Below are 72,089 nucleotides of genomic sequence, written 5' to 3'. Positions count from 1 at the left end.
CAATTGATATTAGCTCAGTGGTTTAAAAAATCCCTAACAGGGATCTGTACCTGTAAAATTGTGCTTCTTAAAATTGTGCTTATTATCACTTTGTATTTGACATTATAAAGCCATAAATATTCATAGAGTCAAATCCCTTTTGAGAACACAAGACTAGTAAGAGCTGCATCAGAGGAGACCTGCAGATGGCACTGCTGCCCATGTCACCAAAAGCAAACTTCCTAATAGTTTAAATAAACAAAATAAAAGATAGTCATTTTAGGAATCATCCAACGGTGAATCCAAAAGTTCAATTCAATCAACATTTGGGTGATTTGTAAATTGTGTAATTCCTTCCAATTTATGGTTTGACATTGAAATTTAATGAACAATGAGTATAATGCTCAATAATGTTCTAGCCTAGCAATAGGTGGAATACAAGTCTTTGTGGAGGGGACACAAGAATATCAATTAAGCTAGGCAAGAGAAAGAAATTTGGATTCTGCTTGAGCATAAGGTGCTGCCTGACAAATCAGGTCACTGAAGAATCATGAGATTGAGACTGCTAAAATCTAAAGATGGATGCAATCTTTAGAATTTCCAAGTAAACTGGAAGCTGATGAAAACCACAAATACAAAAGTCTGAGACATTGTACAAAATGAACAAGAATGGCAGGTCTTTACCATTGTATTTTTAGCTTCACCATGAATTTTTAGGAAAAATTATTGTCAGTCTTTAATCCTAACCGATCATATAAGTTTTAGAAGACAAAGAGAGCTACTTTCTCTTGAGTCATTAAGAGACATAAAGTTCTGGAGAAGGAACTCCAAGATTTTCATAGGGTTGATTCTGGTTGATAAGATTATGGGTGATTTAAAAATTTCATTTCCAAATCATCTACAATATGCAGGCATTACGTTTTAATAAGAGAAATTAAAATTAGCAAATACTAAAGTAAAAAATAACTGAAAACTGATTTTCACCACCTCTCCTTTGTCCCTCTTTCTCTCTTATTAACACAAATCCTCCGCACTGCCTGCTAGGGGTGCTAGGGATCCTCTGTGGTGAATATGAGGTGTTCCGCACAGACCTCCATTCAGTGCTATGTCATGAATTCTCCCAGCTGCCAGGAATATTGGCTGCAGTCCTCTTTAGGAATTGTGTGCTTGGCAGAAGGGAGTTGTCTTACCTAAGGTTACACCTCCTCGTCAGAAACAACCCATATTCAGTGACTGGTTTACATAAAGGTACAAAGGCCCATGGCTTTCTCTCAGTTTGAGATAATTCTGAAGAGCCATCCCACCTTCAGAACCCCTCGTGGGATCAGCTGCACTGCAGTTCAACTTTTTCTTTTGCCCCATCCCAACTCCATCACTTTCTTACAAGTGTTCTTGAGTGTACTTCCCAGTAACCTCCTATGCAAATATTTGTCTCAAAATATGGGGATCATGACCTAAAACAGAACTAAGAGTAGTCCAGGAAGGTGACTAAAATAGAATTTTGGAGCTGGATCAGCCAATGACTGTCTCATAATGAGGGGACTATCACTGGTGGCTGGTAAAGTACTGATAGTCCCTGCCCAAAGTTTTATTGGTGCTGAACTGCCACCAACTCCCGGTCAAGATAGCAGATCTAAGACAGTATCATTCAGTTGTTCTCTGGGAATGAAGATTTTTATAAGAAGTCTACTGTCACTTTTATTTTTCTGTATAAAATATGTTTTTCTTTGGATGCTTTTAAGATTTCTCTATCAATAGTTTTTAGCAATCTGATTATATGTGTCTTGGTGTAGTTTTGTTTCTTTTGCTGGGGGTTATGTGAGCTTCTGTTGGTTTATGGTCTTCATCACATTTAGAAAAAAATGCAGCCATTATTTTTGGCCAGTAATTTTTATGTCCTTCCTTTTTCTTCTCTCATTCCTGGGTTCCTTTTTTTTTTTTTTTTTTTTTAAGGTTTATTTGAGAGAGAGCGCGCATGTGAGTGCATGGAAGTGGGGGGAGGGGCAGAAGAAGAGAATCCTCAAACAGACTCCCTGCTGTGTGGGAACCCATCATGGGGCTGGATCCCTCAACTGATCCATGGATCATGACCTGAGCCAAAACCAAGAGTTGGATGCTTAACCGACTGAGCCACCCAGGTACCCACCTAGGCTCCTTTTATACACATTACTTAATTTCATACTTTCACACAGCTCACTGAGGCTCTGTACTTTTTTCAGTTTTTTTTCCTCTTTATTTTGGGTAGTGTCTCTGGCTTTCTCAAGTTTACAGATCTTTTCTTCTGCTGTGTCTAATTTGCTCTTAATTTCATTACATAGATTTTTTCATTTTGGGTAGTGTATTTTTAATCTTTACAACTTCTTTTTGGATCTGTTTTTATATCATCCATTCTATCACTATATTCCCTATTTCCTTCATATCCTACAATATACTTATAATAATTATGTTAAAGTGTTTGTTAATTCCATTATCTCTGTCATTCCTGCATATGTTTCTATTGACTGACTTTTCCCCCTGGTTATGGGTAATATATTTTCTGTTTCTTTGCATGTCTGGTAATTTTTTTTTTTCTTCTTCTTATTACTTTTCTATTGAAGTATATTGGCAAACAACATACTAGTTTCAGGTGTACAACATGATTCAATATAGTATCTATTATGAAATGATCACACAATATGTCATGTCTAGTAATTTATTATCAGATGCTGGAGATTGTAGCTTTTAAATTGTTGAATGGTTTCACTGTATTTTTAAAAGTATGGAACTTTGTGAACAGTGCAGGTCCATGGCACAGGAGTCTGTAAACTTTGGAGATTTGAAACTCAGTCGCATACCTGAGATAAAAATACTTGGTCACAGGCTGGGTGAAAACAGAGTTCAGACAGACACCAGGGAGACAAAAGTGATTGATTACTTTTCTGTGAGGGCTCACTGAAGAGTGTGGGGGTGTAAACTTTCAGCTCCGGAGCTAGAGAGTGGGGTGCTGCCATTTTCATCCTCCCCCTTTGGGGCTGAAAGCCTTCAGGGAGCAAAACACCACATAGTAGAATCCAGAGCTGCTTACATTGAGCCTGGCCCCCTGGCAAGGGAGGCACATTTCCACAACTGCAAGGGTACCTGAGAATCAGCACAACAGGCCCTCCCCCAGAAGACCAGCAGGAACAACTGGCTAGAACCAAGTTTACTGATCATAGAGAACTGCAAAACTTTAGCTTTTTGGGAAAATAGTGTATAGCATTCATTTGTGTTTTTTTTTTTGTCTTTCAGGTTTTTTTTTAGCCATTTTCTTATTTTTTCAATTCCTTTTTTATACCTTTAAATTTTTATTTATATATATATATATATATAAAAGTATAGGTACATATGTATATACACTTTACTTTTGGATTCCTTTCGTTGTATTTTATTTTTCTATATACATAAGTTTTTCTTTCTTTCCTATTTTGGGATCTAGTTTCTTTTAACAAACAGACCAAGACACACCCAGGGTCTAGTTTGTTACTTTGTTCTGTTTTGTTTCCTGCTTGATTTTTTCTTATTTTGTTTTGTTTTCTTCTGGTTTGCTTTTTTTTTTTTTTCTATTGTTATTGCTGTCTTTTCTCTCTCTTCCTTCTGTTCTTTTCTGGACATAATGATGAGATGGAGAAATTCACCCCAAAAGAAAGAACAGAAGGCAGTACTCACTGCCAGGGATTTAATCAATAGGGATATAAGTAAAATGTCTGAAATAGAATTTAAAACAATGATTATAAAGATACTAGCTAGGCTTGAAAACAGCATAGAAGACACTAGAGAATCCCTTACTGTAGAAATAAAAGAACTAAAATCTATTCAGGCTGAAATTAAAAATGCTGTTACAGTATTTCCTTCTTCATCAGTGCCCACAATTCTTAGTCATGCTGCTTCTAAGAATGAAGAGATAGACCAGACAGAGTGGTGGGCAGCAAAGCAAGACTTACCGAGTGATGGTAAAGTTTATTGAATGATAGAGTACACAGCTCCCAAAGAGGAGAGGACCCGAGAGGGTTGTCACTGAAGTTTCTAAGTCTAGGGGTTTTCAGGGTCTTGTTGGTGGACTGTTTTAATCTAATTAACCTCCACGAGCCTGTCATCCAATCAGGTTTTTGTCATCTATCTATCATGTGGAAAAGGGTGGAGGGCTAATTCCAGGGTGGTATAAAATCTTTTTAAGGTTGGTTTGCCCTTAGGGTGGGGGCCTGTTGTCCCTCTTTGCTTTTCTTCCAACTATGCTTCATCAATGCTATTACCAAGATGTAGTCACAAATGGAGGCTCTAACAGCTAGGACAAATGAGGCAGAAGGAAGAATTAGTGATATAGAAGACAAAATGATGGAAAATAAGGAAGCTGAGAAGAAGAGAGAAAGACAACCAGTAGATCACAAAGGGTGAGTTTGAGAACTCAGTGATTCCATAAAGTGATATAATATACGGATAATAGGGGTCCCAGAAAATGAAGAGAGAGGGACAGAAGGTTTATTTGAACAAATTATTGCTGAGAACTTTCTTAATCTGGGGAAGGAAACAGACATTCAAGTCCATGAGGCACAGGGAACCCCCCCCTTAAAATCAATAAAAATAGGTCAACACCTTGGCATATAATAGTGAAGCTTGCAAATTTCAGAGATAAACAGAAAATCCTGAAAGCAGCTTGGGACAAGAGGTCCTTAACCTACAAAGGTAGACACATAAGGCTGGCAGCAAACCTGTCCAGAGACCTGGCAGGCCTGAAAGGACTGGCGTATACATTCAGCATGCAAAATGGAAAAAATATGCAGCCAAGAACACTTTATCCAGCAAGGCTGTCATTCAGAATAGAAGGAGAGATAAAGATTTCCAGGACAAACAAAAACTAAAGGAATTTGTGATCACTAAACCAGCCATGGAAGAAATATTACAGGGGATCCTTTGAGCAGAGACAAAGCCCAAAAGTAACAAAGACCAGAAAGGAACAGACACAATCTACAGGAACAGCAACTTTACAGGTAATACAGTGGCACTAAATTCATATCTTTCAATAATTCCTCCAAATGTAACTGGGCTAAATGCTACAATCAAAAGACACAGGGCATCTGATTGGATAAAAAACAAGACCCATTGATATGCTGTCTACAAGAGACTCATTTCAGGCCCAAACACAGCTCCAGATAGAAAGTGAAGGGGTAGAGAATAATTCATCATGCTAATGGACATCAAAAGAAAGCTGGGATAGCCATCCTTATATCAGACAAACTAGATTTTAAGCCAAACACTAATAAGAGATGAAGAAGGACACTATATCAGAATAAAAGAATCTATCCAACAAGAAGATCTAATAATTGTAAATATTTATGCCCCTAACTTGGGAGCAGTCAAATATATAAAGCAATTGATAACAAAATTAAAGAAACTCATTACAATAATAGTAGGAGACTTTAACACCTCACTCATAGCAGTGGACAAATCATACAAGCAGAAGATCAGCAAGGAAACAAGAGCTTTGAATGACACACTGGACGAGATGGACATCACAAATATATTCAGAACATTTCATCCTAAAGCAGCAGAATACACATTCTTCTCAAGTGCACATGGAACATTCTCTAGAATAGATCATATACTGGGTCGCAAATCAAGTCTCAACGAGTATAAAAAGACTGAGAATATACCATGCATATTTTCAGACCACAATGCTTTAAAACTTGAAGTCAACCACAAGAAAAAATTCGGAAGGACCACAAATACAAGGACGTTAAAGAGCATCCTACTAAAAAAATGAATAGGTCAACTGGGAAATTAAAGAAAAATGGGAAAAAATACATGGAAGCAAATAAAAATGAAAACACAACAGTTCAGAACCTTTAGGATGCAGCAAAGGCAGCCCCAAGAGGGAATTATATACCAATACAGGCCTTCCTCAAGAAACAAGAAAAGTCTCAAATACACAACCTAGCCTTATACTGGAAAGGAGCTGGAAAAAGAAAGCAAATAAAACCTAAATCCAGCAGCAGAAGAGAAATAATAAAGATTAGAGCAGAAATCGATATAGAAATAATAATAATAAAAAACCCAGTAGAACAGATCAACGAAACTAGGAGGTGTTTCTTTGAAAGAATTAATAAGATCAATGAACCCATAGCCAAACTATCAAAAAGCAAAGAGAAAGGACCTGAATAAATAAAATCATAAATGAAAGAGGAGAGATCACAAACAACACTGAAGAAATACAAACAATTACAAGAGAATATTATGAGCAATTATATGACAACAAATTAGGCAATCTGGAAGAAATGGATGCATTCCTAGAAACATATAAACTACCAAAACTCAAAAAAGAAGAAATAGAAAACACAAACAGACCCATAACCAGCAAAGAAATTGAAGCAGTAATCAAAAATCTCCCAACAAACAAGAGTCCAGGGCCTGATGGCCTCCCAGAGGAATTCTACCAAATATTTAAAGAAGAATTAATACCTATTCTCTAAAACTGTTTCAAAAAATAGAAATGGAAGGAAAACTTCCAAACTCTATGAGGCCAGCATTATCTCGATCCCCAAAACAAAGACCCCACTAAAGGAAATTACAGACCAATATCCCTGATGAACATGGATGCAAAAATTCTCACCAAGATAATAGTTAATAGGATCCACAGTACAGTAAAAGGATTATTCACCACAACCAAGTGGGATTTATTCATGGGCAGCAAGGGTGGTTAAACATCTGCAAATCAATCAATGTGATACAATACATTAATAAAAGAAAGGACAAGAACCATATGATCCTCTCAACTGATACAGAAAAAGCATTTGACAAAATACGGCATCCTTTCTTTTTTTTTTTTTAATTTTTTTATTGTTATGTTAATCCCCATACATTACATCATTAGTTTTAGATATAGTGTTCCATGATTCATTGTTTGTGCATAACACCCAGTGCTCCATGCAGAACGTGCCCTCCTCAATACCCATCACCAGGCTAACCCATCCTCCCAACCCCCTCCCCTCTAGAACCCTCAGTTTGTTTTTCAGAGTCCATCGTCTCTCATGGTTCTTCTCCCCCTCCGATTTCCCCCCCTTCATTCTTCCCCTCCTGCTACATTCTTCTTCTTCTTTTTTTCTTTCTTAACATATATTGCATTATTTGTTTCAGAGGTACAGATCTGAGATTCAACAGTCTTGCACAATTCACAGCGCTTACCAGAACACATACCCTCCCCAGTGTCCATCACCCAGTCACCCCATCCCTCCCACCCCACCCCCCACTCCAGCAACCCTGTTTGTTTCCTGAGATTAAGAATTCCTCATATCAGTGAGGTCATATGATACATGTCTTTCTCTGTTTGACTTATTTCGCTCAGCATAATACCCTCCAGTTCCATCCACGTCGTTGCAAATGGCAAGATCTTATTCCTTTTGATGGCTGCATAATATTCCATTGTATATATATACCACTCTTCTTTATCCATTCATCTGTTGATGGACATCTTGGCTCTTTCCACAGTTTGGCTATTGTGGACATTGCTGCTATAAACATTGGGGTGCACGTAGCCTTTCGGGTCCCTACACTTGTATCTTTGGGGTAAATACCCAGTAGTGCAATTGCTGGATCGTATGGTAGCTCTATTTTCAACTTTTTGAGGAACCTCCATACTGTTTTCCAGAGTGGCTGCACCAGCTTGCATTCCCACCAACAGTGTAGGAGGGTTCCCCTTTCTCCGCATCCCCGCCAACATCTGTCATTTCCTGACTTGTTAATTTTAGCCATTCTGACTGGTGTGAGGTGGTATCTCATTGAGGTTTTGATTTGGATTTCCCTGCGGCATCCTTTCTTGATAAAAACTCTTCACAGTGTAGGGTTGGAGGGGACATACCTCAATATCATAAAAGCTATATATGAAAAACCCTCTGAGCTTTTCTCCTCAGGTCAGGAACATGACAGGGATGCCCTCTCACCACTGTTGTTCAACATAGTACTGGAAGTCCTATCCTCAGCAATTAGACAACAAAAAGTAATAAAAGGCATCCAAGTTGGCAAAGAAGTCAAACTCTCACTCTTCACAGATGGCATGATACTCTGTAGAAAACCCAAAAGACCCCACCAAAAAATTGCTAGAACTGATACAGGAATTCAGCAAGTATAAAATCAATGCACAGAAGTCAGCTGAATTTCTCTATACTAACAATGAGGCAGAAGAAAGAAAATTCAAGGAATCGATCCCATTTACAATTGCACCCAAAAATAAGATACCTTGGAATAAACCTAACCAAAGAGGTAAAGGATCGGTACTCAAAAAACTAAGAACACATATGAAAGAAATTGAGGAAGACATAAAGAAATGGAAAAACATTCCATGACCATGGATTGGAAGAACAAATATTGTTAAAATGTCTATGCGACCCAAAGCAATCTACACATTCATTGCAATCCCTACCAAAATACCATCAGCATTTTTCACAGAACTGGAACAAACAGTCCTAAAATTTGCATGGAACCAGAAAAGACCCCAAATAGCCAGAAGAATATTGAAAAAAAAAACCAAAGCTGGAGGCATCACAATTCTGGACTTCAAGCTGTATTACAAAGCTGTAATCATCAAGACAGTATGGTACTGGCACAAAAACAGACACATAGATCAATGGAACTGAATAGAGAACAGAAATGGACCCTCAACTCTGTGGTCAACTGATCTTCGACAAAGCAGGAAAGACTATCCAATGGTATTGGAAAAATTGGACAGCCACATGTAGAAGAATGAAACTTGACCACTTTCTTATACCATACACAAAAATAAACTCAAAATGGATGAAGACCTAAATGTGAGACAAGAATCCGTCAAAATTCTAGAGGAGAACACAGGCAGCAACCTCTTCAACCTCAGCCGCAACAACTTCTTGCTAGGCACGTCTCCAAAGCCAAGAGAAACAAAAGCAAAAATGAACTATCGAGACCTCCTCATGATAAAACAAAGTTTTTGCACAGCAAAGGAAACAGTCAACAAAACTAAAAGGCAACCTATGGAATGGGAGAAGATATTTGCAAATGTCTTATCAGATAAAGGGCTAGTATCCAAAATCTATAAAGAACTTATCAAACTCAACCCCCAAAGAACAAATAATCCAGTCAAGAAATGGGCAGAAGACATGAACAGACATTTCTCCAAAGAAGACATACAAATGGCCAACAGACACATGAAAAAATGCTCAACATCACTTGGCATCGGGGAAATCCAAATCAAAACCTCAGTGAGATACCACCTGACAACAGTCAGAATGGCTAAAATGAACAACTCAGGAACAACAGATGTTGGAGAAGATTTGGAGAAATCTTGCCCTCTTACACTGTTGGTGGGAATGCATACTTGGTGCAGCCACTCTGGAAGACAGTATGGAAGTTCCTCAAAAAGGTAAAAATAGAACTACACTATGACCCAGCAATTGTACCCTTAGGTATTTATCCAAAGGATATGAACATAGTGATTCGAAGGGGCACATGCACCCTGATGTTTATTCATTTTTAATTTATTTTTATTTATTTGTCAGAGCAGGAGAAAGAGAGCGAGAGAACACAAGAAGGTGAAGCAGCAGGCAGAGGGAGAAGCAGGCTCCCCACTGAGCAAGAAGGCCGATGTGGGACCCGATCCCAGGACCCTGGGATCACCTGAGCTGAAGGCAGATGCCTAACCAACTGAGCCACCCAGGGGTCCCTCAGCCCAATGTTTAAAGCAACAATGTCTATAATAGCCGAACTATGGAAAGAACCCAGATGTCCATCAACAGATGAATGGATAAAGAAGATGTGGTAGGTGTATATATACAATGGAATACTACTCAGCCATCAAAAAGAATCAAATCTTGACATTTGCAATGACAGGGATAGAACTAGAGAGTACTATGCTAAGCAAAATAAGTCACTTATTTCAAAATAAGCGAAAGACAAATGCCATGATTTCACTCATATGTGTAATTTAGGAAACAAAACAGATGAACATAGAGGAAGGGAAGGAAAAAATAAGATGTAAGTTGAGAAGGAGGCAAACCATAAGACACTGAACTCTAGGAGACAAACTGAGGGTTGCTGGAGGGGAGGTGGGTGGGGGAGAGGGATCATTAGGTGATGGGCATTATGGAGGGCACTTGATGGAATGAGCACTGGTTGATATATGCAACTGATGAATCACTAAATTCTACCTTTGAAGCTAATAAAAAAATTAAAAAAAACATAAAAGAAATATGGAACTTTGTTCTGGCACACAGGAAGTTAACTTGATCAATTTGAACATTTTTAGGTGTTTTTAAGATTTATTAAGGTGAATCCAGAGCAGTTTTAATTTAGGGCTAATTTGGCCCCACTAGTAAGCACAACTCTTCTGAAGATGCTACCCATGCCCCATGTATTAGAAGCTCTATTCTTGGTGGTGGTAACATAAACTGTTTCCCAGCTCAGTGAGGTCCAGGGATTGTTCGGTTTACTGCTTTCCAGTTATTCTTTTATTCATTTTTTTAAATATTTATTTACTTACTTGTGAGAGAGAGAAAGAGCATGAGTTGGAAAGGCAGAGACTCTCAAGCAGACTCCTTGCCGAGTGTGGAGCCTGACACGGGGTCAATCTCAAAACACTGAGATCAAGACCTGAGACGAAACCAGGAGTCAGAAGCTCAACTGACTGTGCACCCAGCTGCCCCTCCAGTTATTCTTTTGTTGGCCTTTTTGAATAGTACTCAACTGACTTCCTTCACCCTTCCAATTATTACTCAACAAATCCTTTAGACTCCTCTACAGATCTTTCAAGCTTTTTGTTGTTCTGCCGCTTCCTCAGTCATCCTGAACTCTCTTCTAGTTACTAAATGTAGTGAGACCCTGGGCTTTATTTTTGTTTTCCCTCCCTTCACTGCAGCCTGGCAACTGCCTCCAGGTGGTAAGATTCACCACCTTTGTTTTCCTTTTCTCAGGTATCATAGTCCCATATTACCTACAGTGCAATGTCTAAAAATAGCTATTTCGTATACTTTGATTTTTTAGTTGCTTATGGAAGAAAGGACAATTCAGAGATCAACTAATATATGTGAATCTACACTTTGATACAGAAATTTTTTTTCAAAAATTGTTTTTATAATGAGAAAAGATCATCATTACTTTCACTTGTCTTATAAATTCTGCATTTCCTCAATGTACATTCTGATGTTTTCAGGAGATAATAGGTAATCTGTACATTTCCCCCCCTAGTTCTTAGAAGATAAGATTCTGAGTTAATAAAAAAGCAAAGGAATAAAAGATTCTTATTTGCTATACTTGATTGTATTCAGAACTATTAAGTTTATTCTAGTGAAATTGACTTTATTTCTTTTGATTTAATATCAAAACTAGCTATCCTTAATTTTCTGTCCTTAAAAGGCTTCAATGCCCTCCCTCCCCCCCCCCCCCCCCTCTCTCTCTCTCTGTATCTTTAGAATCAAAGGGTAGTATATCTGCTGGAGAGGTACACAGATTGCTAGGATATAAAATTCTAAACTATCTTTAATTCCACTAAATATGAGGTCAAAATTATTACCACTGATAGAATAGAAACATATTGTGAAATGTGAAGGCAGAGATTTGGTAGGAAAGGAGTTTCAATTAGCAGAGATCTTGTTAAGTTCAATAAAAGGAAAGAGGAAAGGACTGAGAAATTGAGCATGGGCTTGGCTCAGTTCAAGATTTAAATATATTGCCTCTTTTGATTACCAAAACAACTTGGTTAGGTGCATGTTATTATTCATATTTTATAGATGAAGAAACTCAGAGTTTAAGTTTCCCAAGGACAGAATGTAGTCAGTAGGAAATGCCACATACTTTTCACTTCTGAATGTTACATAACTGGACAATATGTGGGGAGAGTGTCTCATTATAACACAACCTTTAGCAGAAGCTATTGGGGATGGTTGGTGACAAGAACTACAGTTCATAAAACAACCAGATATCATTTGATTTGGTATAACTTGTGTATCATCCTCCCCATCCTGCTTTACTCTTAGCAGTTGACTTTATTTCCTAAGAAACTAAAAGCAATTAGAAGAGAATTTCTATAAGCCATCAACATCAAATCAACCAATTAACCTATCTATATTTGAACTTACTCTGCCTTTTTTCCAATAGCATGGAAAGTATGGAATCTGTCCATGCTCTAGCTGAAGGCTAAGCTCTCTACTGTGTACCGCAGCCCATGTTTTCATACACTCAAGAATATTGCTTCTGAAGATATTCACGCTTTCCTTCCTCATCACATTTGCCCTTCATACTAGTTTAAAATTTTTCAACCAGTGTGTACAATCAGAACTTTTATCTCATAACTAAACAGCAGTTTAATAAGACTCAATAATTGTTCACAATTTTGTTTGGTTCATATCTGCTTAAAGAAACTGAGAGGATACAGGACTATGTTTTTGCTATCTTCTAGTGCTATAATTCGAGGTAATTCTAATAATAATTGTTAATACTTATAGAGTTCTGTTTCTAGACTAGACACTGTGCTAAACACTTACATGCATTATCCTATTTAATTCTCACAACAATCCTAAAAGAGAGGTACTATTATAATCTTTATCGTATAGATAAGGAAAGTAGAACTTAGAACAGTTAAGTAATTTGTCTGAGGTTACATAGTAAATAGCACAGTGAAATTCAAACCTGACTTCACAATTCATGTTATTAAATTGTTACACCAATTTTGTAACCTCAATTGCATGCACACTACTGCAGATGAAAAGTTACTATGTCTTTATAATATTTATATATTTAGTATCAATAAACAGATACAAAAACAAAATTAAATTGTTATAAAACCCACAATAATTTTTATCTCAATATGCAACAGAATTCACATTACACATCTTTTCTTTAAAAAGATTTATTTATTTGAGAGAGAGAGGAGAGTGCAAGTGAGGGGAGGGGCAGAGGGAGAGGGAGGAAAGAGAATATCAAGCAGGCCTCACACCCAGTGCAGAGCCTGAAGTGGGGCTAGATCTTGATCTCACAACCCTGAGATCATGACCTGAGATCATGACCTGAGCCAAATCAAGAGTTGGATATTTAACTGACTGAGACATCCAGGGGCCCCTATTACACATCTTTAAAGAGGAAAAGTTTTAGCATACAGACACCTTGGAAAAAGATCTAATTTAGTCCTATGATTTTACAGCTAAGGGCAAAAAGTATAGTTATCATTTTCTGTCCAGGTTTTTAATAAAAAATAGTAATGTCAAATGAAATGAAACATTGTCATTTTATAGTACATTACATTGAGAAATCAAGTTATTGAATAAGAAGTTTCTATTACATCTCAGATATCACATATATATCTTTACACATAGAGAATGGATATTAATCAATCTTGGAGCAAAATATGGAAGAAAAACTGCTTCAAGTTTGTACTTAGTAAAGCAGAAATATGAATAACCTTGTATTAAGAAGCATTTATAATTTGCATTTTCTTCCAATGAAATAATAAAGCCAGTGTGCCACCAGCTTGGCATTTACTTAAATGCTTATAAAAAGTGTTTAGGGACTGATTTTTAAAGTTGGCTGAATATTGGAATTGCCTCAAGAGTTTGAAAAATACTGATGCCTACTGATATAAGGTAGGGCCTGAGCATGTATTGTTTTAAAACTTTTGGTGATTCTAATATGCAACAGTTTGAAAAACACTAGCTTAGAGAACTGTTAACATAACTAAGGAGGTCAGTCTTCAGCTGAAGGCCATGCCATGACTTGATTTCAGGGGATATATTGTTATTTTAAGTATCTGATAGGTGTATCTCCCTTGACTACAAAATAAATAAAGGAAGAGATTTTCTATTTTATTCATCATTGTCTCTTCATATCTGGAATAATAAAAGGCACATAGTAGTTGCTAAATAAATATTTTGAATGAACACATGATTGCCATATACTTCTTTTACACCACTATCTTCTAGTAGATACATGAACATAAGAATGCAAAAAATATTTATTGAAAAATTGAATGATTGAAGCAGTTGAGATAAATGTTTAAAGCAAACTGAAGACTTACATGTGCATATTTAAAAAACACATACATATATAAATAGATTAAAAGTAGAAAAAGAATATACAAAAGAGTGCAACATTTAGCATAGAGAATTCACTGAGTTTTTCAATATTCTTCACATTCTTATACTTAGAAACAAGGGTACCCCTAAACAACTAGTACTTTAGCTAATATTCATAAGCACATGTACAGATAAAGTTAATTTCTTTTAAAAACCGAATTACAGCTTAATCTTGATAAACATGTCAGTTTTCAAAATTCAAGTAAGTAAAATTTTAGTACACACCATAATAGCTTTTACAGGTGTTGTATTAAAAAAAAAAAAGATTGTTACTGGTTAAAGTATCTGGTACCACTTTTGTTATTTGCTCTCAGTTGAAACCTATTAGTTTCTTAGCAGTCTTACACTGATAAAAAATTACTTTGGTACCTCTTTACATACGTGTTTTATTTAGAAAAACCTTATTAATAAATAGACTTCTTTTTTAGAAGCTAGATTCTTAGATATGGCTTCATTTACCAAAGTTCCACAAGTATTACATTGTAATTTTTAATTCAGTTAGTATCTTAGACTACGAAACTTTGGTTTTTTTAAAATTAGCATTGGTTGTTTGATTGTAGGTTTGTCACCAAAAAGTACTGCTTCGCTCTCCGTGGTTGGGAATCTTTTCTGATATATCAAAGGATATTCCTTCTGAAACTTAAAAACGAGGTGAGAAATTAGAGGGTATTTTACATTTATTATCCTAGCTGAAGCCAGTGTTCAACATTTTATAAGAATTCAGGGCCTTTCTCAAACATGTATTTCAGAAGTGAGTATACTTTCAATTTATCCTTGCCTTTTCCTTTGCTTTCTCATATATGAAAGGTATAATGTAAGATTTCTTAGATCCAAGTTAGCATTAATATTCTAGGATTCTCTTCTGATGTATTCTCCTCCTAAATTCCAGATCTTCTTCCTTTCCATTTGTAACAGCTATGAAGGTCATAATGATCAAATATTTCATATTTGAGTATCTCAGACCTGGAATTAAACTTGCCAGAATCATGTTGCTACTGGATTTTGATGGAGATAAAAATTCTAAATGGTAATAATGAGTCACTAAAAGTTATGTATTATAATCAAAATATTTTAATTGTTTTCCCAGGCTAATCTAAACTATAATTATAAGAAGTAAAAGAAGAGTATCTTTTATTATTATTATTATTATTTAAATTTCAGGATAAAGAGTAAAGCCAAGCATGTAGGCTATATAAATAGCCTATATATATATAGTATCTAAAATCCAAAATATTAAAATGAGAAATTAGATTCTAAATGTTATTAAATAACAATCAGCAACAGCATATTGAAAAATATTACATGATTGAGAACTTGTTCATTCTCTTACCTGTTTTAGTTTTTTCCTTTTCTCCTTTAGAGGCAAACTCTTGTTTTTAATAATATTCTCTAAAAGTTCTGCAATTGCAGCTTGTGAGGTAGACACTTTTTGTTCATCAAACTCCCGAGCACTAATCTGCTTGCAGTATGAATACGTTGGCAAAGGAATAATCAGTCCATCTCCAGGATTTTTAATCTGTTGTGAACAAAATGATATAGTACAAGTCATTACTTCCGTTCATGTTCCTATTTGATAAGGGTTCTTTTGATGGGATTTAGTATTAATTTCCCATCAAACATTCAATACTTTCAGAAAACTGTATTATGCAGTACACTAGTGATAAATCCCAGAATCTAAATCCCAGACCCACAATCTACTAGCTTTGTAGCCTTCAGCAAGTTATTGTACTACTCTTGGTCTGTTTCTTCATCTGTAAAATGGGGATTACATGAGATAATGTATATAAAGTGCTTAGCACAGAATAAGTATTAAAGTCATCCATCATCATATTGCCATTAACCATGTATTTTATTCTTTTAACTACAAAACAATAAAAAATCAAAGTGATGTTTTAATTCATTTTAAAACATTAATGTTCTGACATAGTATTCATCTACTGTTTTTGAGGTGTAGAAGCATGAGCAGATACTATATCATCTGCTGACAAAAGAAGGAAATTGTAAGGATAATTATGATAAGCCAGGGCAATATTAGAATGATATATATGGGAAGAAACATATATGTGAAATATATGTGCTGGGCAGCCAAAGATTGAAAATAAGACATCTTGTTTTTGGTTACTCAGTATTCCTGCTCTCCTTCTTGTAATAGTCGCTTCCCATTCCAGCTCCACTATCCTCACCCCAACCCCCTTAAAGATTTTATTTATGTATTTGTTTGAGAAAGAGAGAGCGAGAAGCAGAGGGAACGGGACAAGCAGATTCTGCACTAAGTGTGGAGCCTGATGTGGGGCTCGATCTCACGACCCTGAGATCATGACCTGAGCTGAAATCAAGAGGCGGATACTTAACTGACTGAGCCACCCAGGTGCCCCTGTCCTCACTTTTTTTGAAGAGCAGATTCTCCTCTAATCTATGTAGAGCCAGAGTATGGCCCTGTCTCTAATGCACTCACCCTCAACCACCTAAAGGATGTGTATTTAGCCTAGACTGAGCCAGAGTCCATGTGAAGAACTTTTAAATTGGTAGGTAAAGGGGTAGTTCTTTTTTCCTTTGGATTAAAAATGCAAGTCTGTGCCTTAAGAACTTTAATCAGCCATGTGCCCCCTATCATGTGAAGGAGCCATTTGTTAAATATAGGACCAAAATGGAAATAAGAGATGGAAACAGTTTTATTGCTATTTGAGTCCCCAGATTCTGTCTATATTCCCGACTTTTAGAGGTTATTCATGTGTGCTAATAAAGTCTTCCTTTTTAATTAGGCTAGTTTGAGATGAATTTGCCACTTGGAACTGACTAATGCAGAGAATTTTAAGATTTACAATACATACATAGCCCTTTTTTAAGTAGTCAAGATGTTTATCCACTGCAGTCTGTAAGTAAGAGGGTACTTGAAGAATTTCCTGGTGATGATCCATTAAGAAAGAAACTAATCTTGCAGCAAGAAGCTCATCAAGATCCACTTCTTCAGCACAGCATAGCACACACCGAGAAAAAGTGTTTATCATCTAGAAGCATATTAAAAGATGTGAATTTAAAACCCTAAGGTTTTATATAAATAAGAGTATCAGTAATTTCTGGGTATCATGCTGAAGTACTGAGATAAAGTGATAAGCAGACTTCAGCTTAAAAATGAGGACAATTAATTACATTAGAAAGGTAAGAATATGTTATTCTTTTTAAAGTACTTGTTAAGTATTTCCTTAATGTAATTCCAAAGGATTATAAAGGGCTTAGCTTTTTCTTTAATTTTGTCACAATTTTATTGGTAAGTACCATGGGTTCCATTAGTATCATATAGATATGTCACTTAAAGAATGTCAAAGAACAATGACTTATTATATTAAATTAACCCCATAAAACACAAACTAGGAGAATACATAACATGTAAACATTAGTGGTTATGAGGCTGGTACCATTTAGCTTTTGGAATTCTGGAAAATAGCTTTTAACCCTTATTCTGTCAGTCTTTAAAGACAATTCATACATACATTTTTCAATTCCATCATAAGGAGTTGTCAAATCCTGGGTTAAATTTTGTGTTTCAAAACTCATTTACTTGCATTCATATCCATATTACCCACTAAGTGTAAGACACACAAACACACGCCTCATTCTAAAATAATTAGTTATCAGAATTCTAAGTATTTAGCACATGATAGATGAGGAACATATTTATTGAATTGAAATATTTTTGGTTTTATTCCTACATGTCAGACATGTTTTCCTCTCTCCTTCCAAGACAGTCCTCAGCTTTTTATTCTTCTCTCCTAGCTTTGTAGCTCATTTATTTTCAAAGCTCCAACTACTACCTCTCTCCAAATAATCTGCCTTCTGCCCTAATCTTTACCAGGCTCATGTTTCTAATAGTCTGCTGGATAAATTTCACTTGGATGTCCTATAAACTCAAACTCAAAAAGTATAAAACTGAAATTATTTCCTTTCGATTCATGTCTTTCAAAGTATATTCCTCTACAAACTTCTCTATGCCTTTTAATGGTGTCACAATTATTCAAGAATAATTCTTCCTCTTTAGATTGGGTCTATCATTGCTAAAGAACTGTCTTTAATGAGTGGAAGAATAGAGCTCAGTTCCAGATTCCTTGCTATAAGAAAATCATCTGAAGCTGCACTGAGGAAATGGCAGCTCTTGAAAAGAGAGCGAGAGAGAGAGAGAGATCAGATACTATTTTAAGAGTTCATTTCCAATCAATATCTGTATAAAATGCTTCCACCCTCATCCACTACTGCTTCACAGTAGTTTGTCCCGATTTCTTGCCCACAATGATATGCTATCCTAATTCACGTATTTCATCAAATACAGCTTTCCCACTACCACAATATTTCTATTAATTCTCTCCTTTACAAAGTTATAGTGCCCTTATGCTTTTAACTGTGCCTATATCTCCTCTTTCTTCCCCACCAAACAGAATTGGCTCAAGGTAATGGAATATGGTCTGATAATCCAGGTCAATCACTATGATCTGTTAGGAGTGAAGAAGCAAAGTGCTCAGACAAGATAAAGATCAGGATATGAAAATTTAGCATACTAGGCACAAAGGATTAATGTAGCAACATTCTGCTACTAGGAAAGATACTTTTAAGAGCTTTTCTATCCCAAGAATCTAGGTTTTGAGACGACAATATCACTCAAGTAAGTACTTTTGGATGATTTGCTTTTCTTTTTTTAATTTATGAACCAAGGCTTATTCTTTCCTTCAGAAATCAACTTACCAGTGATCTTGTAGCCATTGCATCATGAAGTTGGGGCATATCAACATTTTGACTCATTCGGGAAATCATGCGCATTAAAAGTTGAAGCTTTCTACGATTTGGTGGGGGCAGTAACAAGCAACATAACTGTAGTGCATCGATGGCAACCCTCTCTAAATGAGGTTGTAGCAAACCTAGAAGGCAAAATTATACCCCACCCCCGAAAAAAATCATCAATGACACTAGTTGCTTTCAAACTATGAGCATACACAATTACATAAAGAATACTGTTATATAAATACTAAAATACATTTTAACTGTCCCTAGAAATTTCCACATTCCTCAAAAGCATGGTAGATTCTCATTACTTTCTTCATAATCTATATGAGTATTAATATCCTTTATGTACTACAGATAAATAAAGTGACTCAGAATAAGTTAAAATGAGGTAAAAGAAATAAGGGTTTTAGTTAAGTAGAATAAATCTTGGTTATGCCATGACAAAGTCTTTTACAATAAAAACCTTTCCTTTTGGAGGAAAAATATAAAGCAGTTTCAGAGAAGAAAAGACAGGTAAAAAAACACAGTTAGTAAACACTAAAAGTTAATATTACATGCATCAAAAGCATCAGCCTTACTTTGTGTGCCAGTCAACACAGAAGAAGCTGGAGGTAAAGAATTTTCTGAAAGTTCTATTGTACTTTTGCAGAGTCTCTTATTGATTGTGGTACTAGACTCTCCGAGTTCACTTTCCATAGCTGTTTGCACGCTTGTGCTGCCTTGTCCAAGATTTGGTTTCATGATAATTTCAGCCACTGGCATATTGATATAACTACTCCTTCTTGTACTACTTCTTAAAAGTAAACTCTGAGATCTACAAAGCTGTTTTGACTTGCATTTCCCATTACATAACTCCTCTTGGTCTTGAACAGTCAAAGTAGAGGTTCTCTTAAAACCAACACAGAGTGGCTTTTGATTACTTTCCTCTGAATGAAGATTCATTAGGGATTCCTGTTTGGTCTTAGACTCTAAAAACTGCTTATTATTTTGTTCTTCTATATTCAGAACAGATTGATGGAAGACATTGAAGACCTCCTTACTTGAACTCCCTGGTAAGTCTATAATTCCTTCTAAAGAATGGCACCTTGGTTTGATGTTAGAGGATAGAACATGCATACTACTTAAGCCTATTAAATTATGACAACTTCCTCCCATTATGTCATTAGCACTGGCTCTTCTATTTTTAAAATTAACTAGCTCCATTTTCTTAGCACATTTTTCTTGAAATCCTTGATCACTTATCTGCGGTCTCTTAGTAGTATCTGATTCTTCTTTGTTTTTGTCTTTATGAAGCAGACTGAGAAGAAGACACTCAGTTGATTTGAAGGAATTCAAATTGTTTAAGCGAAGGATTTTTGAAGACTGTGGATCATCTTGGATTTTATGTATCCCACTGGGTCTATCTGAAACTGTGACGTAGCCACAAACAACTACCAGGAAATGAAACAAAAATTAAGATGCAACTGTGTGACAGTGGGCAAAAATAAAACAAAAACAATAGTAAAGTTAAAAAAAAAAAGCATCACTATAGTATATATTGTTAGTACAGTACAAATAGCAGTTGCTTAATTCAGAAGCCACTTAAATAGGACACATGCAACATTCAGTTACAAAGTGCAAGACTAGAGGCTTTCCAACTTGTGATATCAATAACTTTAAAATTTACTTCAACAGTCTAATTAAATTATAATTGAGTCAAATACATTAAAAAAATAACTGGTTTCAGTCTACGAGTATTAGAAAGCTCTTAATTATAAGACAACTATAGTATAATAAAACTTATATATTTGGTCTTTGTCTCTAGTACCTGATATAGTGTTCCTAAGATGCTTGGAATTTCCAGAGTGACAGGAGTCTTTTGTTTTTCATAATGCACCTGTTTGAGTACATCTGAGTTTATGCTAATGAGGAGACTTAGGGCTGGACTTGCTTAGAAGTTTGGAATTTTCAGCCTACCTCAGAACTCCCTGGAGGAGAGGAGGATGTGGGTTGAAGATTGAGTGCAATCACCAATAACCAATGATTTAATCAATCATGCTTATATAATTAAATCTCAATTAAAACTCTGAAGTAACAAGGCTAAGGGAGCTTATGGGTCGGTGAACATATGGACATGGCTGGGAAGATGGCATCCCTGGAGAGGGTATGAAAGCTCTCCACAGCCCTTACTTTCATATCTTGCCCTGTATACTTATACTTCCATATGGCTGTTCCTGACTTGTATCCTTTATAAAAACTGGTACTGTGAGTTCTGTGAGTTATATCAATTATTAAGCCCAAGGAAGGTTGTGGGAACCCCCAAACTGGTAGTTGGGCAGAAGTGTGAGTAAGCCTGAGGACCTCATTAACAGGTGGTACCTGAATGGAGGGCAGTCTTGTGGAGCTGAGCTCTTAATCTGTGGAGTTTGCATTAACTCTGGATGGTTAGTATCAGGACTGAAGGATTTTGTCCCTAACTTGTGGGGTCTAATCTAACTTTGGGTAGTCAGTGTCAGAAATGAATTGTAGGACACTCAATTGATGTGGAGAACTGGTGTTGGAATGACATATTTGAATTATTGGAAAACAACATAACAGGAACCAGAGTATTCCCAAATTTTAAAATAATTCATAGCTTGCCACCTTCATATTTACCTACACTTTTAGATCTTTTAAATTATGGGAGACTTGAAAAGGTTAATAAGATAAATTTAAATAGTAAGTAAAAGTCCATACATACCCAAAATGCTTACAAATAATTCATAATATTCAAAGGTAAGCAGAGGTTCAGGGAGATCTAGAAAATAATCTGCTATTGTTCTGAATACATCTCGTTCAAATCCAACATAAGTTGGATTACTCATATCATTATTTCTTGGCCCTACGAAACAGGAGGCAAAAAATATTGGCAAAATGTATTTTATTTTAAATAAAAATTTTAAATATGCCTGTAAAAAGTATAAAACCTGTATTTCATGAAGGAGCTAAGTTTAACAAATTCTGTCACAATTCAAAAATTTAAAGAGTTGTGCACATCTCATTCTTTCTCATTATGTTTTCATTAGAAATATGCAAGCAACTACTAGCATTTTGTTTTAATATTTATATACCTGAAAATTGTATATAAGGCAAAATTTGAAATATATTTTAAAGTATTGTTATTTAATGAGATTTTATTACAATTCATTTTATAAAACAAAGAATATTTAGATAATGCAAATAATCCTTCTAAATTATCTTTTGTAAATTTACATTTTCATGAACAAATTTTACCTAACACAAAGCATGCCCTTAATGAATTTAAATAATGTCTTTATATTTCCATTTCATTAGCTTAAAGTTCTTGAAAGAATCATTCCTGCTCCTTATTGTTTTACTCAGAAATAAAAAAGTGAAGCTCAGAGTAACTTGCCTAAGATGAAGGAGACATTGGTGGTAAAGCTAGAATTAGAACTTAGAGCAGTGTGAGAGCTAGACCCAGGACCTTGAGGTCTAACAATATTTAAAGTATGCTCCATGGACTACATAATCAGAATCATCCAATGTGCCTATTAAAAATATAAGTTCCTCTGTACAGACCAGAATTTATGGAGGCGAAGCTAAGAATTACTGACTTAGAAATGTTTGCTTCTGGCTCACTAATTTAGTAGTTTCCAAACGCTGATCTGGGAATCTTCACTATAAGAATCTTCTCTGTGGAATCAACTGAATGAAACCACCTAATGAATCAACCGAATCAGAATCTTTGGCTAGTTTCCTTAGTTACTGTAATATGCACTCAGGTTTGAGAGTCACTATTCTATCTTTCTTTCTTTCTTCTTCTTTTTTTTTTTTTTTAAAGATTTTATTTATTTATTTGACAGAGAGAGAGAGAGAGACAGTAAGAGAGGGAACACAAGCCCGGGCAGAAGGAGAAGCAGACTCTCCGCCGAGCATGGAGCCCAATGCGGGGCTCGATCCCAGGACCCTGGGACCATGATCTGAGCCGAAGGCAGACGCTTAACAACTGAGCCACCCAGGCGCCCCACTATTCTTTTTTTCTTTTCTTTTCTTTTTTCTTCCTTCCTTCCTTTCTTTCTTCTTTCTTTCCTTTCCCTCCCTTTTCCTTCCCTTCCCTTTCTTTCTTTCTTCTTTCCTTCCTTTCCTTTTCTTCCTTCCTCCCTTTCTCTCTCTCTCTCCTTCCTTTCTTTCTTTCTATTTCTTTTTCTCTTTCTTTCTCTCTCTCTCTCTCTTCCTTACTCTTTTTTTGTTTCTCTCTTTTTCTCTTTCTCTTTCTTTCTCTCTCTCTTTCTTTCTCTTTCTCTCTCTGTTTCTCTCTTTCTTTTTTTTTTTTTAAGATTTTATTATTTGACAGAGAGAGAAAGAGCACAAGCAGGAGGAGCAGCAGGCAGAGGGAGAAGCGCTCCCTGCTGGGCAGGGAGCCTGATGCAGGGCTCGATCCGGGAATCCTGGGATTACGACCTGAGCCCAAGGCAGAAGGCAGATGCTTAGCCACCCACATGCCCCACTGTTCTTTCAAGTTAAAATCTTTCTCTTCCCAAACCCAAATAATCTCTCTTACTTCTCTGTCTCCAAGCTTTGGTATTATCATAACAAATGTGAGCTCATGCACTAAAAAAGGATTAAAGAAAACAAATCACACACATTTAATAGCTTAAAGGCTAATATGGATTTACATAGAGCAAAATAAACATCTTCTTAAGGAGGATAAGAAATATTCTCAATATGTAGAATAAAAAATTTTGATAATCATTACAAAATTTTCTAAGACAGAAAATACACCTACTAGAATTAAAATACAGAATTTATAGTTAGAGAATCTAGGTTTGAATGCACAGCTCTTTGTATTATCAGTAGACTTTCAAAAGCCTTATTTTCTCTTCTAGAAAAAAACTGGGGATAATATATTAATCACTGATTCCTGTATGTCACAGGATTACTATAGGGGATTAAATAATAACTACAAGTCTAAATACTACCTCTGGCTAGATATATTGTTAAACTGGAATCTAGTAAATTACATATTTGGTACCATTTAGGTATAACATAGACTGGTAAGAAAGGGAAGAGAAAAAAATCCTTCAACATGGGATGTCAGAGAAATCCTGAAAGTCTAAGTATCGGAGTTGCTAACCATGAACCAAGGTATGAGAGAGAAGGGCAGTTAGGTGAGGGAAGGTAGAAAGAGAAACTGAAAAATCGAGCTTATGATTAAGACCTTTACCTCAATTTGATAAATAAAATCTATCACTTACATTATTTACTTTATTGCTATTTATTCTGTTATTTTGTCATATTGACACCCAGTGGACAACAGGGAATATATACCTATCTTGAACATTATTAATAAAATACTCATTTCATAAAACTAGAAAAATCCTTTTATAACAAAACTGTCAAAATATAATTTAACTTTTGATGATTTATTTATTATTTATTTTTAAGATTTTATTTATTTGACAGAGAGAGAGAGCACAAGCAGAGGGAGAAACAGGCTCCCCACTGAGCAGGGAGCCCGATGTGGGGCTCGATCCCAGGACCCTGGGATCATGACCAGAGCTGAAGGCAGACACTTAGCAGACTGAGCCACCCAGGCACCCCACTTTTGATGATTTAGAAGCATATATTTCTGCATATTTTTAAAATTGACTTTTAAAGCAATTAGGGCTTTATACTTGAACTAGGGTCTCAAATTATAAAAATCAATTATTACTGATCATTATGGAAAAAGCTTGATGAACAAGATGCTAAAAAAATGGTTTGCTGATTAGTGACAGATTTTTTTCCCCATAAATATAAAAGTCCCATTAATATATCTGATGGAGTACAAGCATGTCATGAAGCACCTCAGTGTTGAAGCCTTGTATAATGGCAAGGGGACTAAAGTAGATTTTATGCGACTTTATTTCTGATTGAATCTTTCCAGCTTGTAAGAGCTATGTTACTTACAGGTTGCTATTTGAATTCTAGAGGCCTCACTAAGACAACTGATGTAGGTTATACCTAAAAATTCTGTAAGATCCACTAGCCTATGATTTTATGATTTATGAAAACTGAACCATAAATGATGAGATTGAATTATAAAATCATCATCTGCATAGAAAAAGTTAAGGACTCTATTCCGCATGCAAGGAAATGTAATCAGTTCTACTAGATTGTCATTTAAACATCAAGAGAAACTGGCATACTTTATCAGGACCTCTAAGAATTATTTTAAAAATCTCCTTAGTTCTTGTTAAATGCTATGAATATGAAACATATATATACATACATATTTTGCTTGTTTAACTTACAATTTGCTAGACACTTCATGGCAGATAATACCCAATGAGGAAGGTCATCTATACAAAAAAATATTTACAGTTTAGAAAATCACACAACTTTTATGATAGTATATTAAAATTTTACACTTACTATATATATAATTATATGCACACACATATATGCATGTGTATATATATATGCATGTATGTATATACATGTATATTACCAGGATTAAAAATTATTATATGTTTAACAAGACATAAAGCCAAAATAATATTTTAAAAGACAAGGTTAAAACTTAACAGAGATCTTGAGTTTGATTCTTTCCATGATACATAACCAATTAGTTATCCCAAAATTGAGGATAAATTATTTTGGTGGGGGTTAAAAATAAATTAATGTTCATCCTTGTCCACTACTACCATGTTTTCTTTATCCTCATTTCCGTTCTAATTATAGCTATGCTATTAGAATATTACTGATTTGAGTGAGATCTATGATTGAAATGAGCTATATTTGAATATTAGGGTCCTTTCACAGTGAGGCTTCCTTAAAATCTTTCATTTGCCACTAACTGAAATATGCTGCATAAAATCTAGTAGTTTTTTGACACCCATCAAAAACCATACATACACTTGATTTGAAAAGTTTATGGTTATAAAGAACAGAAAGCTTGAATAAGATAATATACTATTAAGTATGTGATTTTAGGTAATGAAAGGTGGCACTGGACCAAAGCCATATGCATATGCAACATGACTCTTAAGTTTTTGCTTTTTGTTCCTACAGTTTAAACCTTAAAGTTCTTGCCAACAGAAAGAAACTCAAGTAATGCATGCCAGTTAATTCTCCAGGCAGCAATTGATTATAAAAAATGAGTCAACACTTTGAGATTTATTGATACATTTCTTGAAATGTTAAGTTTTGTAATGCATCTGGCTTGAATTATATCCCTAATTTTTCCATCTGAGATCTAAAATCAATACATTATATCAATATATATAATACAAAGCCAGTAATCTTCAAAATATCGGCTTTGAGAGTTTGGGCTTATTTTATTGTGTGTTACCTCAGTTTTGCGTATATGTCTAAACCTGTGTAAATTTATATGTAACTACTCACATAAGCTCCAGGAAGTCATGGGCCATTTCCCTCTTGTTCATTACTAAATCTTTAGCATAATGCCTGGTACATTGTAGGCCCTCAGTAAAATGTAGTTATATGCATAAATACCACTTAGGGGCTAAAATAATAGTATGAATAATATTCACTTAAAATGATTACTAAAGCACCTATGATAAAATAATAATTTCCCCTTGATGCTCTCTCAATTAAAATATTCTACTTTCTATATTTTTAGTCTCTCTGCACCCCCACTATAGCTGTAACCTATGTTAGCAAGTTTAAAAGATTCCAACTTCTTTTACTGATACCAACCTGATTTGTCTTGTAGTATAACTATTCCATGTTTACTTGTATTGGTCATGTTGTACATTACGTATTGAGGAACTACTTGCTTTGGATTTATGAGTTCTTCTAGGGATGGCACACCTAAAATGGTTTGCAGGCTAAACAGAAGAAAGAATACAAACTTCTTTTTCTCTATAAAATAAGTGGAATAGGATATAAATATGAAAGAGTATTAATGGCAAACAACGCCATCAGAATATTTCTTTTCTTAAACCAAACTTATAAGATTTATACTTAGTATCCACTTTCAAATGTATTTATCTTAGTAACCTTGAAAGATTCCAATATAAGACTCCAAACTATAGGTATAACTTTGATTCAAAGAAAAATAAATCATACTGAAAACATTCTATTTCTACTGTACTAGAACTATAACAAGAGAATTTATTAAGAAACACATATAAGTTAAATTCTAAGATTTTTTGCATTTGTATTATCTTGATAAAAATGTCAAATTAACATTCTAAACACCTCTGGAACTTGGTTAGAGCTTAGTTTTAGCTTACTAGATCAGAATAACATATCTCCAAACTTCTTCAACATCTTCCTGGCTTATTTCTCTATTATCAACTGAGTTTTCTTGATCTTCATTGATCATTTCATGGTTCATTTTCTCTGTATTTTCCTGGAAAAAAATTACTTTGGTTTAATATATTATGCTCAAATTAAGGAAATACTGAACTGGCACAATTCCTAATATTTTGCAATTTTATTGGTAAACAGTCTACAGTGATGCTATAAGGTAAGTATCACTTAAAGAAATAATGTTAACATACGGTAAAAGAGCTTTTTGCTTTTGTAGCTGCCCCTACCACCCTCAAATCAATTTAAAACAAAACAGGCTTAAATTATACAAATACTATTTCAAGTATGTCTCACTACCATTTTAATTATTGTTCCCATGGGTTCTATGTTCTACTGTAAGACAATTTACACACATATTTTTGGAACACAATGTAGGTTAAGAGACTTCAGTATTGGCTTCAAATATTAAAGACTTACATACTTTTAATGATTTTATAATTAAGTACATGGTAATTACATTTAAACTAGTAATTAGTAAAAGGGATGTTTTACCTGAGAGAAATGTAATCCAAGTTTTTTAGGAGTTCTACGAGATAAATTTCGTAATTTAAAAATGCTATCTTTATCTTTGGAAAAGTTTTCTATGCTGTTTTTTCTCAGTTCTGGATGCCTTCGTGGAAGACTTTTAAGCGGAGAATTTGCAGGAAATCTGGTTTAAGAATAATATGCAATTAAGTAATGTAAGATCAGAAACAAATTTTTAATGCCTGTTTATCTAAAATAAAAATCACAAAAGAACTGAATTTATTTATATTACCAAGGAATGCAGATTCTACATAAATAGATTTTCCCATTAAACCTTTAAAAAATATTTTAATAGTTTCCTACTTTCCTTAGTATACTGTACGTATTTTAACTTTATTATCTGGATAATTCAGTTATTATTGGGATCAATTCTGTTGAAGAAGAAAATGGTTCCATTTTCTAAATTTCTTTGACAAGCGATCTAATTTATATATATTTTCTGACTTTGTCCATTGTGCTTGTTCTAATTTCCAGACCTTGGTCTCTGTTACTCCTTTTGATTATAAGGCTTTTTCCCCCCTCCAGTGAAATAAAAAATATTTCAAAGATACAAAAAAGTACAGAAATATAGACAACATCCATGTATGTAATCATCAACTAATGCAATTGTTAACATTTTACTAAAGACTTCATTATTATTTTTTTGTTAAATCAAAGAAATTCTTTGCTTATTCTATTTCTTTCTCTCTTTCTGAGGGGAGCCATTAACTTGCAGTTAGTATATTTCCTTCTTGTTCATGATTTTATACTTTTAATAAATATTCATAAACAATATATATGGTTTGGTGTTTTTACATTCTATGGTATCTTACACATTAAATATATGCATAAGTTTTTTGTGACCTCAGAAGTTCTATTATATTCCACAGTCCTAAAAATATATTTTATATTCCTTCATAAGTGTTTTATTTTCATATTTAGGTATTTAATCCATGTATAACTTATACCAAGTTCCCATATACAGTTGACCCTGAGGATGGGTTTGAACACTTACACACAATTTTTTTATAAATGCAATACAGTATTATAAAAGTGTTCTCTTCCTTCTGATTTTCTTAACTTTTTTCCTCTAGCTTACTTTATTTAAGAATACAGTTTATAATACATGTAACATACAAAACATGTATTAATTGATTATGTATGTTGTTGATAAAGCTTCTGGTCAACAGTAGGCTATTAGTAAAGGTTTTGGGGTCAAAAGTTGTATGTGGATTTTCAACCATGCAAGGAGTCAGTGCCTCTAACCCCTGCATTATTCAAGAATCAACTGTATGTATGGGTTTGCTTTTTCAGTACTTAATTGTTTTAATTTACTTTAAGCCCAGCTATCATATAGGGCAATTCTCCCTTCCTTGTTCACTTCAAAATTGTCTTGAACTTTTATATTACTAAATGAACTTTAGAATCTGCTTGTCACATTTTATAAAAAAATTATATGGGATTTTGAATGAAAATGACCTGAATTTATATATCAATTTTGTGAAAAGTGACTTTTTTATGATATTAAGTCTTTTGATTCATCAACAGGATATCCTTCTCCACTTATTACCTTCAATACAATTTTATAATTTTCTCCAGTAAGGTTTTACACATTTCTGGTAAAGTTTATTTTTAAGTACTTTATAATTTTGTTACCATTATAAAAGACTAGAGGCAGAGAGACTAGTTGAAGAATTACACAGAATTCCGGGTAAGAGAGAAAAATGGTCTAACAAAAAGAACTATCAGGGTGGAGAGAGAAGTGAACAGATAGAGAACTACTGAAGCAGTATAACAGACATGGTTTGTTAATTAAATCATATTTAAAGGGGAGAAGAAAGGAAAAGAATTAAAGCAACTAAAGGAGAAAACAGTGCCATTCATCTAGGTATAGATATAAGAAGACAAAATTTAGGTTAAGACATGATACTGATTTTTCTTTATGTTATATCTGAAATGCCTAATGGGCAAAAAATGGGTCTAAAGCTCAGGAGGTATATTTGGGTTGGAAGTTTGAAAGTTAAAAGGAAAGTAGATGAAGACATGGTAATAGATTGCCCAGGGAGAGAGGTGAAGTAAAGATAAGTCTAGGACCTTAAGAATCAGTAACAGCTAAAGGATGAATAACAGCAAAGGAGCTCACAAAGGTGACTAAGCTGTAGTTAGGAGAGGAAGGATTGGTAGGTGTTCTACAAAATGAACTATTCATATGCTTGTTATTGCAATTGACTTGTACAACATAAATCATCTTTGATACAGAGGCAAGAATTAACTTATAAGACATTTCATTTGAAAAGTACTAATTTTGTAGAGAAAAAAAGCATGGGTATTAGAATCCAAAGACCTAGTTTAATGATATATGAAACAGAACCCTGTGTGCATGAGAGAAAAAGCAATTGTGCTGGCCTGAGGGAGTCAGAAAGGCTCCAGAGAAAGCTGAAATGCAACTGACAGGAGAACAAATGTATTTACTAATCTGACAAACGTCCACAGCGTTTCAAGGTAGGAGAACATATTTCAGACATATGTAACAAGATTAAATGAAGCATGGTCTCAGCTTCCTCATCTGTAAAAAGGAGCTAATACCTATCCTGCTTAACTAATCCAGGGATTAAATAAGAAAACATATAAATCATAAAGCAGGGCTTCTGATACATGGTAAATCCTTAATAAATATTCTTTTTAACTTATGGTATATTTCTTCTGTTATTTATTATATAAAGTTTGCTATTATTTATTTTATCACATTTATTCTTAGATTATATAAGATTATATGTTAGTTGAGGGCAAGGACCTGTGAGGATTTGTCTTATAATTCCTCAATCTATGAAACTAAAGGTTAATAATGATCTGTTCTTGAAATGTTACAGCTTTCAGAATATGAAAAAGTGATAATATCTCACTCTATGTTATTATATATACTACTTAACATTTTAAAAGTTTTTTTTAATTAATTAATTTTTGATGTAGTGTTCCATGATTCATTGTTTGTGTATAACACCCAGTGCTCCATTCAGTACGTGTCCTCTTTAATACCCATCACCAGGCTAACCCATCTCCCCAACCCGCCTCCCCTCTAGAACCCTCAGTTTCTCAGAGTGGATAGTCTCTCATGGTTCGTCTCCATTTTAAAAGTTTTAATTGTACAGCAATTAACTTTAACTTCTAAGTGCTTTTAATTGTACTAAGAGCAGTAAGTTTTATAAAGAAAACATTTCTTCTGAAGAAGCTGCAATTTTAGTAAAAGTATTATAGAAGTGGAGTTAAACTTTATTGTTAAGTAATTCAGTTTTGCAGTTATTTATCTGTTCAGTACCTGAATAGCTGACTGTTGTCATCAAGGTTTTCTGATCCCCATCTGCCTTTGATATCTTCAATTACATGATTCTTAAGAAATTTTCTCAGCAGTTGGAGAGTCTGTTGCCTTGTAACTTCAGGACCAAAATTGTTATTATTTCTTAATAGGTCATAAAGCCAATCCACTGCTTCTTCTGCTGTAAAACAACTGCCATATTTTTTAAAGTGTTGCCTGTGTTTTCTTAGAGGCATTCCTGCTCGAAAAGATGTGGTAATTTCATTCCACTGCAGAAAGAAAATATTTTTTAAAATATTAAACAACAAAAATTAAATATCTTACTGATTTGAAACAAATTAGACAAAGAAAATTATTTTATTCACATCTGATTACATTATAAACTTTCATGACAAAATCATTCATTTTATTTACTACAGAAAATTTTATATCTTATACTGATTTCTCTTTATTCTAGTATTGTAATAATATTTCTTTGTAATAGTTTTTGACTAAAAGCACTTCATGGTCTGGTTGACTTATTTAGGAAACCTACAAATAATGAAGAACTGCAATGAATCTGGCTTAGTCTTCAATAGAGAAAACATTCCTTTTTTTTTTTAACCTCAACTAGTATTAGTAAAATGTTAGTAGCATTTGTGTCAGACACTGCTTTACATTCATTACTTCACTTTCATTCTCACAGTTCTATGACTAGGTACTATTACTATTCCATTTTCATATAAGAAATATGAAGCACAGAGAGATTTAATAATTGGACCAAGGTCACACAGCTAAGTGATGAATCCAGGCATTCAGACCCAGGTTTGATTGACTCTAGAACCTGCATTCATAACTACTATGCTGGCCAAACAAAATTCACGGCAGGCAGTAGTTTTACTGGTAAAATATCTTTAATGTTGAAATACCTTACGCATTTACTATAGTATTTCTTATGTGAAGATTCCAATAGCAAACATAGAACAGAAGGGTAAATTAACTAAGCTTTAAGTCCATTGCATATTGAATAACACTGATGTACCTACGTTTTAAAAAATACACATATTTTCCAAATTGTCCTCAAATAACCCAAACTTTCAGGTTTGTGGCAGCTATAACACTGGAGCACCAAGGTGGTGGTGGTGGTGGTGTGAAATACACACATCACTCTTTAATTGAAAAATTCTATATTAGAGGCCAAGAAATCTGATTTGTAACCCCAACGATGCCACTGCTAGCTATGTTATCACTTATATAATCAATGCAGCCCCGACACCCACAACCAAAATTTAAGAGTTGAAAACACAATAACTATTCTTTTCTTCCCACCACACCTCCCCATTTCATACATTTATTTATTCAAGAAGCATATTGAGCTGTAACTTATCCATAGGATAGCAGACTTTCACATACAGTATCCTCTTGGGATATCCTTTAAGGTGGGTGTGTGCATTATTAGCCCGACTTTACCAAGGTGGGAACTGGGGCTCAGGGAAGTTAAGTCACTCTCCTAATTCCACGTACCCAGCGGCACTGTACTCCACTGGATTGAGAATCTAAATGCACAAATCCAGTGACTACCAACAGTGGTTCCCGTTGGGTATCTTAACTATTCTGGGTTTAGTTTTGAAACGGGCAGCTGTTACCTAGCGCTATTTCAATCGGTAGATCCTGCAGTAAATTCTCCAGGCCCAGCAAAACAAAGCTGTCACATTCGGGCTGCCCCCACTCTGACACTACAGAGTAACGGAACTCTTTCTAAATTCTTCTTGAATCCTGATGGGGGTAGAAAATCAGACGTGGGGAGCGGCTAAAATCGGAATATTCTATGACTTTCCAGGGCACGCCGACAACTGCAGGCACAGGAGTCGCTTAAAAAGGCTGGAGTATGATGCGCAGTCCCGGGGACGCGACCCTTTGGACTTACGGCTCACAGACACAGCCCAGACCCACAAAGAAGGGGGAGAGGCGTGTCGCGCAAGGGTTTCCCAATGCCTGGTAATTGCCCCCACTCTCCTTTTCAGCGAACCAAGGCAAGGGGCTCTGGGACCCCTCTGTCCGCCCAAGACGAAACTACGAACGTTCTCACGTAAAGGTGGTGGCGGCCATCGCGGCGGCCGGCCCGTCTAGTCGTTCCGCGCTGTCTTACCAGTTTGGTGGCCCGATAAGGCCCGGGAGGCACACTCCGACTCTCCATTCCGCCCGGCGGGCCCGGAGGTCTGTCAGCGGCTCTCGCAGTGCATGGCGGCGTTAGGCGACCCCGGGGCTCGGTGGCCCCGACGGCGGCGAGGCAAGGCACAACCGTCGGCCGCGCCGCCAATTTGAATAGCGCAGAGGGCTGCGCTGATTGGCCGCGCCTCCGAGTCACGTGGCGCGCCGCCAGGACCCGGCCGCAGTTGGTTTGCGCCGCGTTGCCTCTTAGGGCTGGGGCGCGAGCCGCGGATGGCTGGCACCGTCTAGTCAGCGCGGGGGCCGGGCCCGTGGGACGGGCTCTGAGCCTCACCCGGCTGTCCTGGAGCTGCTTCTCCTCCCTCTTGCGGTCACAGGCGAGGCGGAGTCGTGTTTCCACACTCAGAACCGGTGAGGCAGTTTAGCCACAGACTGGATGGTTTGGAGTCCAGGTTTTGGCTTAAGGGAATTTGAAATTTGAAAAGAAAAAGAAAAACAAACCCCAAGCCTTTTTTGCCTGGCCCTACAGGATCTCCAGCAGTGGTTGGCATGTAAAACAAAGCATCTCAGGGGCGTAGCTTTCACCTGACAAACACCTTGGTTTCGCTTTTATAAAGCTTCCTGGGTGTATGTCGCAGTGCTGTCATCCTGGTACATCTTAGCAGGGGCCGTGATCCCGTTCTGCCCAGTGGAAAAATGTAGGGTATCCCCTTTCCCCTTTAATTCCGTGGTAAAATGGAGCATAAGTAGATTTCCAGTAAGTACGCACAATGAAGGGCTTGGGAAAGGTTATGTAAAACTTGCCAAATTTGCTCCCCTAAAGAAAATCTACCGTCTTTATAAGAATCCTGGTTATGTTTAAATCATGATTATACACTTAAAAAATGTCATTTTGCAAATGACATAAACTAAGTTCTGAACGTTGAAGAGACTTGCCCACAGTCGCACATCTCCTTGGCAGAGGTTAGACTTCATACTCTTAATAAAATCTCTATCACCAGTCTGAAACTGATACTAGGAAAGCCTTACTACAGCATACTGAGAGGTTGCTTGAGTGATTTGAAGCTGTAGAATAATTAATTCGGAAATTAAACACTAATTTAAAAGGATAGGACTTAGCAAACAGTCGAGGTAAGGGAAAGTGTTCTAAGGAAGAGTAGTATAATGGTCTGCAGTTTATTTTAGCTACTGAATTTAAGATAATTTAGATGGAGATACATCTGTTTTCTGAACAGGACCAGTGGATGGGAATTTTCAAAAACCACTTGGTCAACGGGAACAATCATCTAAATTTTGCATTTGTGTTAAGGAAAAGTAGAATGATAGATGTTATAAAATAATGTTAACTATTGTTTATCTGGCTTTATGACATATTGTCCTTTCTTTTGCCTCCTTTTTCCCTTCAGAATGACATGGGGATGAGAATGTGAAGCCAAATTCATTTTGCATTTTTGCCTAGCTCCTTAGTTGAAAATTATCTCATTACAGCCTTTGATACAGCTTAATATTACCTAAGTTTCTAAGACATAACCTGACAGAGGATACTATTAATGGCACAAAATTAATTTAAAATTACAAAGTATCATCTGACATTTTTTAGAGGGTAGCAGGAAAAGTAAATCCAAACTTTCCATAAGAGAGTGGTTGGAGAAGTCCTAAAAAGGCATGCAACAAGATGTAGGTGTCACATCTTAAGAAAGCCTCTGGGACTCTTTTTTTAGGTGCTTTCATTGTGTCTGTGGACTTGCTTTGCATCATTCACCTTCATGTTGACTGTTTCTGTAGATAAGAAAATATCTAAAAGTTAGGGTTTTGTCAGATGTTGGTGGTTTATGTTTCTTTAGTTAACTTTGTATATTTCTGCTCTTAGTAACTATTTATTGATTTTGTAGTTTGATTCTTGGAAGTAATTTTATTTCTTTCATTACCTGGTTTTTGGGACTCACTTCACTATTTTTTTTCTTCATTCCTCTACCTCAGGATTTCTCAGGTGGGTAAAAAAATCCACCTCCTTAGGATCACGGGATACCTGTTAAAATGCTGATTCCTTGGATTCCCTAAACGATTTTGGGGGAGTGTGTGTGTGTGGGGGGGCGAGTGTGTGTGGGGGTAGGTACAGGGTACATTCTTAGGGATAGAGGAGCCTGGATTTTTAAAGATTTCATAGAGCTGAGCTGTTAGAATGCCCAAAGGCCACTACTTGTGGACTCTTTATGAGAGAATATGAACCACTGTTAATTCAATCTTAGAGCTGAACCTAATCCTAATTAATAGAACAAATATTAGAACATAAAATAAAATGTAGTATCACCTCTTAAATATGATGAAAAAAATATGATGAAACACAAAATTTTCTTACCTAGACAGAGATTATCTATCTCAGTAAGCTTTTCCCACGTTGTTTGCAGTTTCATTTAGTCCCACTAGAACAGAAGTTCCATAGCAGAGACTTTATCTAATTTGTTCACTATTGTATCTCCAGCTGCTAAACAGCACATAGTAATTTAATAAATATTTGGTGAAAGGATGAGTTTTTCTTATCACTAAAAGCAAGGCTTGCATATGGGTGATATATATCCAATTATCCTTTTCTTCCTGGAAAACTTTTTATAAAATATGTGTGTATGTTTGTAAGATTTATTTATTTTTGAAGTTTAGCCATTCCATCATTCCATATATGTAGTTATGAGTGTGATTTCATAAATCTTGACTAATATGTGGTCTGGTCTGAGAAAGTTTCCTCTTTTTCTTTTGAATTGCTCCAGTCTGTTTTCTTCCCTGCTTTTGAACTGTTATTGGCTATTTGATGTCCTGGGCCTATCTTATTTTTCTAATGTCCTTCTTTCTATGATTTTTATTTTACTGTTTTTTTTTCCCTTTAAGTTTTTAGAGAATTCTTCCAACTGAGTTTTGAATTCAGTGGTCTAATTTCCTTTTACACCTTTTTGTTTTATAGTAATTCACCATATAATGCTCAGAAATGACCTTCTTCTTTGAACCGCTGATTTTTTAAAAAATATTTTATTTATTTATTTGAGAGAGAGAGAGCATGAGCATGGGGAGGGGCAGAGGGAGGAGACTCCCGCTGAGCAGGGAGCCCAACATGGCTCCTCCCCAGGACCCTGAGATCATGACCTGAGCCAAAGGCAGATGCTTAAATGACTGAGCCACCCAGGTGCCCCAATTGCTGATTTTTTTATTGTATGCATTGATTTGCTTTAATTTATATTTTTTATGAGATTTTTGTTTGTTTGTTTGCCATCAGTAACTGAGATGAATCCCAGTAAAGACTTGTTAAGTCCATGAAAATATTAAAATAACTTATTTTTTTATTTTGCTACCATCCATTTCCCAAGATCCTGCATTCTCAAGTATGTAGATAGCTATTATATTTTAGGGTTAGAAGTATAGTTGACACTCATTGTTTTGTCTGGCATTTGGCTCTCATTTCTCTTGGGAATAGCATGCCTCCTCATTCAGAGAACTAGTTCTACTACTACTATAACATGTATTCTGAATGGACTCTTCCATGTTCCTTGCTCTCAGGAATGAACACAATATAACTGAGTTATAGCATTCTGCTCCCCTGATTCAGTGAGGTGGTCATGTGACCAAGCTGAGTCAAGGAGAGTCCTTTGAGATTTTTTTTCAAGCCTTCCTGCTTGGGTCAAGCAGGAAGAGCCTTCTCTTTCTGGTAACTGAATTGAGAAAATATGAGCCAGGAGTCAATGCTGGCTATAGTTATAGCTGAATGAGACTTCTACTCTGTAAAATACACTGATGCCTAAAGAGAAACAGAAATGAAAGCTAGACGGCACTAGTTTTAGTCTTTCTGAGGCTAACTTACATCTCTAGAATTTGATTACATGGTACAACTTTTGTTTGCTTGGATTTTTGTCACTTACCATCCAAAGATCTCCAGTAAAAGAATTTTTTCAAGAGTGCTAATTATGATGATATTTCTTAGGAAGAATGCCATTCAACTCCTTGGTAAGGTTTTATATCATTTTAGTATGTTACAGAGCTCTATATAGATAACAGAGAAACCATATAACTACATTGGGGAGATTATCAGGATTGTTCACAATCAGGTTTCGGCCTTCCTGAGGAGCTTCTCACATGTTTTGACTAAGCTAATTTTGGGACTTATGACTTTTTTGTCTTTATTTGGGGAGTTTTAGCTCCTGAGACTTCTAGTCTCCTACCTAGTACACAGTATATGAAAGTCCCTAACTTACTTCTCCAAAGCTTCTTGTAAATCCCATAGTCTCAAACACACTATGTAAATCTACTGAAGCTTGGGAAGAGGAGGATGACAGGGACCTGTGGTCAGGCTGCCATATTCCATATTTTTCTGTGTTGTGTTTTTATGTAGTGGAACAATTCATAGTAAAGAAACATCTGGGGTTAAAAAGACCATGAAGAATTCAATTATGTGATTTCCTTTTCTCCATGTGAGATTATATTAGCCAGCCTCCAAGACAGCCCCCAGTGATTCATGCTTCTTGGTGTTCATGTCCTCGTGTTGTCCCATCACAAACCAAGTAGGGCCAACTTGGGTAACCAATAGGATTTTGCAGAAGTGAGTGTGAATCTTGACACTAGGTCATAAAAAGAATTCCTGTTCCTGCCTTGCTATCTCTTGGATCATTTGCTCTGGGGGAAGTCAGCTGCCATATCATAAAGCTATTTGGACAGTCTTTTGGAGAGGTCCCTGTGGAAAGGAATTGAAGGCTTATGTTAACAGTCAGCACTGATTGAGTAAGCCACCTTAGAGTGGATTCTTCTATCTCTACTCAAAGTTTTGGATGACCAACCTTGGACAATAGCTTGACTGCAGTCTTATGAGAGACCCTGGGCTAGAACCACTAAGCTATATCTGGTATCCTGACCTGCAAAGACTAATATAATAAATGTTTATTGTCTTAAGCTGTTGTTTGAGAGAATTGTTACAGAGCAATACATAACTCATATAAAGATCCTCATTGTTCTTAAGAAATCAATTTGATAAATGGTAGAGTTTATTCTGATGGAGAAAATTGGGGGAAGAACAAATTGAAATCAAGATTTCTGCTTTGGACTTGTTAACTATGAGATGCCCACTAGAAATTCAAGTGCGGATGTCAAGTTCACAGTTCAACATAAGATTATTGCATTTTAGAGAGAGATCAGAATCATAGAATGAAATGTGAGAGGCATCTGTATATAGATTATATTTAATACTGTAGGAGGGGATGTAGAGAAGAGAGATGGAGCTCATCCTTGGGTCATTCCTGGGGTTGAGGGGAGGAAGAAGAGTCAGGAAAGAAGTTTAAGAAATAGTCATTGCAATAGGAGGAAAAGAAGCTAGCTTGTGTGGTTAAGGATGCTAAGAGAATAAAATGTCTTTGGAAGAAGGGAGTGATCCACCTTGTCAAATGACCTGAGAGGTTGAGCAGGATTAACAGAGAAGTGTCTGTGGGAGCTGGCAACATGGTGGGGAGCAGCACCTTCCTGAGAGCAGTCTTAGTGTAGTGGTGATAAAAATATGAAGCCCAAGTGGAGTGACCTGACAAGAGAATGGGAATGAGGAAGTTAAGACAGATACCACTAACACATTCAAGAAGTTTTGCAGTGAAGGGGAGGTGAGAAATAGCTCCTGGAAAAAAACAGTAACTGGAAGAGGATATGAGGGCAAGAGAGGATTTATTTTTATTTTCTTTATTTATATTTAAAAATTTTAAGATACAGGATACCAGACTATATTTTAAGCTGATGGGAATAATTAAGCTGAAGAGAATAATTGATGATGCAGGAGAGAGGGGATAATTGTGGGAACAAACCCTGTGAGAAACTGAGAAGGAATAAAATAGAATTGGAGAGGTTGGTCTTTGAAGGAAGCAGGAAATACTTCTTTCTTTATAATAAAAAGGCAATTATAGGCCTTTTCTTTAGTAACACAGGGAGTGTGGGAATGAAAAACATGTCAGAAAAACTGTCTTGCTATCTCAACTCTTACTCTACATAATGAAGGAATGAATCTCTGATACAGTTTTGATTGATCATTCCTTCATTTGGGAAGTATATATTGAACTCTAACAAAGTGAAAGGTAATTTGGCAAAATAATAGAATGTCTTTCTCTAGGAGATTAAAACTTGCATTGGAAATGGTCATGCAAATAAGGAATTAAAATACAAGAATTTAATGGTGATAATGGAGGTATGTTTAAAATGCTATGAGAGCATAGGAGAAAGAAGGGCCCATCCCTGTTCAGGAAAGACAGGGAAGGCTTTGTAGCTGAGGCTTAATGGATTAGAAGGAAAAGTAAGAATTTGCAGTTCAGCTGATTAACAAAAGCAGTGATCATTCTGAGACCCCTCATTCATTATGGGAGAACACAGTAAGAGGTGATGGTGAATCCTTTCCCACATTTCTCCCTGTGGTTTATGTGTATGCTTTCACATAATTGCACATTAGATCTTGAGTGGACTGTCTTTGGAGTTCTCTATTTAGTAGCACATCAGTATACTGATTTACATTTGATTACTCCTAAACTATATAGATTTAGAAGTGTTCAGAGATAAGGAATTGAACATTTCCTTAAAAATTAATAGCAATATCTAATAGCTTTTCAAATGGAAATACTGCATTTTAGAATGTAGACTAATCTCTGTGAAAACAGACTAAGTGTATCCTGTGTGTGTGCATGTATGTAGGTGTGCATAAACTTGAAATTCAGATTAAAAAAATACTTGGGTGTATATCGGGTATTCAAGCTAATCTGAATTATTTTGTTTAACTAGAATACTACTGGTTTCAACATTATTGTTGAAAATCTTTCTAAAATAGGTCATTTTCTTTGATGTCTTGTTAATGCTTAAAAACTCATTAGAAATTATGTGGAAAAAATTTTAATTAAGTAATTTTCAATTTAATTTGGTTAAGATTTTACTATACTTGAATATTATTATGTTTAGGTCCCTACCCTTTGATTTCTTCTATTTGAATAATTCTAATTTGTGTGTGTGTGTGTGTGTTTAGTGCATGATGATAAAAGAAATACAATTTTATAATTTATACTCTTCCATTAATGTAGAACTTTATTTTTTTCCCCTAAAGTCATTCATATGAAGTAGTTTCCACTAACATTTTCCTTCATTCTGTTTGATTTTTTTTTTCTTACTCTTTTGTCTCTTCTGGTGGAGAGATAGCAGTAAGGGAGGAAGCTGTAGGGAATTCTAGTCTTCATTTGGTATGTCATTTTATAGACTTCTACATTTCTTTGAATTTTAATGCCAATTCTTTATTATTATTTTTTTTAACTCGGCTTAGTCAGGGCTTATACTATCCTGGAAGGAGTAAAATTTATTAATGAATTTCAGTAAGTATACATAGAAAATGCTAATGTAATATATAACCATCAGATGTCTGAGTTTGCCTTTGTTTAATATGATTTCTATGTTTTTCTATTAAAGGTAATCCATTAAAATGAATTGATCTGTAGCTATACAATTATACATGTCTAAGACCTAGCTTTGTATGTATGTATAATATATATGTATTCTGAAATCAGAAAAAAATCCTTTGGTGGACTTCTCTGTAACTACAGTATGTACATGAGAAATCTGGTGAACTCAGGGTATGACAGTAACATTGGTAGAAGGGGATTTATAGAAGTGGAGGCAGTTTGTGAATTTTATGGTGAGAAAAGACTACATGAAGTTTGTAAATGACTCTTTGCCTTGCAGGAAATTCATAGGTCAAGGGACATTCTCTTCTAGCATGGTGGACGTTTATTAGTTGATTACACAGCATTGCTTTCCTTTATTCATCTTTTTTATAAACCCAGATTTTTCTTACACCTTCCATCCCCTTGATACATGGCCCATAAATCAGCTCTGGGTGTAGCCCTGGATTACCTTAATCTAATAAGGATATTAAATTGTCTTTGATGCAATTAATTTTGATTGGATTTAAGCCAATGACTATGTTGAATCTGCCATGTTTTATAAAGTCCTTCTAGCTCCTACAGGAAGGTTTTGGAGTCAAGTAGACACACAGCTGAGGATGGCTAGCAACTGCAGAACATTTGGCAGATACCATAAGTGGGGGGAAAATCCCAAAACATAATTCTTACGAAATTGGAATATGAAAGTCAGGAAGCGGTGCTCGAATCACAGTAATATGTGATTAGAAACTCGTCCTACATTTTCTTTTCTTTCTTTTTTTTTAAGATTTTATTTATTTATTTGAGAGAGAGAGACACACAGTGAGAGAGGGAACACAAGCAGGGGGAGTGGGAGAGGGAGAAGCAGGCTTCCCGCGGAGCAGGGAGCCCGATGTGGGGCTCGATCCCAGGACCCTGGGACCATGACCTGAACAGAAGGCAGATGCTTAACGACTGAGCCACTCAGGCGCCCCCATGTTGCATTTTCAACTATAACAGTAATCATTAGTAGCATGTTCAAGGAACTTAACCTGTGAGGTTCAAGGAGCTACATATAAAAATAGCCCTTCCTTAACTTTAATTCTTCCCTATTGTGCATTGTGAATTACAGGACTATTGTTCCTTAGGGTACCTGTAATTGGGGACTAATTTAGGAATTCAACCCAATTTAGAAAATTATTTCTAGGGAAAAATGAATTCCCAATTCTAACTGCAAGTGATTCATAGATGAGTTTTTGAAATACAGCCCACCTATAAGTTTAGAATTTATTGTATCTATGAGAGGCTTGGTAGTGTGTTAGAAAGAACACTGCCCTAGGAAGGAGTCAAAGAATATTCATTCTCACCTAGCTCTGCTGTTAATTAGCTGTGAGACCTTTACAAGTCACCTTCCTGGTTCTTTATTTTCTCATATGAAAAATGAAGGGTTAAAGTAGATTTTGAAGATTCTTCTAGTTCCAGTAATTTATAATAAATTTGTCAAATGCCAGACACTCATTTATTTGACAGTGACTTTAATACTAGGTTTTAGAAATGTGTTTTGATTTTTCTTCATTTGATTCTGTTCTTCTGGAACATGAAATATTATTCATAAAAGTAATTTTATATGGGCATTTAATTTAATACATTAGTTAGGATCATTCTAATAATGGTGCCAAGACACATCTTGATAAGATAATGTATTAGACATAAGTTTTTTTTGTTTCGTTTTGAGAGAGAGAGAGACCGTGGTGGGGAGGGGCAGAGGGAGAGGGGGAGAGAGAATCTTAAGCAGACTCCAAGCCCAGTGCAGAGCCCAATGTAGGGCTCCATCTCACAACCCTGTGATCATGACCTGAGATGAAATCAAGTCAGATGCTTAACTGAATGAGCCTCCCAGAAGCCCCTAGACATGATTTTATTTTATTTTATTTTATTTTATTTTTTTAAATTTTATTATGTTATGTTAGTCACCATACAATACATCATTGGTTTTTGATGTGGTGATCCACGATCCATTGTTTTCGTATAACACCCAGTGCTCCATGCAATACGTGCCCTCCTTAATACCCATCACCGGGCTAACCAATCCCCCCTCCCCCCTCCCCTCTAAAACCCTGTTTGTTTCTCAGAGTCCATAGTCTCTCATGGTTCATCTCTCCGTCCAATTCCCCCCCCCCATTTTTCCCTTCCTTCTCCTAATGTCCTCCATGCTATTCCTTATGCTCCACAAATAAGTGAAACCAAATGATAATTGACTTTCTCTGTTTGATTTATTTCACTTAGCATAATCTCCTCCAGTCCCATCCATGTTGATGTAAAAGTTGGATATTCATCCTTTCTGATGGCTGAGTAATATTCCATTGTATATATGGACCACATCTTTATCCATTCATCTGTTGAAGGGCATCTCGGCTCTTTCCACAGTTTGGCTATTGTGGACATTGCTGCTATGAATATTGGGATGCATGTGGCCCTTCTTTTCACTACATCTGTGTCTTTGGGGTAAATACCCAGTAGTGCAATTGCTGGGTCATAGGGTAGCTCTATTTTTAAATTTTTGAGGACTCTCCACACTGTTTTCCAAAGTGGCTGTACCAACTTGCATTCCCACCAACAGTGTAAGAGGGTTCCCCTTTCTCCACAACCTCTCCAACATTTGTTGTTTCTTTCCCTGTCCATTTTTGCCATTCTAAGTGGTGTAAGATGGTATCTCAATGTGGTTTTGATTTGGATTTCCCTGATGGCTAGTGATGATGAACATTTTTTCATGTGTCTGTCAGCCTTCTGTATGTCTTCTTCAGAGAAGTGTCTTTTCATATTTTCTGCCCACTTTTTGACTTGATTATTTGTTTTTTGGGTGTTGAGTTTGAGAAGTTCTTTATAGATCTTGGATACCAGCCCTTTATCTGTAGTGTCATTTGCAAATATCTTCTCCCATTCTGTGGGTTGCCTCTTTGTTTTGTTGACTGTTTCCTTTGCTGTGCAGAAGCTTTTTATCTTGGTGAAGTCCCAAAAGTTCATTTTTGCTTTTGCTTCACTAGCTTTTGGAGATGTGTCTTGAAAGAAGTTGCTGTGGGTGATGTCAAAGAGGTTACTGCCTATGTTCTCTTCTAGGATTTTGATGGATTCCTGTCTCACATTTAGGTCTTTCATCCACTTTGAGTTTATCTTTGTGAATGGTGTTAGAGAATGGTCGAGTTTCATTCTTCTGCATGTGGCTGTCCAATTTTCCCAGCACCATTTATTGAAGAGACTGTCTTTTTTCCATTGCATGTTTTTTCCTGCTTTGGCAAAGATTATTTGACCATAGAGTCGAGGGTCCATATCTGGGTTCTCTATTCTGTTCCATTGGTCTATATGTCTGTTTTTGTGCCAGTACCATGCTGTCTTGGTGATCACAGCTTTGTAATATAGCTTGAAATAGGGCAATGTGATGCCCCCAGCTTTGTTTTTCTTTTTCAACATTTCCTTGGTGATTCGGGGTCTTTTCAGATTCCATACAAATTTTGGGATTGTTTGTTCCAGCACTTTGAAAAATGTCATTGGAATTTTGATAGGGATGGCATTGAAGGTATAGATTGCTCTGGGTAGCATAGACATTTTAACAATGTTTATTCTTCTGATCCATGAGCATGGAATATTTTTCCATCTTTTTGTGTCTTCTTCAATTTCTTTCATGAGTGTTTTGTAGTTCCTAGAGTATAAATCCTTTACCTCTTTGGTTAGGTTTATTCCGAGGTATCTTATGGTTTTTGGTGCTATTGTAAATGGAATTGTTTCTCTAATTTCTCTTTCTACAGTTGTGTTGTTAGTGTATAAGAAAGCAACTGATTTCTGTGCATTGATTTTGTATCCTGCCACATTACTGAATTGCTGTATGAGTTCTAGTAATTTGGGGGTGGAGTCTTTTGGGTTTTCCACATAAAGTATCATGTCATCTGCGAAAAGAGAGAGTTTGACTTCTTCTTTGCCAATTTGAATACCTTTTATTTCTTTTTGTTGTTTGATTGCTGTTGCTAGGACTTCTAGTACTATGTTGAACAATAGTGGGGAGAGTGGGCATCCTTGACGTGTTCCTGATCTTAAGGGAAAGGCTCTCAGCTTTTCCCCATTGAGGATGATATTGGCTGTGGGTTTTTCATAGATGGATTTTATGAACTTGAGGAATGTTCCCTCTATCCCTATACTCTGAAGAGTTTTAATCAGGAAAGGATGTTGTATTTTGTCAAATGCTTTTTCTGCATCAATTAGCAGACCATATGGTTCTTCTCCCTCCTCTTATTAATGTGTTCTATCACATTGATTGATTTGCGAATGTGAACCACCCTTGCATCCCGGGGATAAATCCCACTTGGTCGTGGTGGATGATCCTTTTAATGTATTGTTGGATCCTATTAGCTAGGATTTTGTTGAGGATTTTGGAATCCATATTCATCAGGGATATCGGTTTGAAATTCTCCTTTTTGATGGGGTCTTTGCCTGGTTTGGGGATTAAGGTAATGCTGGCCTCATAGAATGAGTTTGGAAGTTTCCTTCTCTTTCTATTTTTTGAAACAGCTTCAGTAGAATAGGTATTATTTCTTCTTTGAATGTTTGGTAGAATTCCCCAGGGAATCCATCAGGCCCTGGACTTGTTTTTTGGGAGGTTTTTGATCACTGCTTCCATCTCGTTACTGGTTATTGGCCTATTCAGGTTGTCAATTTCTTCCTGTTTCAGTCTTGGCAGCTTATAGGTTTCCAGGAAGGCCTCCATTTCATCCAGATTGCTCAGTTTATTGGCATATAGTTGTTGATAATAATTTCTAATAATTGTTTCTATTTCCTTGGTGTTAGTCGTGATCTCTCCCCTTTCATTCATAATTTTATTAATTTGGGTCCTTTCTCTTTTCTTTTGGATAAGTCTGGCCAGTGGCTTATCGATCTCATTAATTCTTTCAAAGAACCGACTTCTAGTTTCGTTGATCTGATCTACTGTGTTTCTGGTTTCTAATTCATTGATGTCTGCTCTAATTTTAATTATTTTTCTTCTAATGCATGGCTTAGGCGTCTTTTGTTGCTTTTTCTCTAGTTCTTTAAGGCGTAGAGTTAGTTGGTGAATTCGGGATTTTTCTATTTTTTTGAGTGAGGCTTGGATGGCTATGTATTTCCCCCTTAGGACCGCCTTTGCAGTATCCCATGGGTTTTGGACCATTGTGTTTTTGTTCTCATTGGTTTCCATGAATTGTTTAAGTTCTTCTTTGATTTCCTGGTTGACCCGAACATTCTTGAGCAGAGTGGTCTTTAGCTTCCAAGTGTTTGAATTTCTGCCAAATTTTTTCTTGTGATTGAGTTCCAGTTTTAAAATATTGTGGTCTGAGAATATGCAGGGAATAATCTCAATCTTTTGGTATCAGTTGAGGCTTGATTTGTGACCCAGTATGTGGTCTATTCTGGAGAAAGTTCCATGTGTGCTCAAGAAGAATGAGTATTCTGTTGTTTTAGGGTGGAATGTTCTGTAAATATCTATGAGGTCCATCTGGTCCAATGTATCATTCAAAGCTCTTGTTTCCTTGTTGATTTTCTGCCTAGATGATCTGTCCATTGCTGAGAGTGGAGTATTGAGGTCTCCTACAATTAACGTATTGTTATTAATATGACTCTTTATTTTGGTTAACAGTTGGCTTATGTAGATGGCTGCTCCCATGTTGGGGGCATAGATATTTACAATTGTTAGATCTTCTTGTTGGATAGACCCTTTAAGAATGATATAGTGTCCTTCTGTGTCTCTAATTACAGAATTTAGTTTAAAATCTAATTTGTCTGATATAAGAATTGCTACCCCAGCTTTGTTTTGCGGTCCGCTGGCATGGAAGATGGATCTCCATCCCTTCACTTTCAGTCTGGATGTATCTTTAGGTTCAAAATGAGTCTCTTGTAGGCAGCATATGGATGGGTCCTGTCTTTTTATCCAATCTGCAACCCTGTGCCATTTTATGGGAGCGTTTAGGCCATTCATGTTGAGAGTGATTATTGAAAGATATGAATTAATTGTCATCATGTTGCCTGTGAAGACGTTGTTTTTATAGATTATCCCTGTAAATTGCTGTTGTAGATCACTCTTGGGGTCTTTCTCCTTTTATAGAACCCCCCTTAATATTTCTTGCAGGGCCAGCTTAGTGGTCACATGTTCTTTCAGTTTCTGCTGGTCATGGAAGCTCTGCATCTCTCCATCCATTCTAAATGACAGCCTTGCCGGATAAAGTATTCTTGGCTGCATGTTCTTCTCTTTAGTACCCTGAATATGTCTTGCCAGGCCTTTCTGGCTTGCCAGGTCTCTGTGGATAGGTCTGACATTATTCTGATGTTCCTCCCTCTGTACATAAGGAATCTCTTCCCCCTAACTGCCCTTAAGATGGTTTCCTTGGTTCTAAGGTTTGCAAGTTTTACTATTACATGCTGGGGTGTTGGCCTGTTTTCCTAGCTCTTGGGAGGGGTCCTCTCTGCCTCTAGGATGTGAATGTTTGTTTCATTCCCCAGATTAGGGAAGTTCTCAGCTACGATTTGCTCAAATACATCTTCTAGTCCTCTCTCTCTCTCCACTCCCTCCAGGATTCCAATTCCAATTATTCTGACATTGGAACGCTTCGTGGTGTCACTTATTTCTCTGATTCTATATTCATGGATTCTGAGTTGTTTTTCCCTGGCCTTCTCTTTTCCTTTTTTATCTATTATATTGTCTTCCAGGTCACTTATTTGCTCTTTTGCCTCAGTTACCCTAGCTGTTAGATTATCTATATTGGATTGGATCTCATCGATAGCATTTTTAAGTTCTGCCAATTCACCTTTCATTTCTGCCCTTAGAGACTCTGTGTTGCCATTAATTGATTTCTCCATTCTCTCCATTGTCTTCGCAATTGCTAGCCTGAATTCCATCTCCGACATCTTGGTTATATCTGCATCCATTTGTAAATCTGCACCATAAGTCATAATCTCTGAGTCTTCGTTATTTTGGGGGCTCCTCCCCCTAGTCATTCTGTTGATGGGTGTTTGAGGGAATGTATAGAGTCCAAATTATTGACCAGAACCCAAGCAAGATGCACCTGTTTTCTTGGGACCTTAGGGTTGCTGGCCTCTTGTTTTCCCAGCCTGTCTTCTACGGGAGGGGTCTGCCACACTGTTACTCAGGCAACCCTGTTTGGGCGGAGTTGCCCTGCCCCCCTGTGGCGGGGATGGGCTCAGCGGGAATCAGTTTTTGGGGCTTTTGTTCTCTGGCGGCTTTCCCTGGCAGTTTTCCATGTCTCTTCCGTGAGTCAGAGCAGAAAAGACCGTTTCCAACTCTCTGCCTCAGAGCAGAGAGATCGCAGTCTGTTCTTCAATGAGCTCTCCAGGCCACACTGTCTCCGTTTCTGTCCGTGCTGCTATAAACTGCAGCATCCTGGGTTGTGCGCCCCTCTGCAGCACCCCCAGTCCTGCCTCCAGGTTGGGGCACGTCTCTGCCCTTTGCGCTTCTAAAACTGCCAGCCGCTCCCAGTTCGTGTGCGCGTGACCCTGCCACTCCGGGTTTCTGCCCCAGGGGCTGCCCTAAAGTCCTTTCCCCGCCGCTACCGGTCTGCGAGTCTGTGCCTGTCCCCAGCGAGCGAGGCTGTCGCTCACTGGCGCTGTAGGATCCCCACGGCCTGGCACCCTCCCGCTGCCATTTATCCTCTGATATCTGCCCGCGGAATCATGGCTCCCCACTTCATACCTCAAAACCAACCGCCTGAATATTCTGTTTGTAGAGATCCAGATCTTCTTACATCTCAAGCTGGTTTCGTGGGTGCTCAGAGTGGTCTGGTAGATATCCAGCTCAATTCCAAGGACCAGTTGAAATAGGGTCCCCTACTCTTCTGCCATCTTTCCCCCCTCCCTAGACATGATTTTAAATGCAATTTTTTTTATTGATTCTAAATGACTTTAAATCTGTTCATTTATTTTCCAATTATTTTTGTGATACATTGATTTGAGAGGACTTTTATTTCCCAAAATAATTATTACTGATTTATAATTTTATTATGTTACTGATTTAATAGTATTCATTAGAAATTTTAAAACAAATAATTAGTGTTATACCTGTACAATATTATCACATATATGTGTGTGACATTAGACATATATATAATAATGTGATTAACATTACATATATTTCATGCATGTGTATATGTGTATATACACACACACACATATATATAAATATATAATATAATATATGAAATACTATTTATATTGTCATTCTTTAAGCCTATTTTATGCCAGGTGCTCTGATAGGCTCCGGAGGTAAAAAACATATGGTTATTGGTTGCAGGGAGCTTATGGTCTATTGAGTAAAATAATCAGGTAAAATGTTGCATGGCCAGTCAACATATGAAAATATATACATTCACTAGTAATCATGGGAATGGGTAAATAATATATTCCAGTTTTTGAAGATTAGATGGGTGATAGTACCACATATAAGGCAGAATGTGGAAAAGGGATGCTGTTTTGGAATGATTATAAATCTTACTCCTCTTTATCTCGTTATCCTGCTTTATTTTCCTTCTTAGACCTTATCAACATCAACATGGTATATGTTTATTTGTATATCATCTGCTTTTATCCACTAGAACATGAATTCCATGAAAGAATGGATTTACAATGTTTTTGTCCACTGCTAGGTTCTTAGTGCTTATAGTAGTGCCTGGCACACAGTAGGTATTCAATAAATACCTGTTGAATACATGAGTGGCACAGGATAGCAAAGTACAAGCAAAACTGAAATTGCCTGTCTTAAGACTTAGTAATTCCACTTTTTAAGGATGTAGCTTATAAGAGTAAGTGATTTTTATGCACAAAAGTGTTAATTTGAACATTCTTTAAATCGTGAAAAAATTGAAAATAAACTAAATTTTTATCAAAAGGGGAATAGGTTACATAAAATGTGCCACATCCATGCTTTGGAGTAGATATATGTATGCTGACATGGATAGAACTTCAGGGAACAATTTTAAGTGAAAAAGAAGTGGCAAAACAATACAAATATCTTATCCAATATGTATGTGTGAAATTATGTAAATTAGTAGAAAAAAAGAACCCTGGAAGAACACACATCAATCTAGGAAAAGTGAAAGAGTATCTAATGTTTTTTCGTGTAAAATTTTTATTCTTTTTATCTGTGAGGTTTTTTATTATTGTTTGACATTTTTATATTGGGCACTTGTCAGTGTACTATTTTTGAAAAAAAAAGAGAAAGTTCTGTATCAAAGTGTAGATTCACATATATTAGTTGATCTCTGAATGTCCTTTCTTTCATAAGCAACTAAAAAATCAAAGTATATGAAACAGCCATTTTTAGACATTGCACTGTAGGTAATATGGGACTATGATACCTGAGAAAAGGAAAACAAAGGTGGTGAATCTTACCACCTGGAGGCAGTTGCCAGGCTGCAGTGAAGGGAGGGAAAACAAAAATAAAGCCCAGGGTCTCACTACATTTAGTAACTAGAAGAGAGTTCAGGATGACTGAGGAAGCAGCAGAACAACAACAAAAAGCTTGAAAGATCTGTAGAGGAGTCTAAAGGATTTGTTGAGTAATAATTGGAAGGGTGAAGGAAGTCAGTTGAGTACTATTCAAAAAGGCCAACAAAAGAATAACTGGAGGGGCAGCTGGGTGCACAGTCAGTTGAGCTTCTGACTCCTGGTTTCGTCTCAGGTCTTGATCTCAGTGTTTTGAGAATGACCCCGTGTCAGGCTCCACACTCGGCAAGGAGTCTGCTTGAGAGTCTCTCTGCCTTTCCAACTCATGCTCTTTCTCTCTCTCACAAGTAAGTAAATAAATATTTAAAAAAATAAATAAAAGAATAACTGGAAAGCAGTAAACCAAACAATCCCTGGACCTCACTGAGCTGGGAAACAGTTTATGTTACCACCACCAAGAATAGAGCTTCTAATACATGGGGCATGGGTAGCATCTTCAGAAGAGTTGTGCTTACTAGTGGGGCCAAATTAGCCCTAAATTAAAACTGCTCTGGATTCACCTTAATAAATCTTAAAAACACCTAAAAATGTTCAAATTGATCAAGTTAACTTCCTGTGTGCCAGAACAAAGTTCCATATTTCTTTTTTTTTATGTTTTTTTTAATTTTTTTATTAGCTTCAAAGGTAGAATTTAGTGATTCATCAGTTGCATATATCAACCAGTGCTCATTCCATCAAGTGCCCTCCATAATGCCCATCACCTAATGATCCCTCTCCCCCACCCACCTCCCCTCCAGCAACCCTCAGTTTGTTTCCTAGAGTTCAGTGTCTTATGGTTTGCCTCCTTCTCAACTTACATCTTATTTTTTCCTTCCCTTTCTCTATGTTCATCTGTTTTGTTTCCTAAATTACACATATGAGTGAAATCATGGCAGTTGTCTTTCGCTTATTTTGAAATAAGTGACTTATTTTGCTTAGCATAGTACTCTCTAGTTCTATCCCTGTCATTGCAAATGTCAAGATTTGATTCTTTTTGATGGCTGAGTAGTATTCCATTGTATATATACACCTACCACATCTTCTTTATCCATTCATCTGTTGATGGACATCTGGGTTCTTTCCATAGTTCGGCTATTATAGACATTGTTGCTTTAAACATTGGGCTGAGGGACCCCTGGGTGGCTCAGTTGGTTAGGCATCTGCCTTCAGCTCAGGTGATCCCAGGGTCCTGGGATCGGGTCCCACATCGGCCTTCTTGCTCAGTGGGGAGCCTGCTTCTCCCTCTGCCTGCTGCTTCACCTTCTTGTGTTCTCTCGCTCTCTTTCTCCTGCTCTGACAAATAAATAAAAATAAATTAAAAATGAGTAAACATCAGGGTGCATGTGCCCCTTCGAATCACTATGTTCATATCCTTTGGATAAATACCTAAGGGTACAATTGCTGGGTCATAGTGTAGTTCTATTTTTACCTTTTTGAGGAACTTCCATAGTCTTCCAGAGTGGCTGCACCAAGTATGCATTCCCACCAACAGTGTAAGAGGGCAAGATTTCTCCAAATCTTCTCCAACATCTGTTGTTCCTGAGTTGTTCATTTTAGCCATTCTGACTGGTGTCAGGTGGTATCTCACTGAGGTTTTGATTTGGATTTCCCCGATGCCAAGTGATGTTGAGCATTTTTTCATGTGTCTCTTGGCCATTTATATGTCTTCTTTGGAGAAATGTCTGTTCATGTCTTCTGCCCATTTCTTGACTGGATTATTTGTTCTTTGGGGGTTGAGTTTGATAAGTTCTTTATAGATTTTGGATACTAGCCCTTTATCTGATAAGACATTTGCAAATATCTTCTCCCATCTTGTAGGTTGCCTTTTTGGTTTTCTTTGCTGTGCAGAAGCTTTTTATCTTGAGAAAGTCCTGATAAGTTCATTTTTGCTTTGTTTCCCTTGCCTTTGGAGATGAGTCTAGGAAGAAGTTGCTGCGGCTGAGGTTGAAGAGTTTGCTGCCTGTGTTCTCCTCAAGGATTTTGATAGATTCCTGTCTCACATTTAGGTCTTTCATCCATTTTGAGTATATTTTTGTATCTGGTGTAAGAAAGTGGTCCAGTTTCATTCTTCTACATGTGGCTGTCCAATTTTCCCAACACCATTTGTTGAAGAGACTGTCTTTTTTCCACCGTATAATCTTTCCTGTTGGTTGAAGATCAGTTGACCACAGAGTTGAGGGTCCATTTCTGTTCTCTATTCTATTCCTTTGATCTATGTGTCTGTTTTTGTGCCAGTACCATACTATCTTGATGATGACAGCTTTGTAATACAGCTTGAAGTCCGGAATTGTGATGCCTCCAGCTTTGGTTTTCTTTTTGAACATTCCTTTGGTTATTTGGGGTCTTTTCTGGTTCCATACAAATTTTAGGACTGTTTGTTCCAGTTCTGTGAAAAATGCTGATGGTATTTTGGTAGGGATTGCATTGAATGTGTAAATTTCTCTGGGTAGCATAGACATTTTAACAATATTTGTTCTTCCAATCCATGGTCATGGAATGTTTTTCCATTTCTTTGTGTCTTCCTCAATTTCTTTCATAAGTGTTCTATAGTTTTCAGAGTACAGATCCTTTACCTCTTTGGTTAGGTTTATTCCAAGGTATCTTATGGTTTTTGGTGCAATTGTAAATGGGCTCGATTCCTTAACTTCTCTTTCTTCTGCTTCATTGTTAGTACATAGAAAAGCAACTGACTTCTCTGTATTGGCCAGGGGTTTATCCATCTTGTTAATTCTTTCAGAGAACCAGCTCCAAGTTTCATTGATCTGTTCCACTGTTCTTTTGGTTTCTATTTCCTTGGTTTCTGCTCTAGTGTTTATTATTTCTCTTCTGCTGGATTTAGGCTTTATTTGCTGTTCTTTCTCCAGCTCCTTTACGTATAAGGTTAGGTTGTATAGTTGAGACTTTTCTTTTTTCTTGAGAAAGGCCTGTATTGCTATATACTTCCCTCTTAAGCCCGCCTTTGCTGCATCCCAAAGGTTCTGAACTGTTGTGCTTTTATTTTCATTTGCTTCCATGTTTTTTGAAATTCTTCTTTAATTTCCTGGTTGACCCATTCATTCTTTTGTAGGATGCTCTTTAACCTCCATGTATTTGCAATACTTCCAAATTTTTTCTTGTGGTTGATTTCAAGTTTTAAAGCATTGTGCTCTGAAAATATGCATGGTATAATCTCAATCTTTTTTATGGTTGAGACAGGGTATATTCTGGAGAATGTTCCATGTGCACTTGAGAAGAATTTGTATTCTCTTGCTTTAGGATGAAATGATGAAATGCTCTGAATATATATGTGAAGTCCATCTTGTCCAGTGTTTCATTCAAAGCCCTTATTTCCTTGCTGATCTTTTGCTTAGATGATCTGTCTATTGCTGTGAGCGGGGTGTTAAAATCCCCTACTATTATTGTCAATGAGTTTCTTCAATTTTGTTATTAATTGGTTTATATAATTGGCTAATCCCATGTTAGGGGCATAAATATTTACAATTGTTATATCTTCTTGTTGGATGGACCCTTAATTATCATATAGTGTCCTTCTTCTCTTATTACATTCTTTGGTTTAAGATCTAATTTGTCTGGCATAAGGATTGTTACCCAAATTTCTTTTGATGTCAATTAGCATGATAAATTGTTCTCCACCCCTTCACTTTCTATCTGGAGCTGTGTTTGGGTCTAAAATGAGTCTCTCATAGACAGCATATTGATGGGTCTTGTTTTTTATCCAATCTGATGCCCTGTGTCTTTTGCTTGTAGCATTTAGCCCATTTACATTCAGAGTAATTATTGAAAGATATGAATTTAGTGCCATTGTATTACGTGTAAAGTCACTGTTTCTGTATATTGTCTCTGTTCCTTTCTGGTCCTTGTTACTTTTGGGCTTTGTCTCTGCTCAAAGGATCCCCTGTAATATTTCTTCCACGGCTGGTTTAGTGATCACAAATTCCTTTAGTTTTTGTTTGTCCTGGAAACTCTTTATCTTTCCTTCTATTCTGAATGATAACCTTGCTGGATAAAGTATTCTTGGCTGCATATTTTTCTCATTTAGCATGCTGAATATATTGTGCCAGTCCTTTCTAGCCTGCCAGGTCTCTGGACAGGGCTTCTGCCAGCCTTATGTTTCTACCCTTGTAGGTTAAGGACCTCTTGTCCCAAGCTGCTTTGAGGATTTTCTGTTTATCTCAGAAATTTGCAAGCTTCACTATTATATGTTGATGTGTTTATTATATGTTATTATATATTTCCTTAGGTTTCCCTTTTTGGTTCTCTGGCCATAACCATGGGTCTTTATTTCACTCACATACTTCCTGTGATTCTCTCCACATCTGGTACAAAACAGCAAAAGGACAGCAGTGGGTGGGGGGGGTGGGGGGATGTTTCTTATCCTTTTGGAGTACAGCTCATATGATTGGAGATGAAGATTCCAGTCACATAAAATTTTAGGCTCCCATTCTTCCATTTCCATCTCTGTTATGGTCACTGAATGACCATTGGATTGCTTGGGGGCTGGGGCATGAGCAAATGGGAAAAAGAAAAAAAATGGACTTCTTGCTCTCTCTGTGTTAGTCTTGTCTTTTCTTTTTAAAAGATTTTATTTAGGGGCGCCTGGGTGGCTCAGCCGTTAAGTGTCTGCCTTCGGCTCAGGTCGTGATCTCAGGGTCCTGGGATTGAGCCCCACATCGGGCTCCCTGCTCGGTGGGAAGCCTGCTTCTCCCTCTCCCACTCCCCCTGCTTGTGTTCCCTCTCTCGCTGTGTCTCTCTCTGTCAAATAAATAAATAAAATCTTTAAAAAAAAAAAGATTTTACTTATTTGAGAGAGAGAGAGAGAAAGAACACAAGCAGAGGTAGGGGCAGGGGGAGATGGAGAAGCAGACTCTCTACTGAGCACAAAGCCCAACATGGGGCTCAATCCCAGGACCCTGAGATCATGACCTGAGCTTCAGTCAGACACTTAACTGACTGAACCACCCAGGTGCCCTGTGTTAGTTTCTTCTGTGCCTTGAGGTCCTTGATCCAGAACTGGAGGGATTCTCTTGGCACTTTCTCTGACCAAATTCCATTTCTGAGTTTCAGGCTAAATTAAGTGCAGGTCAAAACATTCCAGAGTAAAACAAAAGTTAAAACTCACTGTCAGTTCAGTGATACTTTGATTTCTGTTTTCTCTTTCCTGATCTTCTTGCTGCTATTTACCTTTCAGAGTCCTCAAGTAGCTGCTCCATGCATTCTATTCAGGTTTTATAGCTATATTTGGTATAGTAATGAATTGTTAATAAATAACTGGTTGATTGGTTATGGTGAGAGATTATCATACTATCTCAATTTAGGAATTTTTAAATGAAATATTCTTTGGAAATAATTTATTTTCTTTTTATGAGAGGAAATTTAATTTCTCTTATAAAAGTCCTTTTCTAGATATTAAACGAGTTGTTCCTTGTTATCCTGAAAGAAATAATGTTCTTTACATAATTGTAATTGTTTACTCCTCAAAGTATTTGCTGCAGGTTTAGTAGGTGATTGATTTTTTAAAAAAATTCTGTTTTATGTATGTCTTCCATCTGATTCTGTCTGCTACTATATTTGCTTCCTTTTTTCTTAAAATTGATAGGTTCATTCTTATAACTTGAAACATAAATTTAAAGTGAAATTCTTGTGTAATTGAACATAAAGAGTAGAGACCATTCTTTAATCTTATATTAAATGAAAAGAATTATAAGTAGAAAAGCACTCCTCAGTATACATGTTAACTATTAAGGAGTAGAGGGGGAAAAAAAGAAAGTGTTCGTATGTATTAAAATGTCCAAAACTCTAGTTCATTTCTGAGCTTGTCCCTTTTAGAACATAGCTATGGTATAGTTACAAGCAATTGTAAAGGGATTACTTTAAAATTCATGAACATTTAGTTATTCTATCTTAACTGAACCTCAGAGACTTGATAGTCTTATTGGGCTTCAGCCATTAGAAGGAATTCTAAATATAGAAAACATGGTGTCAGAACAGTGTAAAATTGGACTTTGAGACTCAGGCTGTTGCAGGTTGGATGTTTACTTCCTAGAGGCCTAAGCTTCTAATAGGCATACATTTCTTAGGGACCATAATCCATTTAATCATAGCCTTAATGTTAACATTAATCCATTCTAAGACTTTTCAGGAGTACTTATCAGGAAGTGACAGATGTTTCTTAGACTACGTATTCTTGACTCTTTGGTAAGTCATCACTTCTATCTAAGCATTCATTCATTGCTTCAGTAAATATTTATTGACTTTTGCTATGCTCTGGGGTTTTGCTAGATCTGGGGTTATATTAGACAGTAAAACTTTGTTTTACTCAAAGTTACTTGTTATCTTGCAGGAAATACATGGCAATAAAATAAGGTTTAATTGGTGTTTTGATAGAAGTATAAGATATCAAAAAGGTATAAGATATTGTGATGGTACATAAAAGAGACATCTAAATCAAAGAAGCTCTGGAATAATACTCAAGGGCAAGAACAAATTCACTAAATGAAAAGATGATAGAGGGCCTTTCTGACTGCACAGAGAGATTTCCCTGAGAAGTGTGGCCTGTAAAAATAGTAATGCTTCAGTGTTATTCTATCTTCTAAAGAGTGAGTACCTGGGAAAGTTCATATACTTTTTTCCTACTCTAAATGAAACGAAGAACCTAATTAATATGTAATTCTGATCATATATACAAATTAATAAAACAGTTATTGATCATAAATGTTATAAATCCTTTGCAATTACTAATAAATAATTTCATATGTATATAGCCTCATAAATCAAGTTTATTATAATGATTTTTTTAAAAGATTTTATTTATTTGAGAGAGAGAGAAAGAGAGAGTGCACACAAGCAGGAGGGAGAGGCAGAGAAAGAAAGCCCCCTCTGAGCAGGGAGCCTGACTGGGGGCTTGATCTCAGGACCCCAGGATCATGACCTGAGCCAAAGGCAGATGCTTAACTGACTGAGCCACCCTGGCACCCCTATTATAATGATTCTTGATGACATCCATCAGCAGCTTTCTTCCTTCACTGTTTTCTTATCTGACAGTGGATCCATGTATCTGTCTGCTTGTCTTGAAGTATTTTCCGTGCCCTTCCATTTTTCTTATCCATTATGAATAAGGGGCAAAAATGTCAATTTTGAAATGTCCTTGTGAAATTTCAGTCCCATTTTTGTTAGATTCATTACTCATTTTTATCCTCAGTTTTAGAGATAGATCACCATGACTTTCAAGTATTGGATATATCAATTTAATATCTCTACTAGCTTGTTCTTTGATACCTTTTGTTTTCTCTTCTCCTCTTGTCACTGGAAGTTTCATTTCTGAGTTTATTCCCATACTATAGCAAGAGAAAAACAATCTTGTTTGGTTGGACAACATGGAAGAATGAATAAAAGGAGAGGAGAATAAGCTGTAAATCCAAAGCCTTCAGGAGAGAGAGAGCATGATTGAAAGGTGGTGGTAGAAAGGAATATTTCTGTCTTCATGGACAAGAAGGCTTTGGGACATGATGATAATTTATTTGTAGGTTATTTGCAGGTGAACTCCAGGCCTCTAGGAGAGTGACAGCATATGGGGATCTAGGTACTCTGATGGAGAGCCTGGGTATTGCAATTGTATGTGTAGATGGGCTTGTACTAAGTTTAGTGCTTTGAGAAAAATAACTGAATTTTCTTAGGTTGTGCTTGAATGTGCCATTTTCTCAAGGATGTGATGAGCTCAAGTGTTGGGATATGCTTATTGGACTGCAGATTCCATGAAGGGGTGGGCTGACATTGTGGATATTCAGTAAATGCTGTGGAATGGATAAAAAAAAAATGGCATAAATTGCAATACTGAGCTGTCCCCAAAAGGTAACCTAGTCTCTCTCTTTTTTTAAGTAGGCTCCATGCTGGGCATGGAGCCCAATGTGGGGCTTGAACTCATGACCCTGAGATCAAGACCTGAGCTGAGATCAAGAGTCAGATGCTTATCCAACTGAGCCACCTAGGCACCCCTGTCTCTCTCTTTAGCAAGATCTAGGTTGTACTCTCATGTAAAATAAAATAGAAGTTGTACCTCTAGAGATTTTCAATGTGTATTTGTGGTTGGGTCAATGGTTTGGGGCAATGTTGGAGAGAGAAATACACTTGGATAGGATAGCATTTTGTCCCTATGAGCATGGCCAATTTTACAGAACATTACAATCTAAGGAGATTTGTTTACTCTGAAATCAAGGGGCCATCAGGAATTACTGCACAGAGCTAAATTTATGTTGCTTTTATTACTATGGAAACTTCTATTACTAATATAAAGCAATAAGTAAGAATAATCTATGATTAATGGTCTAAAACAAAAAATGAGGTGGCTAGCCTTTCACTTAAAGTAGTTTCTAATCTCTCTCTCTCTTTTTTTCTTTTTAAAGAGAACTATCTTTATTTTCTTATTAATCTTCTTAGGTTCCTTTGTATCTTCAGCTATCTGAGGAGTTAAAAATGAAAGTTATGATTCTGTAGATTATATATTTGTTTTTATAGTTAATTTGGAAGTAAAAATTTCCTGTAACTTTTTACATCCAAACTCGAAGTGCAAACAATGCCCACTGTTTGTATTTCATACTTTCTCACTGTCCTTAATACTTCAGGATCCCGTAACTTTCCCCCTTAAGCTAAGTAGATAGTTTCTAATCTCTTATCCAACTACTCAGTTGTTTAGTTTTAAGACTTTATTATCTCCTTAAATCATAATTAATATAGAAAATATGCATTTCTGCTTCCCAATCACTGTTTATTCAAACACCCACAATCTTTTATAATTCTATTTGGTACTATTATCATATTTGTTTTATAAATGAGAAGTATTAAGTTTTCTGTTTTAGTGAGAGAATCTTATTGTGGCACTTGAATAAAGCAATGTTAAGTCAAAGAGTTAGAATCTAAATATACATTAATATTAAGGCATGCACATATTTTGGGGGCACCTGGGTAGCTCAGTTGGTTAATCATCTGACTCTTGGATTTGACTTAGGTCCTGATCTCTCTTGTGAGATCGAACCCCACATTGGGCTCCCCACTCAGTGGGAGTCTGCTTGGACATTTTCTCCCTCTGCCCCTCCCCCCACTTGCATGCATGCTCTCTCTCAAATAAATAAATTAATTAAAAAAAAGATATGCACATATTTAAAAAATTTTAATGATAGCAATACCAAAGAATGAGAAATGATTTTTATATTTATAAATTCAAGATCCTAGAACATTCATGTTTGAAAAGTGTTTAAAGTTTCCATTACAAAGCTTTTAGGAGCATTTTGTATTTTGATCATATGAAATATAGCAGGGATAACCCAAGAATTTACAATTTCCCAGAACACTGCTCTCACTTAGTTCAATTTAAAAGACATGAACAGATGTATAGCTCAGAAGAAAGAATGCTAAAGTCTGGTACCTGTTCTCAAAGAGTTTACACTTTAATTGGGAAAATTTCAAAACAGTGTTTTGATAATTTGATTGTTCAATAATAAAATTGATGATTTCAAAACAGCACCATGATAGATGCTTTAATAAAGGCATGTACATAAGTGTGCTGTAGGTGCACATAAGAGATACTTAATCTTAGCTGGAATGTGCTCTTTTCTCTAGGAATAGCTTCCTGCATTGTGAAAGAGAGTTCAGTTTGGGGAGTCTTGACTATATACTCTCTGGAAGCTGGAATAATAATGAGGGATGTGCCTCACTAGAAGGTTGGATGACTTGGAAAGCACTGGCAGATGCCTTCCTGCCAGAGAAGTGATTCAGGAATAGGGCACCATGATTACAATTGAGGGACTGCAATGCTAACCACCAAGTGATTTAGTATCTCTATAATGTTCCTGTTGAGGTAGGATCCTTAGATAGGTATCCTTGTGAAGATTGTGGGCTATATATCAATTTTTTTCTTCTTCACCTTTCCTCCCACCACACCAGTCACAAAAAGACAGGGGAAAGTGAATTTGGGACAATGAGATGGTGGGAGTAGAAACTCTAGGAAAAAGTAGAGATGATACTAAGTTTTGCTTAAGCTTTGAAATGTTTGTACTCAGTTTTACCTATGCTTGATGAAGAGGTTGTAGATCCAAGAGGGAAGAGTTTTGGAGAAAATGAGAGCTGCTCCTGCCACAGAAGCAGAGGAATAAGACCTGCTGATGTTGAACTCTTTAACCTGCAAAGTTTACCTCACTTTGCTGTGAGGGATGTCTGGGGATGGTAGTCAGAGTGTCCAGCATGATGTACTCCCAATTGGTCTGAAGTCCTATGCATGATGGGCTTGTGTGTTGAAAGGTCATACCATGGCCCAACTCCAATCAGGTGTTAGGTAAAGTTGGATAGAAGGACCTGGGCTTTCTAGGACCAGAGTGGAGGTATTCCTTTCCATTTCTTCTTTTCATGGGGCCTTGTCTCTGGCAGGGATTTTCCTGGAACTGGGAGGTTTTGATACCTATAAACTAACTTCCTGGAAATAATGCTGTTGTGCATCTGAGAAAATATGATTCTGAAAGTGTTGCTCAATTGTTACTGATAGTGAGAGACGATGATATTGTGGAATATTATAGATATATAATATTCAATCAGGTTATTGGAGAGGTTAATGAATTACATGGGGGCATGCATTTGGTTTGGTGCTAACGGGAAGGTGAAAGTTCACTTTGATATTTATCTTAAAACCTTTTCTACTTTTGTACCTTTAACTTGAGTGATTTATAATTACAAATAAGCACATGTTAACATAAACCACACAATAAAGACAGAAGAATTCTAGTGGCAAGGAAATTGGTGAAGTTGGGAGTTAGAGAAATTTTCTTTTTTTTTTTAAATTTTATTATGTTATGTTAATCACCATACATTACATCATTAGTTTTTGATGTAGTGTTCCATGATTCATTGTTTGCGTATAACACCCAGTGCTCCATTCAATACGTGCCCTCTTTAATACCCATTACCAGGCTAACCCATCCCGATTTTCTTAGAGAAGGTGAGTTCTTTTTTTTTTAAAGCTTTATTAAGGAATTATTTACATACAATAAACAATGTAGTAGCCACAATTTCCATTTCTGTACTCTTTATTCCTTTGTGTAAATTCATTATTTTCATAAGTATCATTTTTTTTTTTCTGCCTGAATTTTTCCTTTAACATTTCTTGTAGTGTGGATCTGCTGGTGCTGAATTCTTTCAGGTTTTGTGTATCTGAAAAGTCTTCCTCTTAAGTTCATTTTTATAGATTTTTTTGTTTTTACTGAATATTGAATTCTAGATTGACAGTGTTTTCTTTTCAGTACTTAAAAATATACTTTAAAAAATGCTCCACTGTCTTCTCACTTGCATTATTTCCAAGAAGAAATCGATCTCGTTTTCCCCATCATCCTTATCCCCTGTAGGTAATGTAACATTTTCTGTTTATCACTGATACTGAGCCATTTGATTATGATGCACATAGGTGTAGTTTTCCTCAGGTTTCTCATGCTTGGGGTTCATCGAGCTTCATGGAACTGTAAGTTTATCAAACTTGGAAAATTTTTAGCCATTATGTTTTTGAAAAATATAAAAATTTTGAAAAATGTTTCTGTCCCTCCTTTTCAAGTTTGAACATGAGCTACATTTTTCACTGATGTTCTGTTTCTTCTTCTTTTTTTAAATTCTCTTTTATTTCTGTGTTTCCTTTTGGATAGTTTCTATTGCTACTTCTTAAAGACCACTCATATTTTCTTCTGCAATGTCTAATCAGTTTTAATTTTTTAATTTAAGTTCAATTAATTAACATATAATGTATTATTTGTTTCAGTGTTACAGGTCTGTGATTCATCAGTCTTATATAATACCCAGTGCCCTTTACAACATATAACCTCCCGAATGTCCATCACCCAGTTACCCCATCCCTTCACCCCCTCCCCTCCAGCAAACCTCAGTTTATTTCCTATGATTAAGAGTCTCTTATGGTTTGTCTCCCTCTCTGGTTTCATCTTGTTTCATTTTTTCCTCTCTTCCCCTATGGTCCTCTGCCTTGTTTCTTAAATTCCACATATGAGTGAGATTATATGATAATTGTCTTTCTCTGATTGAGTTATTTCGCTTAGCGTAATACACGTTATGTATTCTAGTTGGTTCCATCCACATTAGTTCTTTCTTGAAGGAGGTCATAGATGCAGATTGATATTTATCTTAAAACCAGGAAGTTAGTTTATAGGCATCTATGTTATGATTTGCCTTGAACAGCTCATTTAACCTTATCAAAGGCTTTTCACATTTATCATCTCACTTTATCCAGATAAAAATTCTGTAGTAGTTATCATACCAATTAGATTAATAAGGAAACCAAGCCATCAAGAGATCAAGTATCATCAAAGGACACATTTTGTTAGCTGAATATCTGAGTCTTGAACCCAAATCCCCTGTGTTCTGATCTGTGATATAGGCTATATATAATCTCTCTCCATAGGCTATATATAATCTCTTTCCTACTTTGTCCCTCATTATATAAGAAACACATATTAGAAAAGAAAAACACGGATATTTGAATATTTTTGCTATTAAGTTTGAAAGTGCAAAAATATTAGGAAAATAAAACTAATGAAATAGTTAAGCTTTTAAAAAAAGCAAAATAAGTTAAGGGGTGCCTGGGTGGCTCAGTTGGTTGAATGTCTGACTCTAGAATTCGGCTCAGGTCACGATCTCATGATCTCATGATGGTGGGTGGGATAGAGCCCCAGGTCTGGCTCAACAGGGAGTCAGTCTGCTTGAGATTCTCTCTCTCCTCTCCCTCTCTCTCTGCCCCTCCCCCCAATCACACTCCCCCCTCAAATAAATAAATAAATCTTAGAAAAAGTACAGTTATTAAAAATAGTTATATTTCTGAAATATTCCCCCAAAGTTAGGGAAAATGAATTGCCATCAAAGATTAGGTCAACCTGAAGAGATAAAGTACACTGAACAATTTTTTTTTTTAATGCAATGTAATATTAACCTTTCAAAGTTCGTTTCATATAGACTTTTTTTTTAAAAAATTAACAGCTTGTTCTAAGTGATGTGTCAAGTTTTTCGCTCCTTATTCTTTTACCATGCTGTGTCTGGAAATGGAACTGGGTGTAATATTCTGGTCCTGGGCTCTCATTCCTGAGGCCAAGAAGTGTTAGAGTGGGGTTGATGTCAACATTAGGTCTAGATTGCTTTCTTAAAAGCAGGGAGGGAACTTTGTCCACTGCTTTCTTCCTCATGTGGTTATTGTCTCTGATAAGCTACTGCTCATGGGCTAATTAAAAATGGCATGAGTGCTCACATTTCACATATTACCATCATTCTGATTGTTTTGTTTGTAGGGCTTCAAACTCGGAAATCTTTTTTTTTTTTTTTTATCACAGCCTCCTTGCCTCATTCATATACCCTCTAACATTTTGTTTCTCCTGAGCTTGCACTTTATCTTTTGGCCTCGCTCTGGTATTTTAATTACTAGATAACAAGGCTCCTGCTTTTAGAAAATGAAGGCAAACCTGGAAAAGAAAAAAAAAAAAGAAAGAAAATGAAGGCAAAAGTTTTAACTCTCGAGGAGCTCAAAGTCTACTATGATAGGCAAAAAAGCAATCACAAGATAGCAATACCATGTGGCAAAAATTGTCAGAGATTGTTATCTCTTTTTAGTAGTGTGATCTTGATTAGCCATATGAAACACAAGCAGGGTTTTGAGACTAAATAGTACAAGCCCCAGTGTATTTCTATTCTATTGCTATGTAACAAATTACCTCAGAACTTAATGGCTTAAAACAACATTATCTGGAAGTTTTTGTGGGTCAGAATCCTGGGCTGGCTTAGCAGGTCCTCTGTCTTTAGGTCTCACAAGGCTATAATCATGGTTGGGCTGTAGTCTTCACAAGGCTTGTCTGGGGTGGGTCTGTTTGTTGGCAGGATTCAGTTTCTTATAAGTTGTTGGATTGAGGGTCTTAGTTCTTGGCTGCTATTGCTTGGAGGCCACCTTTAGTTACCCACTACATGGACCTCTCCATAGGGCAGCCCACAGTATGGCAGCTGGCTTCCTCAGAGTGAGCAAGTGAGAGGGGAAAAGAGGGAGTACAAGCAAGATGAGTCATAGTCTTTTATAACCTAATCTTGGAAGTGACATCTATCACTTTTGCCTTAATCTGTTAGAAGCAAATCAGTAGTTTCACCCCACACTAGGGGAAAGAGATTACCCAAGGACATAAATACCAGGAGGTGGTGATCACTGAAGGCCATTTTAGGAATTTCCCACCACACCCAGAATAAAACCTTTGTCAAAAAGTCCATGAACTTTCCTAGTAGAAGCTAAGAGTATATCCCTCAGGCTAGAAGGTAGCTTAGAATTAAATATTGAATTGACAAGTTACCTCATTTCTCTTTAGGTCCAGCATGTACTAGATTGGATGTAGTCAAAAGAGCTAAATGAAACTGAAGCATGGCAAGGTGATAAGCAGTTATCATTTATTGAAAGGCTATGTGCAAGAAACTGTGTTGGGTGCCTACATACTTTCACTTGACCTTCAAAATGTATTGTATGAAATAGGGAGGTAGCCTTAGGTGTCAGCAAGACTGCTTTACTGAGCTGTGCAGGTTGTGCCCTGCATAACTCCAAGGTCATCACCAACAGTGTGAGCAGCATATGTTGGATATGCACATAGTGGTAGTGTTTATTGGTTACATCCTTGCATCTGGAGCCAGCACTTCCTTACTAGTGGTGTGGCCTTGACAAGTTATTTAAGTTCTCTAAGCTTTAGTTTCCTCATCTCCAAAATAAGGAATTGTAATATTAAGTACTCAAGATTGGTAGGGGGATTACATGAGATCCTCCTCCTCCTCATCATCACTATCACTTACTCAATGCTTAGTAGGATACAGGCACTCCTCTAAGTGTTTTGAAGATATTAACTGTCACAATAACTTCATGAAGAAGGTATCTTTATGATCTGATTTTTACTGATGATGAAACTAAGGCATGGAGAGGTTAAGTGCTTTGCCTAAGGTAAGAGCTAGGAAATTGTCCAACTCCAGAGTCTTTTTTAACATTTACACCATACTGCTCATTCTGGAGTCAAGACCATAGCATAGTGGCCAGCACTTAGTACCTGCTCATTATTAGCTCTTATTTTACCTTCATTTTGCTAATGGGAAAACAAAGACTCTGAAGTGGTTAGTAGTTTACCTAAAGAGTGACCCAACTCTTGAACAGGAGAGCCAAGATTTTAATCCATATGTAGCTGAATCCAAGGCATACGGTATTCTTTGTTGTGCTTTGTTTTATTCAAGTAATTATGCCAACTCAGAAGTGGTCATAGTCTAAAGGAAAATGACCTGAATAGCTTCAGAGTATTGCTACTTTAGAGCGCATCGCAAACACTCAAAGGACGTTTATAAGAATGAATCTAGGCCATCAAGAAAAGGATACATTTTATATCATGTAACTTCTGAATAAAGGACTGGAAATATGGAATATACTTTAGAATGTTTCCATTGAATTAATTAAAGTAGAATCAGTTTGATACTACAGTAGGTAAGCTTCAGCTACCTGGAAAATACAATATGTTGCACATCTCCTTCCTGAGCTGTGTCAGTTAAATGAAGCGTGGCTATATAAAGTAAGAAGGATAGTGAATGCAATAGCTTTGGATGTTTAGCTACAAATGGACCTCAGCAATTTTAGTTCAGTTTTCTGTCTCTTACCAGAAATATAGTATGCTCTGTAAATCATGAAATGAATCGCATTAAAGGAATGTGATTCACAAAATATACCTCTGTTTTTAAAAAGGTATCTATACCCATCCCCTAGTTGTACCTTTTCCGTATAGGTGTGTATGTATGTGTATGTGTATGTATATATATATGTGTGTATGTGTGTATATACGAAAGTTATTAATCATGTACTTTATGCTGCTGTTATCAAGGAATAGAGAATGGAACTGATAGATGAAATGTCATGTCATAAAGAAAACAAGCATTTTACTTGTAAAGACATATCAACCACCAGCAAAGTAGGTGCTATTATAAATTTATGTTCTTCATTCTAAGTTGGCTCTCAACACTGCTTTGGAAAACAAACCAACCAACCTTTTATATTTCTGTAATGACCTCACTGTCCTCACCTTACAAAATATCTAAATTAACCTTTCTTATTTTTTTTAAGATTTTATTTATTTATTTTAGAGAGATAGAGAGCATGAGTTGGGGGAGGGGCAGAGGAAGAGGGCGAGAGAGAGAATCCCAAGCAGATACTGTGCTGAGCACGGAGCCTAATATGGAGCTGGATCCCAGGACCCTGAGATCGTGACCTGAGCCAAAATCTAGAGTTGGATGCTCAACAGAATGAGCCACCCAGGTGCCCCAACCTTTCTTATTTTTTATCCATCTTTTCTTCCTCCTTGTTTTATGTATCTCTAAATGATAACATCTACTTTTATACTGTTGAAAATGTTCAGAAGGCCGTTTACTAAATTCAGTCAAGCAAGTGGTCATTGGAGGAGTCAGAACTACTTTTGTTTAGATACCTGTTCTGTTATTTACCAGCTAGGAAACTGGGGCAAGTCCTTTAAATTCTATTAATTTCATTTTTCGTCTATGTAAAATAGGAACAAAGTGGTACTCACTTTGGTGTATTAGGTATATTAGGATGTCCTAAGGATTAAATTATCTAATCCATACAAAACTCTTAGTATTGTGCCTGGCAAGTAGGTCAATAAATGTTACTTGTTATCATTAATATTATTATTATTGTTAGTTTTGTTAATACTATTATAGTTTTGTTAATATTATTATTTATTGGTAATATTTTAGGTGCTGAGAACTTCCAAATCTGTACCTTTAGTTCAGATATCTTTTCTGGGATTCAGAACTGCCTAAATCTCACATCTAGCTTTCAGTGACCCATCCACTTAACTCCATTTGTATTGCTGTTAGCTTTCCTCATGACTTGGACCAAACCCTGGGGAGAGCAGTGCCATTCACTTTGCCTAATGTGTGAATAGACTCTTTAATATTCCAGGTACTTTCGCTTATTAGAACAGTCCTATTTCATCCATTAACATCTCAGTCTTGTATATTTTAAGACTTCTGTCTCAAACTCTATTAAAGCTCTCCCTTCTCTTAAAAGCACAGCTAGACTATCTGGTCTTCAGTAGCTTTGAACAAAGTTTCCTCATCCAACTTCCTCTTCTAGGTGCTAGCTCTTCTCTTAGGTTCTGGCGGAGAGGAAGGAGAGGGAAAAAAACAAACTTCTACTTATTGAACTGAGAGTAGAAGCAATTACTTGCAATTGATAAGAGGTCTCTCTGGGTGCCATTAGTCATTTCTGTCATGGGTTGCAGAGTACTCTGTTCAGATTCCCTGATGATTCTCTGACATGGGACATAAGCTCTAGTTTAGTATTTTCCACTTCCTGTACTCTTAGCTTCTGGCTTGATAGCATCTTACTGCTGGGGTTCCTCTTGGGAGAAGTTCCTGCAAGATAGGCTCAAACTCAGCTCCTTCTGAGGTGTCCACTTGGCTCAGCCTTAATGTTATGGGGTTTCATTGCTTCTCTGTCTTTGAGCCTTGTCTTCTTTCTCTATTCCAAGCTCATGGTTTCCCAGGGGTAGATTAGTGAGTCCATTGGTCCATAAGTATACAACTGGGAACAAAATGTTTTTCTCCTTTTCTTGTAGAAATCCTACTATTACATAAGTGGTTTTCATGAAGCTTCCCATTCCCAGTAGATTTTGGAAGGAGAAGCATTCATGTAGATGTATTGGGAAAGGGAAGAAAGTTGTCTTTCTCCTTGGTTACTGCACTTCTGAGAAGGCAATTCACTCTCTCTTCCCCATCTTCAGTGTGTTCTGACTGTCAGAAATGATGTGCATTGAGTATGGTAGTGAAGATTTTGGATTCTTGCCTCTCATTCGGCCTTGAATATAAGAGTGAGCCCAAGTGCTGATGAATTTCTGTATGTATGTATGTATGTATGTACATACATCTTACAGATGAATGTAAGAACTTTGTAGGTTTTGTGTATAATTTTGAGCCTTTGCAGTAATTCCTAGAACACAGGACAAAATCTCATATGGACCTCCTGTTATAGTCCACTAAATTTAAATACCAGAAATCTGAGACCATTATTCTCCTGTTCTCATTTTATGTATTTATTTTTGTGTTTTTAAACTTTTAATTGCAGCTTAGTTGACATATAATATATTAGTTTCAGGTATACAACATAGTGATTTGATTTATATACATTATATATCTGTATATATAAATGTATATATATATATAATTATATACATTATGAAATGCTCACCATAAGATGTGTAGTTACCATGTGTTAGCCATAAAAAGTTATTGCAGTATTATTGACTATATTCCCTATGATGTGCCTTTCATCCCTGTGATTTAGTCATTTTATAACTTGTACCTCTTAATCCCCTTCACCTATTTTGCCCATCCCCTGACTCCCTCCCATCTGGGAACCACTAGTTCTCTATATTTATGAGTCTGTTTCTCTTTTGTTAATGTTTGATCATTTGTTTTTTAGATTCCAAACATAAGTGGAATTTTATGGTATTTGTTTTTCTCTGAGTTATTTTACTTAACATAATACTCTCTAGCCCACCCATGTTGTCATGAATGGCAAGATTTCACTCTTTTTTATGGCTGAGTAATATTCCATTATGTATATATACCACATCTTTATCTACTCATCTATCGATGGATACTTAGTTGGCTTCTGTATCTCGGCTATTGTAAATAATGCTGCAATAAACATAGAGGTGCATTTATTTTTTCAAATTAGTGTTTTCATTTTTTCCTGTTCTCATTTTATACCTCCAGTATCTCACATAGTATCTTCAATATTGTAGGTATTCAATAATTATTATTAAATTTTATTAATTATTAAATATTTGTTGAATGAATGAAAAGCCAAACATGACACATAGAAAAGCTGATCCTAAACTCTTTGGCACACATAGGGAGAGAAGACACCATCTTGGAAATAGGCACCCAGAAAAATTGCTATCAACACCTTAATACTTTAAAACACCTAAATTTCTTAAATTGGTCCCTTTGATGCCGTTGTGTTTATTGTGTGCATTTCTATACTTTTATGCTTTGGTTTCACTTTCTACCTATTAGTTAAATAATTACTTTATAAGAATTGTGGGGTTATATTTAAAACTTTACTGTGTTTCTATAGAGTTCTGCTATAATATAAATACTATGAAATGATTTCAAATCTACTCAGAATTATTAACAGGCATGGTCTAAGAAATGTTTTTATTTTTCTTCGTTCTTTTCCATGTCACATTAAAATGGTCCCCTTTGCATTTAGGTGATTTTATTAAGAGTTTTATACTCACTTTAAAATGCCAGATTCTTTTTCTAATTTTTAAAATTTCTTTACTGGAAACTTGATTTCCAAGCAAAGCATTCAAGAGAAAATCTAAATCTAAATTCAGCCTGCCAGATAAATATGAATAAAATTTGGTGAAAAGTACTGAATGCTGTTTTTTATATCTCCTTAAAAGGTTTGGGAATTTTGCTGGGTTCCCAAGTAGATTTACCTGAGAGATTAGGCATGAGCCATCTTACGGTACATGAGCTTAATCACCTGATATGAGAAAATCCCTACATATCTTTGTTAAAAACACAAAGAAAAATAATCATAATGTTCTGTTCCAATATTTTTCAAGAATGTTTGGAATAGGAAAAAAAATTACCTTTTTAAGAAGTCCTGTTTAGAAAGTTGCTAAGAGATTGTTTACAGAGATTGTTAAAAAAATAACTTGCACACTCAACCAATTGCTTGGCTATTTCAGGTTCCTATAGGGATTGGGTTTAGTGAAGCAACTTACCAGGGAAACCTTTTCCTCACTGGAAAAAGATAATTGTGCACTAGCCATCCATGCATAGCAAGGCTATAATCTTGCTATGCTTTTATTTTATCTAGGTTAGCCACAGAAGAACAAACATTATAGAGACTAGATGCTAAGAATGCAGAAGGGTAAAAGCAATTTTTATAACCTTAAGTTGATTATTCATATTAATAACAGTATGAATAGTAGTACTGATATTATTAATAAAAATAATTATAAACATTTATAAATCACTCTATAGTTTAAAAACTGCACTCACTTAAATAGGTCTTTTGGGAGACATTATTGTCATCAGCCTCATCTTAGACATGAGGAAATTAAAATCAAGTGCATGGCCCATGACAAACAGGAATTAAGTAGGAGCCTGATATTTGTACCCAACCTTCTTGATTCCAGAGCATTTACCTTTTACACCCATAAAACCAACTCCTGGTCTTTCTAGTGAGAGGGTGCAAAAGTAGGCTTAGCGTGAATTAAAGGAAGTATAGTTTTAGGGCCTCTCGCTTACCTGAGCTCATTCCAAAGTCTTGGGAGAGGCCCTCGCAGTGTTCATATATTTTTGTAAAAATTTGCAATATTTTTTAAAAGTAAGATTTTTTTTTTCAATCTATAATCAGTCTTTCCATTGCATCTTCACCTCTGTCTTATTTCCCCTTGTATTGGCTTGGCATTCAAGTAGCTGTAGGTAGTTTTGGAATCTGGCTTAGAGGAAATTGATTTGGCAATACATTTGGTTTAATGAGATTTATTTATATGATTTGTATTTACTCCCCCATATAGTTAAATCATTTCTAGCCATGCTGATGCAGAGATATTTTCTAGGAATATTACTATAGCCTGCTGTGTTGACTCAATCAGGACTGAAACATAAAAATGCAGCATAGGTAGTTATTTATAATATGAACTCATGGTACTGCTTCAGCACCTAAAGTATGTGGGAAGAGGAGGACAAACAGAATAGTTCAGAGCCAGAAGCTAATTTGTACAAAATTCTTCAAAATACCAGATGAGTAGAATATAAGTAGAGAGATGTGTTCTCATCAACACCTAGTCAAAACAGCCCTCTTCTTAATAAAGGTTTTCCCAAATGTGACAACAATCCTAAAATTTTTCATGTCAGTACTAATGACAAATTATGAAGCTGAAAGTTAATTTAGTTATGCCATCTTCTGATTTTATATTTTTGGTATTGCAACTTAATATAACTTATAATTTGTTGTGATTTATATTTTCATTCTGATATTTTTATAGAGGATTTTGTATGTATAATTTTCTATAATTTTTTCTTAAAGAGGCTCCTTTCCCCTCAAATTGACCCCATAAAGCCTGGATCTTCCACTGAAGTATGTGTGCCCAGCAAGCACTTGTGGAATGAATAAAAATCTTCAGGAATTGGTTTTGATGCCGAAGTGATTTGATATCCTGAAGTTCTGACCTTAAGGAATTGTGAGTGGATTTTCTCTTCTAGACTGGGAGATAGGGAGATAGCCCTGTACTTTATGAATCTTGTGCTCTGTATAGATTTATTATATTTCTTTTTTTTAAAGATTTTATTTTTATTTATTTGAGAAAGAAAGAGAGAGATAGCCAGCACAGGAGTGGGGTAAGGGACAGAGGAAGAAGCAGACTCTCTGCTGAGCAGGGAGCCCGATGTGTGCCTCGATCCTGGTACTCTGGGATCATGACCTGAGCCAAAGGCAGACACTTGACTGAGCCACCCAGGTGCCCCAAGATTTATTATATTTCTATTCCAGTACCTTCCCAAAGCTAACTACTTGCATTCTATAGTCAGAAATTTTCCCTCCTCTAGCCACTTAGCTTCTTATCTTCACATGATGTCACACAGAAAACCTTTATTTATAGAAAACCTAGGCTCATCAAGGTGAATACAAATGGATTGTTTTAGACTGGGAAGGATTCCAGTGGAAGTGGTTCACTCTGGGAGAGATGTTAGAGTCCTTGAGTTTGGGTGTCACAGATAATGGAAGGCTGTTGGGAGTAATCTTGTTCCCCCCAAACTCACAGTTTTTGGAAGTGATGGTTCTTCCATAGGCTCTAGATTGTGACACTAGAAGTCATAGCTTGAGACACTTATTAATAGTTCTGAATAATTGGGTTGCCTGGGTGGCTCAGTGGGTTAAATATCTGCCTTCGGCTCCTGTCATGATCCCGGGGTCCTGGGATTGAACCC

General features: G+C 36.3%; 1 protein-coding gene across 1 annotated transcript; it reads right to left on the bottom strand.

Annotated features, from left to right (window-relative positions):
* Positions 1-13,945: 13,945 nt before the first annotated feature.
* On the bottom strand, positions 13,946-33,255 carry DEPDC1 (DEP domain containing 1). The gene is made up of 12 exons (XM_032416449.1): positions 33,095-33,255; positions 30,970-31,235; positions 27,642-27,798; positions 27,071-27,189; positions 26,532-26,662; positions 25,124-25,171; positions 21,571-21,711; positions 19,430-20,281; positions 18,813-18,985; positions 16,910-17,086; positions 15,409-15,594; positions 13,946-14,717 (listed from the first exon to the last, which is right to left on the bottom strand). The coding sequence occupies exons 1-12, from the start codon at positions 33,140-33,142 to the stop codon at positions 14,577-14,579; spliced, it is 2,439 nt and encodes an 812-aa protein (XP_032272340.1). The 5' UTR covers positions 33,143-33,255; the 3' UTR covers positions 13,946-14,576.
* Positions 33,256-72,089: the final 38,834 nt, after the last annotated feature.

The sequence above is a fragment of the Phoca vitulina genome, unplaced genomic scaffold, assembly GCF_004348235.1.
Source record: "Phoca vitulina isolate PV1807 unplaced genomic scaffold, GSC_HSeal_1.0 scaffold2, whole genome shotgun sequence".
In the NCBI taxonomy this organism is placed as follows: domain Eukaryota; kingdom Metazoa; phylum Chordata; class Mammalia; order Carnivora; family Phocidae; genus Phoca; species Phoca vitulina.
The sequence above is the reverse complement of the archived record's forward strand: the minus strand, read 5'-3'. Positions and strand labels throughout refer to the sequence as shown.

Coding starts and splice junctions, on each gene's coding strand:
- DEPDC1 (XM_032416449.1), bottom strand. CDS start 33,142: ATGGAGAGTCGGAGTGTGCCTCCCGGGCCTTATCGGGCCACCAAACTG. Junction 25,172..26,531: donor TATACTACAAGACAAATCAG/GTTGGTATCAGT, acceptor TTTTTTGTATAG/ATGACCTTCCTCATTGGGTA. Junction 20,282..21,570: donor ATTATTTGTAAGCATTTTGG/GTATGTATGGAC, acceptor ATTTCCTGGTAG/TTGTTTGTGGCTACGTCACA.